This window comes from Meles meles, chromosome 5 (assembly GCF_922984935.1).
Source record: "Meles meles chromosome 5, mMelMel3.1 paternal haplotype, whole genome shotgun sequence".
In the NCBI taxonomy this organism is placed as follows: Eukaryota; Metazoa; Chordata; class Mammalia; order Carnivora; family Mustelidae; genus Meles; species Meles meles.
The window spans coordinates 79,383,838-79,451,487 of NC_060070.1; the positions used below are offsets into that span (position 1 = coordinate 79,383,838).

Below are 67,650 nucleotides of genomic sequence, written 5' to 3' on the forward strand. Positions count from 1 at the left end.
GCGCAGAAACCTGACTATTAGTTTTCTTCATCCTCAATCGATCTATCTCTTTCTATTTAAAAAAATTAGACAAAGACCCTCAGAAAAGAAGTAGGCAAGAAATAGGGAGGAGAAATGTTTGTAGAACTGTGGGAGATGTAGTCTTCATAAAAAAAATTATATGTACATGGGGGCGCCTGGGTGACTCAATCAGTTAAATGTCTGACTTAGGCTCAGGTCATGATCTCAGGGTCCTGGCTGGGATGGAGCTCCGTGTTGGACTCCTTGTTCATTGGGAAGTCTGCTTGTCCCCCTTCTTATGTCCTACCCCACTTGCTATCTCTCTCTCAAATAAATAAAATCTTTAAAAGAAAATTATGTGGTGGGGAGGGTACCTGGATGGCTCACTCATTAAGCGTCTGCCTTCAGCTCAGGTCATGATCCCAGGGTCCTGGGAACCGGCCCAGCCATCGGGCTCCCTGTTCATTGGGGAGTCTGCTTCGCCCTCTCCCTCTCAAGCTCCACCTGCCTCTCCCTTTCTCTGTCAAACAAATAAATAAAATCTTTTTTTTTAAATTATATATATGGAGGTAGGATGAGACCAAATACTACAGAAAAATTGCACATTGTCCCATGATAATGGTGTTTTAGTGTCTCAGACAACCAAATAGTAGAGACAAAATAAGATATCAGCTTAAGTCAAACAGAACCCCATTCTCTATGTTTGGCATATATTTAAATTAGCCTAGGAGGTAAGCAACAATATGCCATCCAACTTCAGATCAAATAATATATTGACTAAAATTCAGTGTTCCACTGTGACTTACTTTAAAATACCCCGTCAAAGATATTGTGTGCTATATGTGTCACTTAGCTAAAGCTTCAGCTCCAGGGACTGTCCTTTTGCAATCGAAAAGTTCACATGCTTAAAGGATCAATTAACTTTCCATCAAGAATACAGGCCTGGAAGTGGTCAGTATAAGTCCTAATCAGGAAGCTGTTGCTCTGCTAATTTTCACACAATTGCAAAAATGGGTTTTTATTGGTCGAAACAATGGCTTGTGGACTGGCATGATGAATGTTGGAAATGAACACTCAAAGGTTAAATTAATGATATTCAAAGTATTTCAATTAGCTAAAATAGCATGGCTAGAAAGATAGATGGATATATAGACAGACAGACATAGACACAGACATATTTTTATTTTTTAAGAGACAGTCACTCCTACCACATAAACAAGGTAGAAAAGCCCAGAAAGGTCAACAGCCTTTAGGGATGATGCCTTAGACTAAAACTCTAGCCTCTCTGCCTTCAAAAATGAACTCTTGAGGGCTTTGAGTGATGCCCTGCCCAGCCATATTAGAGTCTTAGCTCAGCAACAAAACAAGTGTGCCCTTTTATGCACTTACCAAAATGTTCTCCCATATTTTGAACCAAATGGAGAAAGTTAATGGAATTTCTATAATCAAAAATATGATCACATATAAAACCCTGCATTGGCCTAATGGAATCAGATGTCATTGTTAACCTTCAAAACTCTTATGGAAGGCCAGTAACCACTGGCAACTCAGAAATGATTTTTTGTTGAACAATAATGCAGAAATTTAAACAACAGTGTCTATTTAAAATTTTGATGTTTTGCTCATAATAAATTACTTTGCATTCATTTTGACCCTTTAAAATATTGACTTAAAATATTATTTCTCTTGATTACTAAGTTTTTTGGCACGTCTTCAAATTTTGCACCAGATGCTAGATGCACACAGCCCTAATTTTGAGCATCAGAGAATGTTATAAGACTGAAATATCTTATTTCTAGAATTTTTAAAAAATGTTTTATTTATTTATTTGCCAGAAGAGAGCAAGGCAGGGGGAGTGCAGGCAGAGGGAGAAGCAGACTCCCCATTGAGAAAGGAGGCCCATGTGGGACTCAATCCGAGGACCCCGGGATTATGACCTGATCTGAAGGCAGATGCTTAACTGACTCAGGCATCACCCAGACATCCTTTTTTCTAGAATTTTGGAACTTGGCTCCAGCAAAACTTTCATTCCAGGTAGTACTCAAAGCACCTCAGTGGATGATGAACTGATTGTATCTTCTAGAGACTATAAAATGAGTATTGTAAAAATTTTTTGTTTTTATTTTCTATTGCTTTATGTTATTTTACTAATAAATATTTAGTTTATAAATGTCTCTATGTGTTGTATAACTTAGCTCAAACCTTCTTTCATTTTAACCTGCCACCCAATAATTTCAAGATGGCTACCATTATCTGCCAAAAAGAAGTCAACAGAAAGCTGACTTAGGTTAGTTCATAGCACTCAAGGACACAATGAATGAAATCAAGGATAATGCATATTCAGTTTTACTTACTTACATTTTTGTACAGTTGCTACATGCCAGACATTGTTTCACATTCTCTACAAAAATGGACTCACAACAAACTTCCATGTGAAATACTATTAGCATCTCTATTTATAGATGAGAAATCTTTCTTCTTTCTCTTGATAAAATGCAGAATGAGGTTTACTTCAATTGAAACTGCATGACCGAAAAAGTCCACATGGATATTATATAAAACTAGGTACCTGGGTGGCTTGGTTGATTGGGCAACTGCCTTTGGCTCAGGTCATGATCCCAGAGTCCCGGGATCGAGTCCCACATTGGCCTCACTGCTCAGTGGGGAGTCTGTTTCTCCCTCTGACACTCTCCCCTCTCATGCTCCCTCACTCACTCCCTCTCTGAAATAAATAAATAAAATCTTAAAAAAAAAAAAAGAAACTAACACAGCAAAAAAAAACACACAAAAAAAAACCCAACACTGAAAGTTAGGACTTTAGAGAGAGACTATGTTTCTAAAACAATTCATCAAAAGAACAAAAAAAGATAGAAACCTTGTTAAAATTCTCCATGGAATGCAAAAACAATTCATAATTATGAAAAATCAGGCAAAATGAGACAGCAAATCAATTGGAGTTATCTACTGTAACAATTTTTAGGAGGCTGGAGTAACTTTTATTCTTAAGTTAAATGTAAATCCTCATAAAGCTTTCATTAAAAATATTTCTGCTCCACTCTTGGTTTAAATATACTTTAAAACTCAATTGCAGCACTGATGAGCACAAAAATATCCTGATTCAGAAAAATGTCTCAAAGAGTGGCATTTAATGGTATCCATTCCGAGAGGGTATCATGTAAAATTCTAAGGGTGGATATAATTTCTGAATTTAAAACTTCTCAACCGAATAGCCCCCTTTTCCCCCCAGCTTTATTGAGATGTAATTGATATACAGCAGAGTGAAAGTTTAAAGTGTCATGTTGATTTGATACAGTTATGTATCCCAATAGCACTATCACCTTAGCATTAACTAACACCTCCATCGCAGCATGCAATTAGCGTCTTGTTTTGTGAGAATTATAATAACTTGTAATTATTCACTTACATGTGTGTCTTCCCTTTTGTTTCATGATTCAATTACCTTTGTACACTCATACCTAGCATAGGCCCAGCACACAAGAGGCATTAAAAGATGTTTAGTGAATAAATGTAAGAATCCACTCCTCCCTTTTCCTATAAAATAAGTGTTGGACATAGGAGTAATTTAAATAAAGACACTGCAAGTGAGCCTAATATTCTGTGGCCTATCATTCCCAACTGAAGAAGATAGTGCCTTAAAAGTACTCTTACTGAAAAGATCTCCTTTTTCTTCTAAAGTATGAAGATTCCATATGAAAGATTGTGGTTCTTTCTGGTGTAGCAAACATATCCATTAAAATATAACAGTAAGTAGGGGTGCTGGGTGGCTCAGTTGGTTAAGTGTCCAAGTCTTGATTCTGGTTCAGGTCATGATCGCATGGTCATGAGAGAGAGTCCTGCATCCAGCTCTGCGCTGAGCACGGAGCCTGCTTAAGATGCTCTCCCTCACCATGATCACGAAGGTGGTTTTCCCAGGACGAGGTTTACCCATTGCACTCCAGATGTGCTGACCCCTGCAATTTCCCCAAATGTGGGGAACTCGACTGCATAATTTGTGGTAGTGGTGGACTGCGTTCATGCTTTCCCCTAAAAAAAAAAAAAAAAAAAAAAGATGTTCTCTTTCCCTCTGCACTGCCTTCCATCCCCCCACTAGAGCATGCATGCACACACTCTCTCTCTCTAAAAAAAGGAGACATATCTATATCTATATCTATATAAATATCTATGCACATACACACACACACACATATGGCAATGAGTAAATGGTATTTAAAATTTTTAAGTAACTTTTTTTTATTTTCAAAGGAATTTAAGATCCATAAATTCTAAACTCAGTACTACCAACATTTCCCAAACAAATACAGGGTCATAAGAAATGAAACATATTTCAGCTAAAGATTCCAACTAGATTTTAAGGCGAAAGATGATTAATGAATGTTCAGGTGAGTGGAAACTACTTTGGGCTCCTGCCCAAAAGGCAGAAGACAAATACACACTGGAACAAAATGCTCTGTGTACCTCTTTCTGTTGTCCCAAGCATAATTCCATTGTTGTCTGAGTTATGTGAGAATAAATGCTTTTAAGACACATACGTAAAAAGAAACTGTAAGTATCTGACAGACACTTCAATATTGATCATCAAAATAGCAAAATTTGCCTGATAGACTAATCAGAAAACAGCTGTTTCTTCTATACCATAGTAGCCATTTCTATGTTTAGGTAATTACATTATTTTAGGCAAAGCAATCATTTGAGTAACTTTTCATTATTCTTCTCAAATACTGAAGACTTAAGTGGCCATCGTTGTAATGTAATTGTCAGTATTTGACACTTTTGTTTGTGACAGGGCAGTCACAGCCTCCACTAATTAGTTCTCTGGTAATGAAGTCCATTGTAATGATGGTGATCCTGTTAGAAATATTTTAATTGTTAGATCAGTTTTAATTACACATGATGTGGTTCAAAGTCAATCAATGTTCTTAGTTTGCACACACACACACACACATCACACCAAGGTGCATGCTAGCATAAGCTCCACCAAGGCAGGAATCTTTGTCTGTTTTATTCACTGCTGTATCCCTAGAACCTACAACAGTTCCTGAACATTGAAGGAACCCCATACATATTTGTGGAGAGATTTGTGCCATGTGAAACACAATGGCTATGGTTTTATTTGTATATAAACTGAAGGCCCCCAGAGCAACTCTGAAAAGTGTGAGGTTCGATTTTCCCTTAACTTCATCTTCCATTCTCTGTACCCTTTGGCGTCCCTGTCAAATCTACTCTCTTTCCTTTGAGCATCTAATAATGTTAAAAAAAATACTAATAATTATATAATTTTTACATAATATAGTGCTTACCAAGTCCAGAAACTGAACTGTGTACTTTATATTTTCATTTCATTCCTACAATAATATTACAAAACAACTTATGTTATAACTTTCCTTTGATAGATGAGTTAAATTGAATTACAGAAAGGTAAATACTTTGACCACTTTTGAAACCAACAGCGGAGCTGGAATGAGATCTTGAATACCTTTAACTAGAAGCCTTATCTCATCACCTTATCATATCACTTGCCCATGACCTCTTATCCACTACACCTCCTATCCACTACACCTCCTCGGTACCACAATGGTGAGAGGACATGCTACCCTTCTTTTCTTATGTCTCAAAATGCCCACCTCCTTTCTCGGTTCCCTTTCAGCAACCTGCCAATGCCAGAATCCATCCTCTCTGCCTCAACTAGAATGAGGATGCTTCATTTATGTAGGATGGCTGACTAATCAATTCATTACCCTTTGGGGTAAATAAGTTTCAGTGGATGTACTGCCTAAGCCAACCTTTCATCTCTGCTCAGTGGTAAGTTTCATCTGTTCATAGAGAATTCAGGCACCAGCAAAAAATTGATAAAAACACCTCCAAAGGTAGATAAAATTTCGTTCATTCTATGTCCTTCGTTTTAAAGCTTATTTGCCCATTTGTCAAGCATTGTATTAGGCAATGGGGATATGAAGTTGAGTAAAGCAAAGCCCTCATCCTCTCAGAACTAATGGAAGAGAGGAAATGAGAGGAAAAGAAGGCATGATAATAGCATTAACGTTTTTAAGTAAGGTGCCATGGTGGTCCTGAAGCGAAAAAATTCTACAGGAAGAGGTTAGGTAAGTTTGACAACAAAGGCAGTTTTAATGTTGGGTCTTTTAGAAAAAAATAGTATTGGAGAGAGAAATAAATGGAGGGAGGGAGTAGACTGAGAAGAGGAACACTGTGAGCAAATATGAAGAAAATGGGTAATTGCATTTGTGTTTAGAAACTGATCATCTTTTTTAATTAGAGTACATCCATCTTTCCAAATTACTAGTCTGAGGACACAGAATTTTCAAAAGGGAATGTATTATATATAAGAAGAATGCAAAAGAGCTGAATTTTTACAACACAAGAGAAAGAAGTTTTATAATGATTTAATTTTTAAAATGAACAGATACATATTGTAGAAAGGAATTCATTTTATTAAACAATAAGGATGCTGAGTGCTGCTAAAATTTAATGAGGACAATTTTACAAAACAGGAACTTTAGTTATGTCTTGAAAAACTAAAGTTATAAAATAGGTATGATCCTTATCTTTTCATTATTTCTTTCAATGTTTCATGGTTACCTATATTATGCATATGCATATAGTTACTTCAAGAAAAAGCAACCCAAGTAAGTGATTTTGTAGCATGAGGAAATCATTCTCCACCCAAAGAATAGACAGCTCACCAATAACTGAATTAATACTATTTTTCCTTTCCAAAACTGTCCTCAACATTTGTCTTTTTGGGCAATACGAGTAGGGAGGCAGACAGGTGATCCACTTTCATAAATTAGTCCAATTTATTCCTCACAAATTTTAAATAATGTAGAAACATTCATACTAGTAGTGTCTAAGTTGGTTTGGGTTCTTTCTTAGGATACTTATTTATTTTAAAAAAAAAAAAACAAACCCTAAAATCCTAATGAGATGATCAGAATAGCAAAATGTTTAAGGAACTAAATGAAGTCTTCAGCAGTCTACATTAGCTGTAACACATGATTATACTCTCCATCTGTTAATCTATCCCCCTCCCACTCCTTTCCAGCCCTCTCCTCTCCCAGTAATCCCAACTCCTTCATGACACCACCGTCTACCAGTTTTCCAGCCACAAATCCAGGAATCATCCTTTATTTCTACTTCATCTCTTACATCCATGTCATCAACAAATCCTGTCGCTTCTGCATCCGAAATATATCACAAAATGGGCTATTCTTCTCCACTGTCTCTGCCTCTGCCCACTTACAATCCCCTCTCAACAAGACTACTTCAACCCATCCAAATGTCTCCATGCTTTCATTATGAATCATTCTCCAAGAAGAGCTAAAATAAATCAATTTTAAAAGCTGGATTTCTAATTCCACTTACAAAAGGTGAGCATATAGTATTTGACATATAAAAAATGTATAGAGAAAATAGGGCAAACCTCAGTATTTGACAGACTGCATTAGGGCATATAAAAAACATTATATTATATTTATATTATATTATATTATTTTTATATTACATTATATATAAGTATTATATTATAAATTATATTATATGATATAAAATTATAAATACTACCATATTTATATATATTTATATTTATATTAACATATAAAAATGTATAGAGAAAATAGGGCAAACCTCAGTACTTGACAGACTGCATTAGGGAATAAAACTTTACCAACACATTTCAATTCCCTTACCTGTCTCTCCTCAATCAACTTTCTCATTCACTAACCTCCAACGCTCCTATATTTGATGTTTATTTTACCAGCATACCTCTTTTTGGTGTGCTACATATATATATATCTAAGAAATGCTATTTCTTCATTTTAAAAGTCTGATATAAATGGTATGATATGTATTTATCCCTTGGCAACTGATTTTTTCACTCATTGTAATGCCTGTGACATTTATGAATGTCAATTTTCAGTTCTGCCTAATATTCCACATTCTGAATAAATAATATTTCATTCATCCATTCTCCTGTTGATGTATATTTAAGTGGTTGTTAGGGGTTTTTATTGTTACTACAAACAATGCTACCATAGATATTTTTATACTCTACTGTATATTTTTGAGAGTTTATTCTTTGGTATATTCCTCAGACTAAACTGCTAAGCAACAGAGAATTTCATCTTCAAATTTACATTATAGAACTGACCCACTATAGTTATTTTCAGTGAGTCAGTTCTTTTGGAAGATAAGATAGCTCCAGTAGTTAGAGGAAGGTGAATACTGTGCTCATCTGCCAAGAGTCTAGAGTAACAGAATTCTCTCAGGAGTCTGAATGTAAGATCAGAGGATGTCTTAGGACAAGGCAACACTCAGAGGGCTGCTGAATCCACTAAGCAGATTCTTCTACTGTTTTCATGCAAGATGGAAGATGTCTGTTCAATTTAGCCAACCCACTCATAATATGCAAAGATAGGATTATTATAATTGGGAAGAATTCACTCAATAGATATTCTAGTACTACATACATAAGACAGGTGCATTTTGCCCTTAAGTCTCTCTACCTTCCAAAATCAGTGGCTCTTATTAGAACTATTTGCATTTTACTCATGTTTGTGCTCCTCCCTCCTATCAACAAAACTGGTTTTGAAATAGCAATTTAAAAAATCTACACAGGATGTTGTTTATGAATTTGTCAAAGCACTCTCCATGACCAGAGATAAATCGAGACAAGTTTTAGTGTGGGCATAATAACAGTTATTATCTATTTGAACATAATAGGAGACAAGTGTTGATTGGGAAGGAGGAGGAGCTTTATTCAGGAGGCTGGCTACCTGGAGGACTGTACGCGGTGACCGGCTCAGGGCTGGATGGTCTCCAGGAGGGAATCTGAAAGATCTGCCCCTGCAGATGCAGAAGGCTTCTTCTGTCTCCTGGAAACTGCCTGTTGATTCCCAACCAACACTAACTACCAACACTAACTGCCAGTTTTGCTCTTGACTTAAATGGGAAGGAAAAGAACATTTGGAGCAAGGTGACGACCAGGTGAGTGTGTCAGAAGGTGAGTGGACCAGATGAGTTTGTCAGAAGTGTAAAGTGACATAATTTTTTGTGAAGTGCCTGGTGATTTTGTTGTCGTCCATGCTCCTCTGTTCTGGGAGAAGCAAAACATTTGAGAGAAACTAAGAACTTTAACAGTCAATTTCTTCAGGATTCAGGGCAGATCTGTCTTTAGTGTGTGTGTGCGTGCGTGTGTGTGTTTATCATCTCTTGTGTAAGGGGAAGTTCCATCTCTATCCTGCCAATTATCCCTGTTGGGTTGGATTTTGAATAAATGGGAAGAATACAGCCACCAATCTATGACTCAGAAAAGATAATTTTCTTTTTTTAAATTTAATTTTATTTATTTATTTGACAGAGAGCACTAGAGAAAGCAAGCACAAGTCGGGTGTAGGGAGAGAGGGAGAAGCAGGCTCCCAACGTGGGGCTGGATTACAGGACTCTGGGATCATGACCTGAGCCAAAGGCAGACTCTTAACCAACTGAGCGATCCAGGTGCCCTGATTTTCTATTTTAATACTGCCTTGCCAATGTGCCATCTAGAATCAGATAACAGATGGTCCTTAAATGGACTTTAAAATATTACACTATCTACAATTAAAGTTTTTTGTCAAAGAGCAGGAAAGGATGATGAGATATCCTATGTTCTGACCCTTATGTCTTTACATCATAAAGATGCTGTCCAGGAAAAAAGTAACTTAATGGCACAGAGACTAAAAGAAAGATCAAAAGATTTTGGATAGTATCCAAAATCTATAAAGAATTCATCAAACTCAAAACCCAAAGAACAAATAATCCAATCAAGAAATGGGCAGAAGACATGAACAGACATTTCTGCAAAGAAGGAAACCAAATGGCCAACAAAAACATGAAAAAGTGCTCAACATCACTCATTATCAGGGAAATACAAATCAAAACCACAATGAGATATCACCTCACACCAGTCAGAATGGCTAAAATTAATAAGGCAAGGATGCAGAGAAAGGAGAACCTTCCTACACTGTTGGTGGGAATGCAAGCTGGTGCAGCCACTCTGGAAAACAGTATGGAGGTTCCTCAAAAAGTTGAAAATAGAGCTACCCTATGACCCAGCAATCGCACTACTGGGTACTTACCCTAAAGATACAAATATAGTGATCCAAAGAAGCACGTACACCCGAATATAGCAGCAATGTCCACAATAGCCAAACTATGGAAAGAGCCTAGATGCCCATCAACAGATGAATAGATAAAGAAGATGTGGTATAGATCTGCAGTGGAATATTATGCAGCCATCAAAAGTGAAATATTGACATTTGCAACAACATGGATGGAACTAGATAGTATAATGCTAAGTGAAATAAGTCAATCAGGGAAAGACAATTATCATATGATCTCACTGAAATGAGGAATTTGAGAAACAAGACAGAGGATCATAGGGGAAGAGAAAAATAAAGTAAGATGAAACCAGAGAAGAAGAAAAACCATAAGAGACTCTTAATCTCAGGAAACAAACTGAGGGTTGCTGGAGTAGAGTAGGGAGAGATAGGGTGGCTGTGTGATGGACATTAGAGAGTATGTGCTATGGTGAGTGCTGTGAATTGTGTAAAACTGATGAATCACAGACCTGTACCCCTGAAGCAAATAATACATTATATGTAAATAAAATAAAATACAATAAATAAATAAATAAATAAACCCCCCTGCTGGGAAAGCCATTCTATTCAGGATTTAAAATACCCCTTTAGGAAAGGAAAGCCACGACAACTATGTTCACTCTGTGATCCGTATTAACCATGTCTTCTCTTGCCCTAGACTGGAAAGACAGGACAATAGTATGGGTAATTCAGACTTCGGCTACAGCCACATGTGCTATCGATTGTTGGATATGTCATCTGAAAGCCCAGTCAGTGTGGGATCATGGAGACCCCTTGGTCCATTCCATTTAGAATACCTCAGAAATCCCCAAAGGCAATTGGTTTCCAATTATTAAGGCCAAAATAAAAATATATAGTGTTAGAGGGCACCTGGTGGGCTCAGTGAGTAGAGCATGTGACTCTTGGTCTTGGGGTCAAGAGTTCAAATCCTATGTTGGGCATAAAGCTTACTTAATTAAAAAAAAAGAGAGACTATTTTAAAATCCATAGTGTTAGAATAGCTAGATTCTTTCAAAATGATCATGAGTCACCCTGATGTCTCACAGTCCCTCAAAGTACTGTATTAAAAGAGGTTATTTTCAAAGGATAGAAAATAGGCTTGTATTCCCCAGGTAGATACCACATGAAACCATCTCCCAAAAGGGACCAGCTCCCTATGTGTGTAAATAAGAGTCTTGTTTCCTTTCTGGCTACAGATGATATCCATAGCGAGGTTCAGGCAAGCAGAGATTAGACGGACTAAGCTGCCCTATTGGTCAGCTGATTCTCACTAAGACTGAGAAGGACCCCACCGTTTGTTTTTGTGTTCTGACTGCGTTTGTCTTTAGCTGCAAATCAGATGGTGTGCCCTGGGCCACGGACTGCATTACAAATTCTTCTACCCTTTCTGGACACTCCAGTAATCCCCTTCTCCCTCCACTTGGCTGATGAGACTAAACATTGGGCTAGTTCCTTGAAATTATTTACTAGACTGAGGGTGACCACTCATGCAATATGGGGATGAATATTTCATCTGGTTCATATATATTCATATGGGGATGAATATTTCTTTGGTTATGCATTGTTGCCATAATGGGAGGCTGCTTCTCATCAATGTGTGTTTTGCAACCTTCCCAAACTCTAACCATCACGAAACCACTAAATCTTTGGCTAAGTTATAAATATCATTAGATTCCCTAAAGTCCTGGATAAGCATATGGCCCTAGACTATACCATAGCTTATCATGGGGGGATTTATGTTACTGCAAATTCATCTTGCTGTGCTTATATCAATACCTCCTTGGAAGTGGAAACCAGTATTGATAATATCAGACAGCAAGCCACTTGGTTGCAGCAAACGCAAACTCTAGATTGCCATACACCCCTGTTCCAGAGGGATGGAGCTGGTTCACATACACCTTCCCCTGGATACCATGAGACTTAGGTTCATATTAGGCAGTATTCTAAGTCTAAAATTAGGACTCACCCTCGTGCTAGTAGTATTATGTGTATACATAGGAATTAAGCTCATTACAAATGTGTGTAACAAAACTGTGCAAGCAAGTCACATCAGTTGTGCATTAAGGAATGCTTCAAACCCACATTAACATATTCCATTCCAAGGTCCTGACTATGCCCTAGATCAGCATGAAGCAGCTACTGAAGATGGACCTTGGTCCTTAATCCCATAGATATAGAATGACAAATTGACAGTGGGGAATTGAGGCCACCTTGATCTTCATAACTAGCAAGATGATCTTTAATAGGTGTTCTTAGGTTCATATGATTGATTTACTAACCCTCCTTGTGAATCTATATATCTTATTTTCTTTTCTTGAAGGAGAATAGAAAGCCTTTGCACATCATGGAACAAGAATTAGGCCTCTTGGGGCGCCTGGGTGGCTCAGTGGATTAAGCCGCTGCCTTCGGCTCAGGTCATGATCTCAGGGTCCTGGGATCGAGCCCCGCATCAGGCTCTCTGCTCCACGGGGAGCCTGCTTCCTCCTCTCTCTCTCTGCCTGCCTCTCTGCCTACTTGTGATCTCTCTCTCTGTCAAATAAATAAATAAAATCTTTAAAAAAAAATAAAATAAAATAAAATAAAAGAATTAGGCCTCTTGCACAACCCTCCAGCCCTGAAAGTTGTAAATAGGAACCACGAAATCTACAGAGAATCAGGAAATGATAACAGGCTACTGTACTTATTCACTGATAAAGGAGACTTCCTTCCTTCTGAAACCTTCTCTGTGAGGCAGAACCCTCAGAGCTGGCTTTTGGGCAAGTGTCTGCCTCCTCTCCAGGTGACTGGCCTTCTGAATAAAACTCATATCCCTTCCCAATCAACACTTGTCTCTTGAGTATTGACCTTTCAAGCAATGGGCAGCTGAATTTGATATTTGGTATTAAAAATCTGAAAAAAAATTGTAATATGCTCTGATTTTAGAATGATAACGTTCATTTAATTACTGATAAAATTCCTAAATAATACTTGAAATGTGAGACCATTTATTTCTATTTTAAGGTAAAAGTAACCTGAACACAAAAAGATATATAAAAATTTTAAGCTGTAGAATAACATAGAAAGGACCCTGCCTGTTTATTGCCCCAAATCTTAGCAGATGCAGGAATTTCGTCCACCATAATCCCGCAAGCCCAAACTTGTTCTCTCCCACCATGGGGACTCATTGAGAGTCAGTGCATGCCGTCTTTGGTTTTTGCCATTTAAAATTCTTTTTCTCATATGGTATAAAGCTGTTTTCTTAAACTTCTGTCCATGAGTACAAAAATATATCCATATATAATGTAGTGAATTGACAATAACAACTTTGAATATAATTAAAGGCAGGATGATTTCTAAATAATGAGATTAATTTTATAACAATGAAATTTTGCTTTGTTTCCAGATCCTCACTTCTATAAACCATACTAATTTATTTTTTAGACCTGAAAATTAAGAAAATGTTTCCCTAATGAATATCGATAGTCTCTTAGATGTTATATTTTTATTTTACAATATTTGTATTCTCAGGCCTTTGGCAATCAGAATAATTTAGTGTCATTATGTTGAGATCTTACACATCTTTTTTTTTTTTTAACACAATGTCAAACTAGTCACAGGATAATGAGTTTCACTCTTCTTGTTGCTTGACCAAAATACTGAGGTTTCCTAAATCCCTGGGCCTCCTCCTTTGTTCTTCTACTCAAATTTTCCCACTTAGCTTCACAAACAACAGCTTGAGAGAAGCTGGTGAGAGGCAAGCAACCATGGAAGAAGCCAAAAACAATCCCACAAAATAAAGGTTCATTTTTTCCCTCTCTTGGGGTATCATGACCAAAAAAACACCACTGCTGCATCCTCACATATTTCTCTGAGAAATAGTTAATACCTTTCAATGCCTCTCAACCATGATTTGCTAAGTGTGAGGCCCTGGACGAGGATCTCGGCCTTATGCTAGTACTGCAGTTACAAGAAGCACAGCTTGTGACATTCTCTTCCTTAAAAGTTAGCGGTAGTGGGGCGCCTGGGTGACTCAGTGGGTTAAGCCTCTGCCTTCAGCTCAGGTCATGATCTCAGGGTCCTGGGATCGAGCCCCGCATCGGGCGCTCTGCTCAGCGGAGAGCCTGTTTTCCCCTCTCTCTCTGCCTGCCTCTCTGCCTACTTGTGATCTCTGTCAAATAAACAAATAAAATATTTTTAAAAAATTAGCGATAGTAAGGAGGACTCCCCTTCCTTCACTGAGTAGAGACTGCTAAGCATCTCCTGTCCTATGGTGGTTCACAGGCCCCATGATGGCCTCAAATGAGACCCTGGGGTTTTCCCAATAGTAGACAGTGTATGGAAACAATGTTAGCCTCAGTTTACACAAAAGATTTAAACAGCTTAAGCCTCAGTTTACACACGAGTTTTTAAGAGTGAATTAAAGAAAATTTTCTGGGGTGCCTGGGTGGCTCAGTGGGTTAAGCCTCTGCCTTTGGCTGAGGGCATGATCTCAAGGTCCTGGGATCGAGCCCCACATTGGGCTCTCTGCTTGGCATGGAGCCCGCTTCACCCCCTCTCTCTGCCTGCCTCTCTGCTTACTTGTGATCTCTCTCTCTCTCTGTCAAATAAATAAATAAAATCTCTTTTAAAAAGTAAGAGATTTTTCCTATTAAAAATAATTCACCATGGAAAAAAAATAAAACAAGATGAAATCAGAAAGGGAGACAAACTGTAGGAGACTTTTAATGATAGGAAACAAACTGGGGTTGCTGGAGGGGAGGGAGGTGGGGGGATGGGGTAACTGGGTAATGGGCATTAAGCAGGACACATGATGTAATGAGCACTGGGTATTATGTAAGACTGATGAATCAGTGCCCGCTACCTCTGAAACCAATAATACATTATACGTTAACTACATTTAAATAAAAATAAATATATAAAAAATAAAAACAATTCATCATACTTGAGGAGAAATCATTTGTTTTATTGTATAAATGACCATTTCAAAAGTGTACAAGAATTTAAATTAGATATATAAACTGGAGGATAAGGTATTCATGTCCAGACAACATTCTTAGAAATGGGCAGTTCAAATATATTTGATATAATAAAGATTTAGAATGTTACAAATATCAACATTTGAGGATTATAAAAAAGAAAGCAAAGGTAGGAATTCTGCTTGCCCATTCAGTAACGCACAAAGAATTATGTAACAATTTCCACACACTGATCTCAGAAACAGAACAATGTTACATTTTCTATGAACACAAACAATGAAATATTAGGAATGGTATTTAATATAATTTATTATATTGTTGTTTGAGGCAATCTATATAGGAACTATGATCAAGACTCAAAATTGCACAAATTTGATAGGCCTTACATTTCCCATCACAAATTACACTGCTGTCATAACTCACAAAGAAGTAATTGTAGTATTTTAGAAACTGCTCATTTCCTGGGACTGCAAATTGTTTAGCTAATCCATACAAACTTTTTGGCTGCAAATCTTCAACGCTGTAGGTCTGAGTCAGCACATATTCCAGCTTCCAATCGGATTCTCCCTTTAGATTTGCGTCTGTCAGGTTCAAGTAATACTGCAACATATCCTATATCAAAAACAGTCACAAAGCTTGGTTCATTCTTTGGCATATAAAGCACTGCACGGCAAGAAGAGTCCTTATTTGCATTTATGTGATGTTCTTAATTTAAAGTTGCAGCCATTTAAAAACACTGAGAATTGGTTTTGTTAAAAAAAAAAAGTCCCAGTAGAAAAATCTATTATTACATTTTTTATCGAAAATAATGAAAGGACATAATAGAAAATAGTCTAAACTACACAGAAAGATGTACAAAATAAAAAGCTTTGATTCACACACCTCAGAAGTAACCACTGCTAATAAAATCACTGTACGTAAATCAGTGATGTTCTGAGGCAGCTTATATCAGCTCACAGAGCCAATGATCAAATTTTTGGCAACCTTGCAAGTTAACTGACATCACTTTGGCAGCTTTAAATTGGCCATGATGGGAGTATCTATATCAAGGAAATTGGCACTATAAACTAAAGTGTCTTTTTCCCCCAGTGGACAACTGTTCAACATTTATCAGCACCAGTGTATGTGTGTTGTTCTAGACTGGTATGCGCAAAACAAATATAAATATTTAGAATACATATACCTATTTACTATCTTTTTGGCTTTTTCAAAAAATGAAGTTATACAATGCACTGTTTTGCACTTTTAAAAATAATTCAGTGCTGTATCATGGCAACTTTTCATGTCAGTATATATATGTATGTATACGTGTGTGTGTCTGATGCTCAGATCCAAAAAAAGGAAACTAATAGTTGTAAAAATAATTCAGTCAACTGCTTTATTCCTCATTTAATCTAGTGTTTGTGAATTAAATCAGACTTCCCCTGCCCTTCTTCCTTCATAAAAACACATTCTACAGAATAAGAGAGCTACCTCCCATTAAACTTACCTAGAAAAAAATGCATTTACATCAACAGAGACTTTAATTGAAAATTTCTTTTCAAATTAAATTAATTAAAAGGAACTGTACTCATAAGCAAAACATCCAGCCTTTTGAGGCTAAGTTGATCTAAAACATTGTCGTGTCATGTACAAGCTCCAGAGAACTTTTGTCTCAAAAATAAGTGTCCAGCTCAATTTATTTTCTCTACAAAAAAAATTTGCCCACAGGTATCGAGTGCTTACTATTAAGCCAAGCGTTTTTCTAAGTGCTTTATATATATTCATTCACGTAACCCTTGCAGAGACTCTGTGAGGTCAGTCAAACTTAGTTTAAGCCTCGTTTTACAGAGGAATGGACTGGGGACAAGGAAGTTAGGTAGAACAACTCTTGAGAATACAGTTTCAGAATCTACAGTTACCTGCACAGCTATGTTTTAGAGAAGAGTAATTAGTAACAAATAGGGCTTAGTGCAAAGCTTCAATATGTATCCAAGTCCACACCTCAGACCCCGCCCAGTGTGCTAAAGGAATGTGAAGTCCTGAGAAGGACAGAAACCACCTCCCAAACGGTGACGTCCTATAGCCATACTTAGCAAGTGCTGATAAGCCAAATACAAAAAAGAAGACATCACAAGATTTCAAGATAGAAACAACTTACATAATTAAACTGAAAACATTCAGCTAAACTAATGAAAACTGTACAAAGACATGCATAGTTCTAAAACTGTGCCAACTGATCAAATGATGGCCAACTCACCAATAATTTATAATCATGAGGATCATACTGAAATAGTCTGACGCCAGGATTGTTGGTCTGTTTTTGCAAAACACTCTTCACTGGGGTAACAGCAGGAGCCACAAACAAGGAATTTATTGGACTTCCTGAATAAAACATACATACATTAACATTTTAAAAGTTGATTTTAACTTTATTAAAAATATGAACAAATTTGAGATTAAGACATTAACAGATAAAACAGTCAAATGACATATGATTCTTGATGAATCCGGACTTGAAACAACTATAAAGAGACACTTGAGAAAATAGAGGAATCTTTATTCTGATTTGGTATTAGATGATACCAAAAAATTATTGTTGATCTTGTTAGGTAAGTCAATCACATTATGATTATGTAAGCTAGTCATATATTTTAGCAACGCAGACAGAAGAACGTAAGGCTAGACTAGATCTAATGTTTGAGATTCACTTTCAAATACTTGAGAAAAAAAAAGAATTTAAAAATGAATAGGTAAAGCAAATGTGGCAAAATCTTGATAGTGTTAAATATAAGTGATGGTACATGGGGGTTGTTTTATTATTTTCTGCTTTTGGGTATATTTGAAATTTTCATAATAACAAAACCCAAGTTATTACAAATATACACACAGATACAAAACTAGTTTGTTCTATACATCTACCTAGAACAAAACCCAATAATGACACATAAGAAGCTGATTAGTGTCACCATGTTTCTAATACATAGTTATTATAGGACTAAATTTCTGAGTAAAAAAGCTATCAAATGCTGAAAAGTGGTCTTTTTTTTAACCAAGTTTATTCATTGTAGACAAAAGAGGTAATGTACTTTGAAAATGTTCCCCAATTGCTGAAAAAATATATGTATATATTTTTTTCCTGGCTGACTACTCTAAAATCAGAACTCTTATTTTGTTAACTCCCAATTTCCTCTTCTTGTGAGGAAGTCATCTTTAAAAATTGGTCAGTCATCATTGTTGGTTTGACGCTAAATCTTCTATTTTTTTTTTCTTTTAATCCTGAGTAGATGACAATGTTGATTTACACTTAAAATTAAGTGCTCGATATATTTTAAACCAACAGTAGATTGTGTTTTGTTAATTAAATTCTGAGAAATAAAACAAGTCATATCAAAAGAGACTTGAGTCTAGGAGGTAAATAACGAACAGCAGTATTTCTCCAAACTTGAGGATCTAAAAGAAAATTGGAGTAAGCTGAGGGTTTCAGAGACTTTTTTGTTGACAGCTATCAAATGATGGTGGCCCCGTGGAACAAATAGGGAGAAACTCAATTGTAGGTCTAAATATAAATTAGACACTTGACTTATAAGCATAGAAGATAAGTCAGAAAAATCTATCGCTGGCAGGTTGACTTAGTGAAACTTTTAATTGCTGGATCAGTTCAAGATTACCAGCTAGCCACTGCTCTGCTAGCATCTTGGATTGGGGAGATGCAAATAGAATATCATATTACCTTTTTCATCAGAGAGAACCATCATGCTATCTCTGTGAGTGTGTCCATAAAATTGTCCTACAATGACACTGCTGTATTTTCTAAAAATATTTATCAATTTCTCATTATGGAATTCTCTCATTGCTGTGGTGCTGCTTGAGTAGGGCAGATAGCCCACTGGAATATGTGCTATGATGTACACCTGGAAATAGAAACACAGGATGACCGATGAGAATCTTTTTGCACACTTACCACAACCAACTAACATTTGGATACCCAAGACTGAAATTATATTAATTAAAAATTTTAAAAGCTAATATCCCATCTCTACCTCTCCTATCACCAAAAATGATGAAATTATAAAACTATCAATATCATATTAATATCATTTAAACTACACTGTTGATGATATTTGGTAACTGTGACCTTGGTCACAATTTTTTTAAATAAAAAAACAGATATCAATCCTCAAAGCATTAAAAGCAAAGCAAAATAAAAAAAAATACAACAGTGTTAATTAAAACACAAGGTGTTTCATGAGAAAACATCTTCAAATTTTAATACTTTTATTAATACTGACCCCACTCAAGTTAATAAAAACACACATTTAGTCCCTTTTTATCCCCTGATAGATTTTGGTGTCTGGGATCTACCTTTTCTTTATTTTGCTGAGAAGTGCTCAGTATACTCTCTAGCCATTCAAACTGATTTGCTGGGTCCGTTTCATTCAGAGTCATGATATTTGGGCCGTAGTACAAGTTTGTGTTTAGACTGATGATCCTAAGGTTCAGGTTAGGTGATACTTTCTGTGTATAAAAGCCACCTATAAAAAGAAATTTAAGACACACTCTAGAAAAACACACACACAGATTCACAGTGACTATGAAAGCAAATTCTTAACTGTGGTTTACAAGCCAGCTGGAAAGGTTATACTTATGGGTCATCATTTAGTTTGTATGTACACAGGCTGTCATTAAACAAGAATCAGATCTAACACTTACTGAGAACCTACTGTGTGCCAGGTCCACGGCAGCCCTTCCACATACTGAGCTAATCACAACAGGTGTATCCAATGGTCAGATGAAACATTAATAAAGTGTTTGGGCACTAGGCAACCAGATACTGAATTTTTAAAAAGAAATGTTAGTGCGTCAACTTCTACTTCTGCATGTTTGGGGAGTTAAGATGAGAGCGTGAAATACAAACTACAAAAATGGGAACCCATTTTTACCTTGCCAGACACTGCTATGGAAGAGATGTCAGAGAAACCAGGGCTGCCACACTCTCCGGGGTGGGGGAGACTCATACCCACATCTGGTGGTGACAACACCCACGGGACTGTTGCAATGGTACTTTCAAACCTAGCCCCTGACCTTGGACCTGCTCTCTTTGCCCCAGATCCACTCACCATCCCTGCCTCTCCTCAGCTTTCAAAGATGACTTACGGCCTTCAGAAATCTGGACATATCCAGAACGACTATACCCGTGTGAACATTAAAGATCTTAGCCTAAACAACACGAAAAAAAATAGAGATGAAACAGGGATGAATACATCTTTCCCTTACCTTTCCTTAAAGTACGAAGAGCTTCTTCATCTAGCCAGGGTTTCCAGAGGTCTGCTACTGCATTGTACACCTTGCTGGTGACTACAGGTAGTTGATCCTGACCACAAACAATATAACCCACCATTGAAACTTTAAAGAGACACGGGTTAACTAATTTTAGCATTACTTGAGCACATACTACTATGTTAGACATCAGGAGATGCAAGGATGAATACTAGATAGATTTACTCTTTCAGGAATTTATAACATAAGGAGACAAATATATATATAAAACCAATCACCTATAAGACAATGTGATAATGTGCAGTGCTACCACCAAGGTTCTAGGAGGGTAGAGACATGAAAAATTGAGTCTGGCCCATAGCATCGGGCGGAAAGTGAAGAGAGCATACAAACCAGGCCTTGAGTAATGATTTCACTGAGTGGAAAAGAAAGGGCATCAAAGCAAAGACAATGACCCAGATGCCAGCACACACAGTGTTATATACAGAGAAAAACACTTGCGCTGGTTGGCCAGTATATAGGATGGATGTGGGAATGAGCTCATCAAAGAGACACAGAGGCAGGTTTGAGCCCAAACACACAGGGCCCGGTATAGCACGCTAACAGAATGGAAGAAATGTCATGATTTTAGAACTAAACAAAGTCCTCTGAAATGCTCACCCCAGTATAAAACTTCTGAATCTTGAATGAAAATTTATAAACACATGCTTTTTATTTGAAGAAGTCTCTTTATAGCAACAGGTTTTTGATTTTTTAGACAACATGTATATAAAACATTTTTTATCATCAAAGTATTTTTATCATCCCAATTTATCATATTATAATAAAGAATCTTTATGGTGACATAAGCTTTAAGGAAGGAAAAAAACCCCAAATTTTAAGAAAGTACATACTGAATAAAAATCCACAAATCATGTGTGAAATTTGGTAATTATTCCTATTTTTTGTTTTAAAAAATTGCATTAATAAACTGAAGCCATTTTTCTACTCTCCTCATATTCTTCTGCATATTGGTGATATGGGCCTATTTCTTAAAGGAGTTTCCTGTCAGCATTAGTTAAAATCTTAGTTATTTTTCAGGTGACATCCAAGGCACATTAATTCCTAATACATATGCCTCATACATGATGAAAATATAACTACATTGAGGGAACGTCATATCCAAATGACTTGTTCTAACTAGAACTATCCTAAGTATATTTTCAATTCATGTCAGATTCCAGAATTATCTGCCTGAAAAATCACACGAAGACTTACAGGTCAATCTGGATTTTGATTAAAAATTGGTTATCATCATCAACATCAAAAACCTAAAAGGGTTAGCCATTGATGTTAGCCATGCCAATATACCAGTATGGTCATGTATAATCTTAAAATTAGGTGAAATCACACTAGATCTTCTCTCAACTTTAGATGTGAGAAATATGAGCGCCAGAGAAGTTAGATGATTCATCCAGGGACAGCTGGTCAGTTCCAGAGCTCGGTCTAAATCCCAGTCTTTCCACCATCACTCCTATGTCCAATTATCTGTTGTACCATGCCATCATCTCAATCCTCTTTGGCTGTGACATGAGCACTGCCGAGAAACGAGGTATAATGAGAAGTGACTCACCCATAAGTTTGTTGGCACCAGCCTTGCCAGTGTAGGAGTAAATGAGGACCCTGGCCCAGACTGCTTCCTTGGGTGGTGACTGGAAGGAATCCCCAGGCTGCCCACGCTAATATCTACTTCTGATGTAATGGGTGGGGAGGGGCACCTGTATGTGTATGCTTATGTAACTATGTTTGTGTGCATGTTTATGAGATTATAATGGAGAAATAATACTTAACAAATTATTTGTCTGATTTGTTACTAACATAATTCACCAGAATTTGACCTTGCTCTCCATCTGTAGAAGAATTTGTTGTGGCAATTTGTTGAGAATTTGTTATTGTTGCATACTACATTTGACATTTTGAAAACTGGGGAGGAAGGGTGGAAGTAGAATAATAGAAAGGAGATTTTCAGATATAAAGTCATAAGCTAGAGTGAGAAAAAAACTAACTCTTTAAGGTAAACAGTCTGCCCAATACACCCTAGCTATACATGTAGTAGGATATATTTTAGAATTTGGATATCATCTATACCTTTGAATTATTACAGGATTTGACTTCACAAAAAGAAGATGAAACAAGTCCCCAAAAGAGTTAGGAAAGATGTATCCCATGTCACTGCTTACTGTTGTAATAACTACCACTCCACTTACTGAGGGCTTAGTATGTGCTAGGTTGGAAGCTATGGACTTTTCATGTAATATCACTAATTCTCACAAAAACTTTCCAGAGCAGGTATTCTTGCTCCTATTTACAAATGAGTGACTTATAGGTCAAGGACGTTACGTGAATTATCCAAGTTGGTCAAGCTATGAGGAGAAGAGCACCATAGGGTTTTATATTCTAGTGACTATAACTCTAAATCCCACGTGTTCTCCACTACACCAATATGCCTGTCACCTAAAGCATATAAAAACAAGGTGCTTGGGCATCTGGTAGCTCAGTCAGTTAGGCAGCTGACTCTTGTTTTCTGCTCAGGTCATGATCTTGGGGTCCTGTGACTGAGCCCCACATCGGGCTCTGAGGTCAGCGGGGAGTCTGCTTCAAGATTCTCTCTCTCCCTCTGTCCCTCCTCCTCTCACTCACTCACTCTCTCTCTCTCTCTCTCTCTCTCTCTCAGATAAATAAATAAATCTATCTTTTAGGAAATTCCCAAGCCTCTGCCCTGTGTGGTCTAACATCTCAGCAGTAACAAAGTTGACTACTGGCTTACATGGATGACTCACAAAGACTAATGTATTTATTGTTCATCTCAAGCCTGAAGGCCAGTGTCAAGAAGTTTCTCGAAACTTAAGCTCATCCTAGAGTACAACTTTTCAAAATCACTGCACTTAGGTTATTAAACCCCTCATGAAGCATTCTTTTAAAATGAGATGGAAAAGATATTCTAAGCAGCGATACATCTAGACAAAGAGAGGTGGGGAAAAAAATACCACGTTCAGGAATACTGAGCATGTGAATCTGGCAAGAACAAGGGATATATGAAAGGATGTTAGTCTAATTGAACACCAGAGATCTGGGATGTGGGCTCTACCACCAACTGATTGTGAGCATGTGAACCAGCACTACGACATTTCTGGGCCTCTGTCTTTCTCGTCTATAAACTGAAGAGTTGATCTAGACCAATAGCCAGCAAACTTTTCCTACAAAGGGCCAAATAATAAATATTTTAAGCTTATGGGCCATACAGTCTTTGTGGCCACAATTCTATTCTGCTGTTCAAGTGCAAAATAAAAAATCAGCCACAAGCAATACAGAAAGAAGAGCCATGGCTGTGTTATGATAAAATTTCATTAACAAAAACAAGGTGCAGATCCAGATTGGACCATAGGCCACAGTTTGCCAAGCCCTCAGCTAAAAAAAACAATCTCTGAGATCTCTTTAATCTCTGTAAGTCTAAGATTCTACACTGCTCTGCTCTAACAGGACCCCGTAGGCAAGGCCCAACATCCCACAGTTATCTACAGGCTGCTTAGCAAACAGCCACTCTAATAGATTGAGACCTGGGCTTATCAGGAGGCAAATATCTGAACATAATCTCTGTCTTGAATCACATCTTAATTAGATAAACTGGACTTGAACAGGAACCTCTCTCTTTGGTACTTATGATAGTTTGCTATATTTGTTTGTTTGTTTTTTTAAGATTTTTTATTTATCTATTTGAGAAAAACAGAGATTCGGAGAGAGAGCATGAGCAGGGAGGAGAGGGAGAAGCAGACTCCTGCTGACCAGGGTTCATGACAAGGGGCTTAATCCCAGGACTCCGGGATCATGACCTAAGCCTAACACAGACACTTAACCAAATGAGCCACCCAACCACCCTGATGCTTTTGTTTTTAATCATAATCTAGCACAGATCAGAGTGTGGAGAACTTTGTATGTGTGATAGAAATTCTGCAGGATGTAAACATTTGTCAATATTAAACTTCCTTGCTAACCTTATCATGGAAATGTGAATGAAAAACAAAATTATTCAAAATAAAGTAGAAATTGAAGAAGAATATGAAGGAAAAGAAAAATCAAACTAAGGCAATTTGCTTCCAAAACTCACTATGGATGTAACTCTTTTTATGGATTATTAAGAATCACTTTAAAGCCTCTAAAGCACTTGTCTTACCTTCTTCAATAGTTATTAGGAGCACACTCTACCACCATGAGCCCCAATCCCATGCCCTACCACCAGCTAGTTATTGTTATAGCTTTGACACTCCCGATGGGAAAAACCCTTTAAACACTTTTGGAAGTTGGGGGCACCTGGGTGGCTCAATGGGTTGGGCATCTGCTTTCAGTTCAGGTTGTGATGCAAGGCTCCTGGGGTGGAGCCCCACATCAGGATCCCCACTCAGCTGGGAGCCTGCTTCTCCCACTTCTCCCTGCTTGTGCTTGCTCTTGCTATATCTGTCACTATCTCTGACTCTGTCTCTCTCTCTCAAGTAAATTGATAAAATATTAAAAAAAAAAAAAAACACTTTCAGAAGTTGAAATCAAATTTACCTGTGGCCAATAGTCATGATTACCCAGTGCAGGGAACACCTGGAGATTTGGAAAGACAGTCCGGATGGTGGTTGTCATATTAGCAATCACATCTATGACTTTATCTGTTGAGAGTTCATACACTGGAACGTGAGGTGGGCTATCCCTGAAAAGGAGACGGAATCGTAGAGAACAAATCAATTTCTGAACTATTTTTTTTTAAGATTTATTTGTTTATTTTAGAGAAGGAGTATGGGTAGGGGGAGGGGCAGAAGGAGAGGGTCCAAGTAGGGAGAGGGGCAGAGGGGGAGGGGGAGAAAGAACCCTGGAGCACACTCCCTGCTGAGTGTGGAGCCTGGTGTGGGACTCGATTCCAGGACCTTGAGATCATGACCTGAGCTGAAACCCAGAGTCTGCCACTTAACCAACTGGACCACTCAGGCACCCCAAGAACAAAATCAATTTCTATAAAAAGTCACTAGATTTATGCATGATGACTTGTTGCCCTGAAGGTGAACCACACACCTTCCACAACAAAACAACAGGTGACTGCTAAAGAGTTGATCAGCTATTCTTCATTTACCTTTCTCCCACAGGGAGTCCTATTTTAAAAAATCTGTGTAATACAAATACAAGCCTATTACTCTGCCTGACTGAAGATTTATGAGAGGCAAGTATTTTAGCAACTAAAAGCACAGATTCCAGGGCTAAAACGCCCGGGTTTGCCACTTACTAGCTATGTACACTTGAACAAGTTACTTAGAAGCTCAGCCTACATTTCTTCATCTATAAAATGGGAATAATAATAATATAAATTGTAAAGATTAAGTGAATTATAATGTATAAATTAGTTAAATAACACCATGGCCATTACTGCTGGCACAGGAAATATGGATCTCATCACTCTGTCATGACAGAGAATTAATTAATTATACTACCAGAAGATGATATTTACAAAATTGCTACCACAGGTTAACTCCCATTGTAGCTTTTTGTTTTTGATTATTTAATCAAGACCTATTATCACATTAAAAATCACCTCAAAACACTGATATAAGTGTTCTGTCTGTGAAGTCATCTCAGCTAACACTGACATTTTTCTAGAGCCTATATTCTAAAAAAAATTAAAATTCTGAGACTTCTAAAATCTTCCTTATCTCTAATAATTTAATGATCAATTGGGCATAGTATTTTTAAAACCCAAATAATTCTTAACTTAAAGCCCAGTTAATCTTTATAGGAATTCAGCATTCTTTTTTTTTTTTTTTTAATTTATTTGACAGAGAGAGAGATCACAAGTAGGCAGAGAGGCAGGCAGAGAGAGGAGGAAGCAGGCTCCCTGCGGAGCAGAGAGCCCGATGCGGGGCTCGATCCCAGGACCCTGGGACCATGACCTGAGCCGAAGGCAGCGGCTTAATCCACTGAGCCACTCAGGCGCCCCGGAATTCAGCATTCTAATGAAGCTTAGGACACTGTAGGTAAATATTGAATAACTAACGGTATATATGTAATCACTTACCCTGTCCATATCATGAAAGATGCTTCTTGTCCTGAATTTTTAATAAAATCAAATGCTGACAAAATAAGGTGATACGGAGAATCACACAGAACATCTCCAAAAGGGCCAGGATTGGAGGCATTGGCGCCTTTAGATGAAGCACACACTTTTGTGTGGTCATCTGTGATGTGGTAAGTAGGGTCCAAGTGCAAATCAGTCACATGCCAAAACTGTCCTGTTGGTTAGAAAAGAAATGGTGTTAAATCTACTTGTGTTTAGGAATTTCCGTCAAAATATTTACAGTAAAGCTAGAGACAGTCCTCCCTGGGATGGAGGAAAGCCTTAAGATTGAAATATTCATTTGCCCTGAAGGTAAATACAATACTTCCCTGTCAGAAGATAAGGATTCCAAAGACAGTAGGAAGAATTTACCAAAATTTACTGCTTACACGTGTCAGCACTCAGGAGCTCAGGGAGAGCCTGACTACCTAACAAAGACTACATAACAAACATAAGTTGCATAATGAAATAGAGGGAGATGATATCCTTCCAGGAGGTCACGAATAATATATATCCTGTCTTAATAGTATGTTTCCTTCCTTGCAGAATTTAAGGTTTTAGAAATTATTTATGTTCTTCTTGTGGAAAAACAAGAAAACATAGAAACATGATGTGGTCTGTTAGGGTTCCACAGTGAAGAGATTGCAGAATGAGGAACTAAATCTCCCTCATACTTGAAAATCCTTGCCTATCAACATTAGTGGAAAAAGAATATAATATTTTAATACTAGCTTTAAGCCAGAAGTAGGGATTGCCAGAAGCCCTGAAGGGGTACTAAATACAGGAACATCTCCTAATGTACACTTGTACCAAATGTTAGTAATATTAAGGAAAGCATTTGTTAAAGAGGGTGAAACCTCAGGGAGAAACCGAGAACCCACCTGAGAGCAGGGGAAAGATTCTTTAATTAAAGGAAATAGTAGTACAAATAATCATAGTAGTACCACTCTTTATTAAGCATTTGTGCCAGGCATTAGAATAAGGAAACTAAATACACTATGTCATTTTGTTCTCAAAACTTGAAGCGGGAATCACTGTTCTCATTTTAGAGTTGAGAAATGAATGCTGGGTCAATCAGGAAATTTGTTCAGGTATACAAGGTAATAAATGGCAGAGTCAAAATCTGAACCCCATTTTGAAAGGTTCTCCAGTTTGCTTATACCTCATTTACACATATAGTCTATGATTTTGCTGCCTTCTCATTTGTAGTCAATAAATTATTTTAATATTGAGGCTTTTCACACTTTGAATTTTGAGTTCACCCTGATGATGACTAAGTCGCATCAGAAAGACGGATGTGACATAGCAGCAGATCCGACGGCAGAAACGTGGAGCGAACGAGTAGAAGGCGAACTTTCACCTGTCTGGGTAAAGATGACAGAGACCGAGTATGGATGTGAGCAAACACCTGAAAAGAACCCAAAGTTGGGATAATGGAACAAAAAACTGAAAACGGTTAACTTGTTAAGGTGGAAAAGGTAAGTTATATTTGGGTTGTTTTTTTTCTCCACAACATTGTTACAATTTTATAACATGTTTAAGTTGACAGCTAAGAAGTGGTAGACAAAAATCCAGAAGAAAGTAGACATAAAGCAGTCTTTATGATCAGTTACTTGGTATTCTGTCCCCGTTTGAAAACCTTTGCCAAGAGTGATTTATTTTATTCTTTAGTGCAGAAAAATACTCCAACTTTCATTTTTAGCTTAGACATACTTTAGCCAGCACACAAAGCAGGGTTGGCAAGCAGCTCAGAATCATCCTGGAGTCTGTCCTTCTTGGCATATAAATATACAGTACATCTTTTTTTTGCAAACATTTTTATGCAAACATTTTTTTTATTGGTTGTAGAATGTTAAGGTACGATAAACTGCACACAGAACAGTATAGTGTTGCGGTTAAGAGTGGGGACTCCAAAGTGAGACTACCATGACTTTCAATCCACGCTCCGGGGTGCCTAAGCAGCACAGTTGGGTGCGCTCCCACCTCTTGGTTTCGACTCAGGTCCTGATCTCAGAGACACGAGATCCAGCCCCACGTGGAGCTCCATGCTCAGCACAAAGTCTACTTAAGTCTCTCTTTCCCTTTCCCTCTGCCCCTCCCCACCCTGCTCTTTGTCTTTCTCTCAAATAAACTTTAAAAACCAATCAATCAATCCAAGCTCCACTTATGAATCTAACAGTATGATCTTGGCTTGTTTTCTCTGCAAAATGGGAAGAATATCACTGCCTCCTGTATGAGAGGTAAGTGATTTAGTAGAAGTAAAGCTCTTAGGAGATACCTAGCATCTAGGTAACTAAACTCGATGTTCGTTCTACTGTTATTATTTGACCCCAAGCTTGAATTTGAGATTGAACCTCCTCATTTCCAAGTAAGAGTTAGAATTTATCAAGTACTTACTGTAAGTTTCTTACTGTTTTGGGGTTTTTTTTTTTAATGCTTTACATGCATTAACTCATCATTATTTCCAATTTACAGGTAAGGAATTGCAGCACACAAAGATTAATTCAAGTCACGTGTGTCAGACACAACAGTGTCGAGACAGAGGTTCAGGAAATCTACCTCCAGTTTCCGTGCTGCTCTTTTTTTTTTTTTTTAATTGGGGCTTGAACCCTTTTTTTTTTAAGATTTTATTTATTTATTTGACAGACAGAGATCACAAGTCAGAAGAGAGGCAGGCAGAGAGAGAGGGGGAAGCAGGCTCCCTGCTGAGCAGAGAGCCCAATGTGGGACTTGATCCCAGGACCCCAAGATCATGACCTGAGCTGAAGGCAGAGGCTTAACCCACTGAGCCACCCAGGCGCCCCTTCCGTGCTGCTCTTAACCACTGCACTACTTTTGTCTCTTTGTGTGCGCTCACCTTCAGATGTCCTTCTGTCCCTCTTGCCTCATGTAAAGTAGATGACAACACCTACATGAGATAATGTGCTGATTAAGATACACGAGATAATAAATATATTAAAATTTTATAAACCCAAACTGGAAACATGTTAGGAACACATCTCTAGTACCTAGATTCATGGACCCTTTGCAACTAGAAGATGTCTGACCTATAGTGGGCCCTCAATAAACATTCTTTAATTAGGCACAGGCAGGTTTCAGGATTTCCTCATGATCACACGGTGACTCAGTAATGAAAGCTGAACCAGAACAAGTCTCTCCAGACTTCCAGTCGAGTGCTCTTTCCACTACATTGCATTGCCAGATCCAGATAAGTGAGGGGGTAATTATTTAGATGCACTGAAGAAAGTCTTTAAATAGAAGCCAAGAGAACGCTGCCAGGTTCTTAACCTGGGATTTATGAATAATGAACCTCTGGAGGCCTAACCTCCCACCTCTAGTGAAATTAGAGATAAAGTGCTCTGTGTGTGTGTGTGTGTGTGTGTGTGTCTATGTGTGTGTCTAAGGCCACAATCCTCGCCTGTGGCAGAGCCCACACTCCACTACAGATTCTCTGGTTTGCAGTCCCAAGTTCTTTTCACTCCACGATGATTTCTCTTTTATTCTGCAGATAATCTATAACAAGATTTCCACAAATGTATGTGTATATGCATGTGTGTGTTCTCAATATATATAGATAAATGCTCAACACTATACCAAAAAACCCTTATAATTTATCTAAAAACATTCTAATTTATCCTAAAGAACCTAGTAAACCATAATTCAGATATTTGGACATATGGTTATTGTTTCAAATAGGTATTTTTATTTGTTTGCTTATAATGTCAGTTCCTATCAAATATTCCTGCAGGCTCTGACCTACTAATTCTTTTTTTTTTTTTTTTTAAGATTTTATGTACTTAATTGACACAAAGAGAGAGAACGAGAGAGAGAACACAAGCAGGGGGAGCAGCAGGCAGAGGGGGAGAGAGAAACAAGCTCATCACAGAGCAGGGAGCCTGATGCAGGACTTGATCCCAGGACCCTGGGATCATTACCTGAACCAAAGGCAGATATTTAATCGACTGAGCCACCCGGGTGCCCCTAATTCTAAAGAGTTGTAGACAAACACACTCAGGTAAGGTCTCCCTGGGTGTTGTCCTCTGACCCCTGGGGCTTGACAGGACTGGGAATTTACACGCAACACACATCAAACAAGCAGAGGCCTGTCGTGGTGTGTGTTGCAAAGGAAGCAATTTGGGATGTGGTCAGGAGGAGAGAGGTCACATCAAATGGAAAACACGTAAAATAATAGAACCCATGAAACTGCTGAGTCAACACTTCTGCAGGTCTTTAAACCCCACTTACTTCATCTCTACCCCCACCGTAAGTGACTCAGCCTCTTAGCTTCCCTATCAAAACAGGGAAGTGTAAGTGAAGATTCCCGACACATCAGAAAGCTGTCACGGAGACCCTCTGCAATCAGATCGCGAAAGCTAAACAGTAAATTTGCCATTGGGTGGTCCCACGCAACTTGGGACATTTTATCTCAAAATCCTAAAGAGTTCCATAATTAAAGAAAAACAACACTAGCCGTAATAAAAAGCAGCAACCAGTGTGCATAAGTATTTTGGGACAATTTCTTGTTATGACTGACAACTGGGAAATCAGATTCACAATTCCAGCTCTCAACTGCCTGACAGCTGACTCATGAGAACTTGGCTCTTGGACAAAGAGGAGGTGTATTTTCAGAGCATTTCCAAAGTCGTGTGAGACAGCAAGAGCCTCAGAGAAGAGAGATTTCAGCACCAAACGCTGTGCAGTTTCAGAGACAGCTATGCCCAAAACAGAACAGAACTCCACCTATCAAAATTTCCCCCCTCTAACAAAGTCATTGTTTTCAAAGAGAGTCAGGGAAGCAGGGGGTTCCTTGATCTTTGAAACTGAAAGCTCAAAAGGCATCCTAAAATCTAAAATTCGTTAAACAGGTTGTTGAGCCCCAATTCTCAGAGTTTCGAATTCCATGGGTCTGGGGTGGGCTAGAAACCTGCCTTTCTGGCAAATTTAAGTAATGCTGATGCTGCTGGTCCCGCACCACACTCTCAGAACCACCAAGGCAACAGCTACTGCCTTAAAGTGTTAAGAATGAATACAATTGGTCCCACCCACAGAGAACCCAGGGGCATTCAGGTAAAGTAAAATGAAGGTCCCAGGAGTTCTAACATAGACTAAGAGGCAGGTAGCATCGAGACAGTGACGGTCCTCCGCTGTTGGAGTGGGAAGAAAAGGCCACCAAACCCGGCGAGCAGGACAGAAGACTACCTGAGTCCCACTGAAATGTGCATTCCCGTGGGGAAGAGCAAACTCCGCAGCTCCCCTATGTTCTGGACAGATTCGGGTCCTCTGGGAACGCGGGACATGCAGCTTGTAGCTTGAGACACGCGGAGATCTTTCTCCGAGGACGCCCGGAGGAGTCTGGTCTCCGCAGCCCCCGGCAGCGCCCCCACTGGCAAGGTGCTGACCCAGCCCGACCTTCCGCCGGTCGCTAGGCGTTCTCGTCCCGCAGTCGCCCTCCTCCTCCCAGCGCCCCGCGCGTCTGGGGCTCCACTGCCCTCCCGCCCCGGCCGGGGCGCACTGCTGCCCCCAAGCACTTTTCACGAATTGCGCGGGCGCTTTAACTGCGCTCTCCAGCAACTCCCGGCAGGGAAAGGGTCGCGGACTCACCCACCGCCGGAGCGGGACCCGGGCTGCCACCGGGCGCCAGGGGCAGTCCGAGCCCGGGAAGGCAATGCCAGACGAGCAACAGGCAGCAGACAAGCGCGCCCAGCAGCGCCATCGCGGGTCAAGGCCACGAGCCGGGGATCCTGGTGCTGTCTGGCCGGGGGTGGAGAGAAGACAGGAGGATGAGGGTGTAGACGTCCAGCGGTCACGTGCGAGGGTAGATTCCGCAACGAGTGGGTTCGTTTGACCTTCTGCAACTGTCCAGCGATTATCTGCCCTCTTATGTCCTCGCGTCAGTGACTGGCCTAGGAAGGAATGTGCTTGGGTAAACCCCAAACAGATCATCTTTCCTAAATGGCACTGGCACCAAACAGATGGGGCTCCTTTCCGGAACACATGCAGAGAAACTTGAAGTGCCATAATTTGGAGTAGGTCATCAGAAATTTTGGATAGCACAGCGGACTTCGAAGGGCGGTCCCTAGACTAGCAGCATCAGCACTACCTGGGAATTTTCGTGGGAAATAAAAATTCCCGGGTCCCATACCAGATCAATGACATCGGAAACTCAGGAGGGAGGGTACCAGTTGTCCAGAAATTTGTGTTTTTAATAGCCCTTCAGGTGATGCTAAAGTGATGGTGATGTTTGAGAACACTGCCCGAAGACACTAGGTTTTAGTTTTTTGGTTGTTTGGGGGGTTTTGTTTGCTCATTGACAACTGAGTTAGAACAGTATCTCAGAACTGTGCTTTAGACAGTCCAGAGATGCAGAAAAGCATAACTAGAGCCAGTTGATTTTACTCTTCCAAGAAGTTTTTAAAAATACTTAGTCTGACAATGGAGCCAAGATCCCCAAACTACTTTGGATTCTGTGTTCCTTCTACCAGTTACGATATGAGGATGCTGGCCTCTTTAAGATAAAAAGCATACAGCTTAAATTTGTAGGGCACGGAATTCCTTCGGGGGAAAAATATCCTGCAGACTCATAAAAGAGGTTGTTACATGTGTTTGTTTCTCATCAGAGGAAACCTTATATGGTGTCCTGTGTAATTTACTGGGAAAGTGTCACATCAAAAGGGTTTTGAAATGCGAATCAAGTGCCTCCATTTTGTTTCAGGTATTGCCAGAGTGCTTAAGTCCTGCCTCAGTTTTAGGATAATTCAGAAGCTTTTCTAGAACTAAAATGCTTTCCAGTGGTGGACAGAATGGTCTTTGGAATTTCTCAGTACACAACCTCAAAAGTATGGAGGAAGATGGGCAGAGGGAAAAATGGTGCACAGATGAGAGAGAATATCTTTAAGGACAGTAAAATAACTTGTGCGTTTCTATCCAAAACATTTTCAAAGATAGGAAAAGGTTGTTTTTTTTTTAAGTGAAAAAGTAGCAATTTTCAGTCTTCTTCATACCCCTTCCCCCCAGTTTCCAATAAGCTTTAGTGGAAGTGAATGGATTGTGAAACACTTCTTCAGTAAGCAAGCATAAAATACCACCTGCACATTATGAAACCTCAGAAATGCTTGAAATCCTAAAAAGACAATGGGTAGAAACATCATTCCTCCTTCTACTCCCTCTGCTTTTTTGTTTTGTTTTGTTTTCCTTTATACCTACTCTCTAAGAAGAGAAAAGCGCCAGTGCCTCAACATCTCTGGGTTTTCACTTTAACTTTGGACATGTTTTGGTAAGTCCTCATGTTCCAGATGGAGAAATTGTTTGTTGTGAGGGTGCACATTTGGGTGAGAGAGAACACATACAACAGAGTGGAAGCTGCTGCTTACTCATCATCAGTGGTCCAAGTGTGGATTTCACAGGACAGCCTTTACTCAAGTTTGCAGACCTTGGGATTTCACAAACGTTTTTCCAGGGCCTGTCGGTCATATTGCCTGTGGGCTTGGTAATTTTCCCTTTTCTATTAACTATGTTAAAAACAAAAACAAAAAGGACAAACCAGAAAAGTTAGTACACTGGCAGATTACTGTATGAGCTAGAATACTGCTTGAAGAAATATGATTTGCAACCATCCTGTAAACATTTAGGACGCAAAAGCAGTTGTTAATTACCTTCCGGAAAAATACATTTGGTCCACAACTGTCACCCTTGTTCTTTGTCATTGTCATTGTAATTTTGTTCTCATTTAGGCCACCCAAGACCCTTCCCATTCTTCACTCTGTGAAACCCGTTGTTATGGAAATAAACACCAGCAGCATGTTATTTGGCCTAATTATAATAAGCCAAAGTGGCCGAATCCCCATCCTAGGCCTTGTATCTTTACGGATAGAGAGGCCAGAATCCATGCTTCTATTGGAGCTTAGGCTGTAATCACCAAGTGAAATCAGTCCTTCAACAGAAGCAAACATGAAGGTTGTCTGAACAATTCAGAGCAAACACTTCCTCAGTGTTCTGTTTCATGCTCCTAAAGACAAAGGTATGGGGTGCAGGGTAGATCAGTTGGTTTAGCATCTGGCCCTTCATCTCAGGGTTGTGGGTTCAAACCCTGCATTGGGCTCCACTCTGGGTTTGGATCTTACTGAAAAAAAGGGGGTGTGGGTAGACTCTGTAGTTTTAGGAATGGTCATCTTAGCCAGACAAACTTATCTTGGCATTCGGTAATAATTGTATTCAAATGTTAAATCCTATAGTTGCGATGTAGTTTTTTTCTACCCTTCATTATAGTAATTAAGGTAATCCAATAGTCAGATAATAGTATTATTATAGTGAATTTTATAAGTTAAATTAGGTTTCCTCATGCTTATATCTGTAAGTTAATTGGATCCTGAATTAATTTATAGAAATTTACTGACATCAACTGGCTGATTGAATGAATATTGCATATTTTTCATGAAAAACTATTTACCCTATTTTCCTCTCAGAGGCTAAGAGAAAAGATTTCTTTTCTGAAGGAGTGGGAAACTAAAATCTTGCTTTTTTTTTTTTTAAACCCCAGAAAAGATGTTATACTGAAACGTCAATTTTTGAGAAGAAATGAAGGGGAAAAATCACAAGGTTTATAGTTCTCAGTATTAATCATTAATCATGAGAACGTGGACATGTAAACCTAAACTTCAATTTCCTCTTCAGTAAACTAAAAGTAGTAACATCTGCCTTACCTGCTTCACATTGTTGGTATGGGGAAATGGCTAAAAAGCATTCTATAAATGATGAAATACAAAAATAACATTTGATTGTTTCTACTTACAAAAGCAAACCTTAGACAGTTACAAATAGATATCTACTTTCCCTTGATCAACTCAGTTCTGACAACTCCCGCACACACACCCCCGGAAAGGGAATTTGAATGCTTTAACGCACACTCTATTTTAGCACTCTCACTGATTTAGTTGAGCTCAATGTACTTCTCTGTAGACACATCTTTATAATCCAGGATAAAATTCACTTTCTTTCCCTATTTACCTTTCAAGAAAAAACAAGGTATCTGACATTTTGTTTATGTGATATTCTGACTATTTTTACCTTTAATTAAGATATTTTCATGTATATCATTTTGCTTCATCAGACAACCTGTTTCTAATAGCGGCCCAACCCACCATCACAAGGCTCCTTTGGGTTCTGGCCAAAAGAATTTAGTTGTCACAAATTCTCTATGGCAGTCTCAACCAAAACTGTGGCATTTTCACTTTTCCCCAGGCTTCTGCTTATTTCTTTTTAATTAGTATTTTAAACAAAGTGCTAACTTTTTCAGTTTTACCTTATACAGTAAGAAAGACTATTTTGTCTAAAACCTCCTAATGTCTAATTCCCGACCAGATTACTGATATTAAAAAAAAAAGACAAAATTTCTCATGGGTGGAAGATTTTTATTCCAATTTGATTTGCATTCCAGTAGAAATTGTAAAATGAATTCACTTCTTTATTTTAAAAATGTGTCTCAAAATTTTTAATGTGAATTATAAAACATGTTAAACTTGCAGATCAAAGTTGGGCTAGTTGCAGTAAAGAGTTTTTAAAACAAGTTTTTAAAGCACCGTTTTCTACCTCCACATCAAAGATAACCTTCTAATTAGTGATCACCCATGCAGTAATAGCAGGATAACACTGAGTCTTGAGTAAACAGAAAAATTGTAGAGCTTTTCCAACCTCGTATCGGAAAACTTTCTATGCCTTCTCATAGTGGCGAACGGCAACCACATCACCAAAAGTCAGAGTCTGAAAGACGGAAAAGATAATCAAATCTTTACACAAGATATCAGTAGCTGAAATTCCTAAAGATTATCATATATATAATTTATGTGTTATGCAAAAGAATGTCATTTACAAACATTAAATGCTGCATAAACTCTTTATTTCTTCAAAATAAAAAGAAACTTTTTACTTAAGGAGTGAATAACACATATACATTGTTCATGTCCCTAAAAGGGAAATGAACTGAAACATTGAGATTAACTATGTAGATTCAGGTCAAAAGAATTCCTTTTGCCTTTACTTATTAGGGTACTTGGAGCAAAATAGCTATCTGCTTTGAAAGTGAATGGAATTTATAGTAGGTTTTCATAAAACATAAATGTTGAAGAATTTCTAGAAAATCCAAATCATTAGGGCAAATGGTATTTGGAATGACTTGTTTCAAAGTTGTCAGGAAAAAGTAAAGGTACAAATGTTCTCATTGCTTTGGTCATCATATTTTAGCCCATGTGGACCTACATAGCTAAGCGGGTATGATATGGAACATGGACTTTTACATCAAATTAACTGGAAGAATTGCTCTAAAACCTCTTTACAAAAACTAGGGGTTTTGTTTATTTGTTTGTTTGTTTGTTTTTTAGGTTCATTATTTTCATGTGTTGACATGACTTTCAAGAATATAGCGTGCCCTTGTCATCCATTGCTTTCATCTTTTTTTAAGTCACTCTTGCCTGATCAGTCATACATGCCAAAGCTGAGCTATCCACTGTCCTGTATTCGGGGGGGAAATGGAGATAAAAGCATAAAGGAGAATTTCAGATTGGATCTTTTATAAATAAGTCCTTCCTTTTGACGATCAGTGCAGAAATAAGTAGGCAAATATTCATTCACATAAAAGGAAAACCAATCCTCTGTTCTCCATCTCACTTCCACCCATGAAAAGAAGTTATGAATAATGTAACCCTGTGTCTTAATCTAGAACAGCCCTGATTGCAGCAGTTAAGGAGAAAGTAAAAACAACAGTTAATTTCCTTAAATCGCAAAAACAAAAACAAAAACAAAACCCTTTTGTCTACTATCATAGAAGAAATATATACAGCAATACCCACCCCCCCCAAAAAAACCCCAAAATGATATATTTACTATTTCAATGTTATCAAGATACCATTACTCAGTTCACAAAAATGTTCCTGGATGTTAGATTAAGGCATAACATTTTCCCCAGTTTATGATGCTACTCCATCATTAGAGAAGTTTTATTTTAGTTTATTTTACTTTGTATCTTACAGTTTTTTACATGACTACTAATATTGAACAGGTACATTTACAAGGCACCCTATGCCTTGAAAGAAAGACAGGAAGGAAGTAACATCAAAATGGTTCCCTCTAAAGAGAAACTACACTTTTCTATTTTATCCTAAATTATTTGCACTGAACATAAGGAACTTTTATAAACTAAAATATAAAATGTTTAAAGACCTCTTATTTATTGCAGTAGCTGTAAAGCGATTTCTCTGATATTCAGCAAACTTGATATTCTTATAGTAATATCATTCCTTTTGTATATTTCCATGAACATTTTTTAAAAGATTTTATTTACCTATTTATTTTAGAGAGAGAGAAAGAGAGAGGGAGAAAGCATGAGCGGGGTGGGGGAGGTAAAGGAAGGAGCAGAGGGAGAAGGAGGGAATCTCCAGCAGTCTCGGTGCTGGGCACAGAGCCCTATATGAGCCTTGATCTCACTACCCTGAAATAATGGTCTGAACTGTAACCAAGAGTCAGATGCTTAATGGATTGAGCCACACAGATGTCCCCATGAATGGTTTTATATTTAGATTTCATTTGATGTTTAGACATTCACAGTAATCCTACGCATTCTTTTGACACAGTTTTAGCTAAATCAATGGCAACTTTTTAAAAGTACACAGCATAGAATTTTTCTTTTTTTTTTTTTCTATAATTAAAGAAGCTGAGCTGAAGATACACTTAACTAGGACATTTCCATTTCCTCTATTTTACCCATGGTCAAAGAATCTTGCTGGAGACTTAATGTTATTAAATAAGGGAAGGAGGGAGAAAGAGATGGGGAGCAGGGGCAGGCAGTGCCAAGTTAGAAGGAACAAAGGGAGAATTGAGATTACTCACCATAACCATTTTGCCATCCTTAATTTCTCTTACAAAATTTGTTTCTTTGCCATCCCATTTCTGTACATGAACAAGTTTGTCCCCATCCAGGCTAACAACAGACTGAGACCGACAAAAAATGCGGAACATAGCAAAAGGTACAGATTAGATTTCTGATAGGAGAATCAAATGAAGTAGTTTTTGAAGGAGCTAAATAATTGAATAAATGATGAGTAACTAATTACCATATTAGTATCATATCCTCTGTTGCTTCTAGAGTCACCATATAAACTAATAACTCATACTTTGATTGAAATGTGTACGTCTAAATGCAAAACCTTCATCTATCAGAAATGAAAATCCTGAACAAGTAGTCTCAGACCAGTCATTCTACTCTTTTAAACACAGCTTTAAGATGAGGCAAACTGTTTAGTCAAACTGAGGCAATCAGAGAGATTAAGCAAAATGCAACTTTATTTTAAAGAACACTGTTGCTTTTTGAATTATGGATATGAAAAGAAAAATGCATAGTGAGAAATGGACTTGAGATTTGAGTTTCTGCCAGTACCCACAGTTCCCACGTAGATTTGAGATCTGAGCTATAGCCAGCACCCACCGTTCAGAACATAACATATGTGCACTAGAATGCAAAATTAATCCTGGTGTCCTCTCTGAATTGAAATACCCAGAGCATTCTCTTCTTCCCAACATCTCAAAAGGAGAACCAGTAGGAAGGAATCTCTCGTTTACTCCCTGCTGCCCACCCCCACACTCCAGAGAAGGAGCCGCTCCTTACCTTACAGTTTCTGTCATCTGCAGTGGTTTCGTCAAACTCTTCTCCCAGATGGAAACTAATCTCTGTGTTCTTGAATGTGCTTTGAGTCCTGATCACCACTTTGTCCGCCTCCTGACTGATGATCACTGTTGGTTTAGTCACATTTCCCACCTGCCTAGTGGCAAAGCCCACACCTAAAGAAAGAAGCGGTACAGTTAGCTGCAACTTCCAAGGTAACTCACATCCCAAGAATTGCTTTCCTATTATGGAATCCAGGCCCTCAAGTGTAAGTTTCATTAGCCCATTAATCAGCCAATGCAACTACTGAACTATAATCATAGGCAGACGCTTAATTGGATGCACAAATGATAAGCGGATGCTGAAGAGAAAACAAAAAAGCACGGAAGTGTCACATCCTCTACGGACTACCAAATGCACTGTTATTTAGCCCCAGGCAAGAAAGCAGACACATGCTGCACTAAAAAATCCCTTCTGTGGGAAATGCATAGCCTAGCATTGGATTATGACAACACAGTCTGTCTTTGTCCCTCGCCAGTCTCATGCGTGAGGAAAGGAACGGGCACTACTGAAGCGGCACGTTAAGAGGAGAAGAGCACATCTTATTTTTACCTACCTAGAGCCTTCATGTACTCATCAAAGTTCTGGCTGTCCGTCAGCTTCCAGGTAGCACAGAAAGCCTCCACCATCCTTGCCCTTTCCGTTAGCTTTGCAAACAGGTAAGAGACAGGAGCAGACAGGAGCTGGGATCTCCGGATCTTACTGCCACTGCAACTCAGAAGACCCCTTCACACCTCATTGCAGCTCCTGCCTTCTTATAGGGAAAAGAGGCAGGCAGAAAGCCAAGGATTTAAATTGCAAACACACCCTTCCAGTGTCCCCCTTTCCAGGAGGCTCTTGCTGGGCAGGGGATGTGGGGGGAAGGGGGGCTCAAGTGAGGTTCCAATCCGCTTTATGATTGGCTCAGGCCACTGGGTTAGCAGAGTAGGGCGAGTGCCTCCCTATCCTCACCCTGCAGCCCTTCTGCTGAGAAAGCCCTGCAAGAATTCAATGGGGCTGGAGGCAGGGGATGGGGGAAATGAGAGAGGGTCTTTCAGGTTCAGCTCGAAAACTTGGCAAAGGCAATTTCAGACTGTGAGGGAAGAAAAAGATGCACAATAGGACATTCAGATTGATTTCCGTTAATGGCAAAGCTGGTTACAAATGAGGACCCCCTTTAAAGAAAACCACTGAAATGCCAGAATTTTCAGACAAAAGAGTCTGAATAGTGTCTTTTGTTTTCTCTCATATTTACATGGAGAGCAAAACACAAGCTAGAATATGCCAAACTAGGACAAGAAGAGGGAGAGGAGGTGTGAATGCCTTCCCTAGATCGTACAACTAGAAGGCTACTCCAACTGGATGTCAATGGGACACTAAGTAATTTTGACCTCTTCCCAACACAAACTGAGTGAATTTAAAGATCCATTGTCCTTTCTAAGAATCTGAGAGCCAGACTGAAATGGAAAGGGACCTAAGTTAGAGTATGGTTAGGACTCACTAATGAGGTACAAAATAAAAGAATGTTCTTTTTTCTCTCCTTCAACAGATTATAGAATCTATGTGGAAAAACTGAACATAAGATCATTTAATAAGATTTTGAATGACCTGCACTGTAGGGTCTTTTGGTTTCCTGAGGCCACATGGACGTAAATACCATCTGTATGTAAGTTAGGGGTTAACAATGGGGATAGGTCAGGAACTGGAGGAACGGCGGGAATCAGAGGATGGTTGGCTTTACCTGTTCTGATTCAGGGTACCCCCCAAGCTGCAAAAAATACCTCAAGAGTTCTAAGTGGAGCATTTAATGGAGGTCTCTGAAACTCCCTTTCCCCAAAGGTTCTTCCTGCTTTACGTAGTGTAGACCACCGACGAAAAATAGGTTCCCTGGCTTTCATGGGGACCGAACAGGGGAATCTGATTTCGCAATTCCTGCTGTCCTCTACCTCCTGGCACTTAAGCCTCAGCCCGCTGCCCTTAGCTTCTGCCCACGCCACACACGAGACACAAGGCTCAGAACATGTCTTGTTCACCTGCCAGTTCCGAGAGTCTACTTTGATGTCTCAAAAATGCTCTTTTACAATAATTTAATCTTCACCCACACCTGGCCTCTCTCCAGTTCTCACCATGTTTGTGAATGGCACCACCAGCCCCCACCCCCCGCCCCGCAAGTCAGAAAACCTGGAATCATTCTAAAATTTTGTTCTCTAAAATCACAATCAGTGTCAAGGCCTATCTATTTTGCTTCCTGGATATTTGTCCAATTGGCATCCACCCCCTCTCTCGACAATCACCATCTTAATTCAAGCAGCCACTGCCTTTTATTAATCTTACTGATGTGAGAAACAAAAGCAGAAGAAAAATTATTAAATCTCCTTATTACTTACAGTCCATTGAAAAGTCTTTGAAACAGGCAGAGTGACATTCCTCCAGGAACTCAGCTGTCCCGGTGTCAATACCTTGCTTAGGGCAAGAGGCAATCTGAGCCTGAGCCCCAGGATCTTGTACGTCTACGTGAACATAAAAACTCCTTTGGAAACTTCCTTTATCTTTACACCCCCAAGATACATGTTGGCAATCATCCTCTAAGCATATGACCCACCGACATACATCTGAAGAGTCTCATGACTGAGTTTTTACTCAACAGTGATAAATGACATTTTCCTAAAAATAGTTAGACCTTTCAGGATCCTGGAGACCTTGTTTCCTAAATACCAGGAATTGGAGGAGCGGTGGGAATCAGAGGAGCTTTGGCTTGTCTGATTCAGGGTGCCCCCCAAAGAACAAAATACCTCAAGAGTTCTAAATAGGGTATTTAACGGGGGTCTCTGAAATTCCCTAACCCTCTCCCAACTTGAAAGTATATTAATGGGCCACTCCTCACAGCCCCAGTGCAGTTCTTTCTGCCTACAGGTCCTGTCCCTGTGCTTTAATAAAACGACTTTTTTGCACCAAAGATGTCTCAAGAATTCTTTCTTGGCTTCAAACCCTAACATCGTTCCTACGTCACCATGGCAACAGCCTCTCAACTGTTCTCCTTCAGCCATGCCTGATCTCCGATTCTTTCCCGACACTGGAGCCTGCGTGACGTTTTAAAATACAAATCTGCATTTTCCTCGTGACAAATGGTGTTAAGACCCTTTTCCTGTGCCTCTTTGCTATTTGTATATCTTTACTGGTGAAGCGACTGTTCGAATCTTTTGTCCATTTTTAATTGGGTTGTTTGTCTTACTGCTAGTGTATTATAGAGTTCTCTAAATATTCTAGATAAAAGTCATTTATTTCTTCATTTTCTTCATTTTTTTAATTGTATTAGTGGTTTCATTGGTGTGTCAAAATTTACCAGGTATGTACATTAAACGTATGCAGTTGATTGCATGCTGATTATAGCACAGTTAAGTCATTTTTATTTTTATTTTTTAATTAACATATAATGTATTATTTGTTTCAGGGGTACAGGTCTGTCATCAGTCTTACACAATTCACAGCACTCACCATAGCACATACCCTCCCCAGTGTCCATAACCCAGCCACCCTACCCCCTCCCCCCATTCCCCAGCAACCCTCAGTTTGTTTCCTAAGATTAAGAGTCTCTTATGGTTTGTCTCCTTCTCTGGTTTCATCTTGTTTCATTTTTCCCTTCCTTTCCCTATGATCCTCTGTCTTGTTTCTCAAATTCCTCATATCGGTGAGATCATATGATAATTGTCTTTCTCTGACTGACTTATTTCGCTCAGCATAATACCCTCTAGTTCCATCCATGTCATTGCAAATGGCAAGATTTCGGGTTTTTTTTTGTTTTGTTTTGTTTTTTTGGTCAGTTAAGCCATTTTTAAAAACTCTAAATCTTACCTTGTTCCTCCCTGCCTAAACTCCTTCATGCGACTTCCTCCTGCCCTCACATTAAAGAACAGAATTTCTAACAGTGTCTATACCTGGCCTGCTCCTAACATTTGAAGGACTCAGAGTAAGCACTCAAAGAGAGGCTGACATGACTTTGTGTCTCAACGATAATAGTTATGGATCCAAGGATGCCCACAGCCTGACCAGCATCCCAGCTACAACTCAACATCTACCCTACCCCCTTTCCAGGCAGGTCAGCCAGTGGCTCTCTGCAGGCCTGAGCACCAGCACAGATCTGGTGAGGTGGCGGGCAGAAGTTGGTCTGGAATCCCCTAAACCTGGGATGGGAACTAACTTGGACTTGATGTTGTGCTGACATGACTAAAGAGGCCAGAAGCCACTGTGAAAAGCCTGAAATGAAACCAACCCAGAGAAAGCAAAGCATATACAGTCAGACCCTTCTGACATCAATTGAACCTTGAATCAAGTTCCTAGAGCTAGCCCCATCTATGACCTTTTCATAAACTCTCTTTTTTACTAAATCTAGATGATTAATTAAACCATTATGCAAACAGTCCTCTATGGTGGAAGTTCTTAGACCATTTTATTTTGTAACGTCAGAATGTTCTTGTATGTCCCATTAAAAAAAATATGCTAAAACTGAGAGAATGTTTAAGTATCATTCTAAAAGGTAATGAATCATTTCTTTTTCATGGTTCAAGAATGTAAGATCATTGAAATTGTATATATTCACCTTAGCTCCTTATAGATCATGGTGCTGAAATTATTCACCAATACTCATTTATTTCTTCCACTCTCTACATAAGGATATAACTGATGATACACTGATTTTAACTTAAAGTATGCATTTTGTAACTCTGATTCTTTCATACCTCATATAAAACATCAAGCCCAGCAAATGAGAGATAGTTTTTTGGTTATATATTAATTTAGTGTGAAGCAGAAGAAAATTTTGTTACACACATGTCTATAGTAGAAATTTAAGGAATAGCCACTTGATGATTTTAAAATTCTCTAAACTGACACATTTAACCTTTCTGTTTTTAACTATTTAAGATGTATTAGTTTATGCCTGAGAATGTTTGCTTTTAAATAATAGGTTATTGGCTCTTATTACTGAGGATTTTACTACAAGAGAAAGTGAAAGAACAGAGGAGAGATTGTGCTGTGCTAAGAATGATTCAACTAATAGATACTTTTCTCCAATTTTCCTACACCTTAGGGCAATTTATGATTTTGCTATGGCTTTTATAACCCAAAGGCATCCATAGGCTTTAGAAAGGAAATACTGTGACAGATTCACCCCTCTTTCATGGCTATTTCTTTTATGTATTAACTAATGACAATAAATGAATTAAAGACTTTTTTTTAATAGTGAAATAAAAAGAACAAAGAAAGAAAAGTTGCTTTGGGAGATCTTGGCAAAATCTCCAAATGGAGTTGAATCTCCTGGCATTTCCTTTATGGCAATTTTTTCTTCTTAAGAAGACAGTATCAATACATTTTTAACACTGTTCTTGAGCAAAGTAAGCCAACCATGCATACCTTGAATTGGAATTGCAGGGCCATAGATTAACCTTCAGTTTTGGAAGATAATGCCAAACTTTTCCTAAATGGATTCACCAGTTTAGGCACCTACAAGTGGATTCGCATCTTCCCCAACACTTAGTATTGACAGATTTTTTAAAGTTGGCCCATCAGGGGCATATGAAATGACAGTTTTGTCTTCATCTGTGTTTTCCTAATCTCTAATGAGGTGAGCATCTCTTCATGTGTTTATTGGTCTATGGTTCCTCTGTCTGTGAAGCATCTGTTCATCTTCTCCCCAATATCATGTATGTTGTTTGTGTTTTTCTTATTGCATATTCTTGATCCTAATTGTTTTAGAGTGTGATTGTCATGAATATCATCTTGCAAATTTGTAACTTACTTTCTTTAGTGTAGTTTTTGATAGCCAAAATTCCTACTTTTTAAGGATTTTATTTTGTTTGGCAGAGAGAGTACAAGCAGGTGGAGTGGCAGACAGAGGGAGAGGGAGGGGGAGAAGCAGGCTCCCTGCTGAGCAAATTGCGGGATGTGAGATTAGATCCCAGGGTCCTGGGATCATGATCTGAACCAAAGGCAGAGGCTTAACCAATTGAGCCACCCAGGCACCACTTTAAGTTCATACTTTTAATATTGTTGAATTTATTCATATTTTATTTTACGGTCAATGTGTTTTGTCTTACTTAAGGAAACAGCCTACTCAAGTTCCAAAAGATAATTATCTGCATTTTTTTACCAAGAGTTTTAAAGTTTTAACATTTGGGTGCTTAACCATCTGGATTATATTTTTACATGTCATGAGAAGTAGGACCCAAAATATACTTCACCTCCATAATTTTCAGTGTTCCACACATGTGTTGATTTCCGCATCCTATTTAGCTACTAAGAAATGTTATAATCTCTCTGCTATTGCTAAGATCTCTTAATTTTTATAGCTTTGGAACAATCCAGTATCTGGAAGAACAAGTCTCCCCAACTCATTATTCTTCTTTGGGAAATATCCCAACTAATCATGGCCCTATTTATATAAATATACTAAAATTCTATTAATATCCATACAAAATCTGCTTTTTTTTAAGTTAGAGTTGCGTCTATCAATTTTGAAGCATTGACACCTTTATGATATTGTCTTCCTATTTATGTAAAATGATGTATCTATTCATAGATATACTCTTCAACACTGTGTAATAATCTTTCATCATTTTCCTCTAAGGCTTTTGTGCATATATTATATAGACTTATCCTTATATAACTGGGGTTCCCTGAGACTACTGACAATAATATCTTCTCCTTAATTATATTTTCTAGTAGTTTGCTGCTGTTTCATAGAAATATAACTGACCTTGGGAAACACCTGATTTGTAGCCTGTTCACTACACTATCCTATTATTTTTAATAACCCACAGATTATTTTCCTAGATAACTAGGTGGCAGCATATGTAAATTATGCAATTTAAATACTTGTCTTTGATAAAATTTTCCCCATAATATTGTACTAAAAACTTCAACTTAAGGTCAAATGTAAGGTAAAAGTGTTGTTGTCTCATTCCTGATTTTTAAAAGAATGCTTCTAATATTCACCTATTTACTATGTCATTTCCAGGATTTTTATAAATCATCTCTTTTTTTTTTTAAATCATCTCTTTTTATAGTAAAGATGTTCCCTTAAATTCCCAGTTCCCTAATTATTTTTATTATGAATGGGTATGCTGGTGGGTCATATGCCTTTTTGCCCTAATATAGTGTGCCTTTTAAGCCTAAAAAGCAAGAAAGTCTCTGATCTACTCTACCATCTGCCTCCTGGCTATGGGATGTTAGGTCTCTGCCAACTAAAAACCTAGGAAGACATATTTTCTTGGCTATTGCAAATGGGAACATTACATTCAAAATTGTTATAATTCTGTTCCCTCTTTCCTACACTTTCCTTCTTCTCTCTTGAAATTGGGGAAGGGCTGGAAGTAGCTAACACAATGCTCCCTTAGAATGTGGTTTCTATATACAAGGTGCTATTATCTCGAGCAAATACTTTAAAACCACTTAAGCAGTAAATAATGTATATGGTAGTTTTTTTGCAGATAATATCCCCAAAGTGTCAGAGAACTAACCTGTGAGGGCAGAATATTCTAATTCATTTCACATTTGTTTCAAAACTGGAAGCTTATCCCACCAAACCTATCCTCTCACTAAGAGAGCTGGTTCAGATAGCTCCTGTATCTGAGGGGAGGGGTCCATCAGTTACTATCTGTGTAGTAAGTTTAGTTAAAAAAAAAAAAAGGAAAAAGAAAGAAAAGCACTACTCATACTGTGTGTAACAAATGCCACATCTAAATGATTGTTTTTTTGATCTAAAGAGGAAAACCAGAAAATAACCAAATGACACGTGAAATCTGTGGGCATATTTACAAGAGAAATCTGTGTTTTTACAAGTGAAATCTGTGGGCATATTTACAAGAGGTCACTTTGCCCTGACAAGAGAGAATGAGAGTATACCCTTGAAAAATTATTTATCAAAACAAATAGAAGAAGAAAAAGTCTGAAAAATATCTCTGACATATCAACAGGTGAGAGTAGCTTCTATAAGACATGAGAAAGAACCGGGGCACCTGGGTGACTCAGTCAGGTAAGTAGCTGCCATCAGCTAGGGCCAGGATCCTGGGATCGAGTCCCACATCAGGCTCCCTGCTCAGTGGGAGCCTGCTTCTCCCTTTGCCTCTGCTGCTCCCCCTGCTTGTGCTCTCTCACTAGTATGTGCGCTGTCTCCCTCTCTCTCTCAAATAAATAAGATATTAAAAAAAAGACAGGGGCAAGAACCCATAAGAGAATAAATTGAAATAAATTGAAATAAATTGAAATAAATTGAAATAATATTGAAATAAATTGAAATAAAAAGGATAACAGTGAAAACAGCAAGATGACTGAGATTCAAAAATGAGCTGAATGTGATCAAAGGCTTAAGGAAATTAATAACTAAATAGAAGGTATTATATCAACGAAGGAGACAGTAATAAATAGAATGATACTGTTTGAAGAGACTCTCCAGAATGCAGGGAGACATTGTGAATAGTGAAAGTGAAAATGTTAGATATGAAAAGAATGAAAATGTAGCCCAATTATTACAGATATTATTAAGATAGACATCAAAACAAAGGGAACAACCAAAATCATAATTGAGAAAAACCTTCTGTAGATGAATAGAATATAGGCATCAGTATATAGATCAAAATACCACATCATTTGATATAATAAATGAAAACAGAACCCAAACTCTAATACTAGCAAAATTTTTGAATCAAATATAATTCAAAAAGTAAATATGCAAATAAGACGAAAAGCCAATAGACATTCAGAGTTGAAAAGATGCATGACATGTTATAATGGAAAGACATGTCATGTCTTTCCATTATAGCATTTACATACCAAATCAATACAGAGTAATGTCACAGAGTGTTTGAAAACAGCTGTGGTTCAATCTGTTTCCATTATATGTGAATGTAGAAGACATGTTCTCTTTGAAAAATCAATCAACCATTCTTATTATACCATTTTCATGTGTTGCTTGGCTGCAGGAAGAGACTACATTAGGCAATGGACCTGAGAACCCAATTTACTCCGTAACTTTACTTCTCTTACAAATTAGTAAGTTCTGATGATATACATCAATCCTGACAGCCTAGTTTTGTCTATCTCTGGGACAAGATCAAGATTTGCCTTTAAAATTTGTTTCAAAATCATTGAGTCCAAATTTAGAACAATGATGAACACTTTAAGGAAACGGCTTGCAACTCACAGGAAAGATACATACATTCATCCCTTCTCTAAAGGGAGGATCTTGGGTGTGGGAGGGGAGGATGTGTCCAGTTGAAGAAAGCATATACAAAATACTCATTGTTTTGACTTACTTTGTTAAGGGTCAGCATGCAGTTTTTATCAAAGAGGTGACAGGTCATAGAAGATTGAAAAAATGCTTTGGTTCAAGATTTCTTGGGGATTCTTTGGGAGAGTATAATCATTCTGTCTCTTTGAACACCTTCTTTTCAAAATTTTAACAGATCAGAATTGAGTTAAAATTTGTAAATTTTGTCAGTAAGGATGGAATCATCATTATATGCAGTCTTTCTATTTAGAGACCATAGGTTTTATCTCCATTTATCTGAAGTGTGATACTTCTTTCAGGAAAATGTTTACTTTCCACATTGTGTATCCTCAGTTCTTTTACTCTCTTCAAGACAGCTTTCAACTGAACAAATAATTAAAATAAAAACATAATGAAACAAAACTTCATAACCCAGGGATTAGCACTTTTAATCTTAAATCTATTCAAATTCAGTACTTAAATAAATTAATATAATAATCTTTGGCTGCCCTATATTAAAATCCTATTATGAGAAGATTTTCTTGTTTTGACTTTAATGGCTTAAAACCACAGGGTTTCTTCCACTGGCTCTCTGTACATTTTTCCTTAGATAAATTACCTAACCACATTACCATCCAAGTCCTAGGCTAGAAATGATGTTACTCAGATTATCACTTAGGTTCCTTCTTTCTTAAATGTCCAAGGCTTCCTTGGTACTTCTACATTATGTTGGTCTGTTTTCAAATTTAACTTCATGGAAATCCTGTCAGGTTAAGAGATCTTGGACCTATTTATTTTAACACTTACCTTGCCTGAGCCTTATCCACTCACCCAAATGGAATTGGGGAAGGGAGAAGGAACTACGTAGCTATGTTCGAGTTTCTCTGGTAAACAAAGCTAACTTTAACCTGGAAATCTCACAAATTTTGTTTCAGAGTAAGTTTTATTTAAAAATGTGATTATTCATTTAATGAGGAACTATATACTAATCACCTTCAAAAATGCAAAAACACTCATTTCAGGTGGTTGTGGTGATCCGTGCTCAACTAGCTGTTATCTTTCAAGTATTTATGGCTAACAAAATGGCCCAAGTCAACATCAAAGAAAATGCTCAGCAAAGACTCATTTTATTGTTCACATCCATTTTAAAACAGTAGTGTATTGAAGAAGCCACATTTATAGATTCATCCCTCAAAAACCTCCATTTTATCATTTCTTACATTTTGTGGTTTTCATCTTATCCATCTTGGACAAAACAACATATAAAATATATATGACTATGTATATATTATATACAATAACATTATATGTGACAGAAAAGAATATACAATAAGATATAATATATAATATAACAATGTAACAATAGAGTGACTTTATTTAAATAAAATCAGAATGTTAAAACAAATTAAGATATTTATTGTTTTCAAAAAAACCCACTTTAAAAAAACCAGCTATTCAACTGACCAATTTAAAAATTAATATAAAACTACTCCTCAGCCATATGTTTACATTCAAAAATAAGAAGAAAAGAATTATACCCAAAAAGCTAACAGTGGCTGTAAAAATTGAATGCCCCCCCCCAAAAATTTGATTAACCCATAAAAAGGCAGGTGCAGAAGAAAAGAAGAAACAAAGGACAGATGGGATTTGACAAATAGCAAACAAAGAACAACATGGCCGAATTAAATATATATGCAGATATACCCCTAGTATAGAACATTTACTTTAAATTAGAAAGTCACATATGTTAAAAATGATAGAAAAAAATATCATGCAAATTTTAATCTAAGGAAGCTGAAGTTGTTGTGTTATTATGAGACAAAATAAAATAGCACAGGGAAACTTACTAGGGACAAAGTGGGAATTTTATGATGATGAATGTCTCAATTACTATTTCTTGTAAAGGGGACTGAGGAAGTAATGAAATGTAGAATGATGAAAATATTCTTTGTCTTGATTGGTCTGTTGGATACTAGGATATACATTTGATAAAATTACCAAACAACACACTTTAAATGGATACATTTGTTGCATTTGAATTATATCTTAATAAAGTTAACAAAAAGGGGCACCTGGGTCAGTTAAGTGTCCTGCTTTTGATTTCACCTCAGGTCATAATCTCATAATCTCAGGGTCATAAAATTGAACCCTATGTTGGACTCCAATCTCAGCAGAGAGATTCTCTCCCTCTGATCCTCCTGCCCCCCAACATGAGCTCTCTCTCTCTCTAAAATAAAGAAATAAATCTTTAAAAAAAAAATAAAGTTAAAAAAAGATGAAGAAAAACTGACATCGGCCAAGTAAACCATAAGTGGGCTAAAGGTAGCATTATAGCATAGTGATTCAGATTATATGCTTTTTGGCCAAACTATAAGAGGGGAAGTCCTGCCTCTCCTCCTTACCATATAGAAAATTAGCTAAATCAGTTCATTTCTCTGTGTTTCAGTTCCTCTTTAAAATGAGCGCAGTCATAGTTAAATGGTCATTGTAAGGATTAAATGAATTAATACAAAGAAAGTACTTAGTAAGCACTCAGATGTTAGCTATTATCATGTTCTGTATTTTTTGCTTAGCCCTGATTAACAGTGGACGCTTCTGACAACCTGTAACATTATTTTAATGCACTGAAAGGAGAGGAATGGGAGAAGAAGGAGAAAGAAAAATAGCCCTTTATTGGAAATCATTTTTTAACCTAGGGATTAATTAGAACTAATTTGCCTGTCTAGATTTTTAGCTTGAGCAATGCCAAACCTCTTCCTGTAATTTTATTTGCATAGTTGGCAGACACCCTGTGGGGAAAGATGGCAGCCGAATACAATTTAGAATTGTTGCCAAGAATTCTTGTTACTTGATTTGGACACTTTTAGGAAGACGTTCTGGACTCTGTCCTGTTACACTATACAGATAAGATATGTTTAATCAGTATGTTTGAATAAATGAATGAATGAGAGGGTGTAAGACTCATTCTGAGTATGTGATGCTAGTGGCCCAACTTCGTAACTTTATAAAGGAAAAACCCAAGAAGAAAATAAAATATGATGTTGGCCCAAGGGAGTCTCACAAACTTCTCAAAGCACCATGCAGCTCTACCATTTTATAAATTCACAAGCAGCCCTGCTCCTTGCAGTCCTATTGAGCAATGGTCTCTAAATATTTTTTTATTTGGCACCCCATCAATAAAAAAGGTTTGTCTTTCATATATACTATTTATTTATTTATTTATTTATTCATGATTTAAATGTATATATTACTATGTTAACATAGTATGAACATTAGATAAAAATATGAACAGGAGATGAAGATGAAATAAATAATATTTTTGTATGCTGTCTTGCTAATTCTGATAGCCTCCTACTACCTTTAGCTACTATTTCGAGGCCAAATATACACTTAAGAATAAGGGTTATCTTCAGTAATAATGAACATAAATTCACGTTTCAAGTGGTCTTCTTGTAATTGTGAACTTTCCAAGCCAACATTTTTTTTTTGCTACAATGATTTATATGCTCCCAATTTATATCTGAGAATGTGGCTTAGAAAAACTCACACTAGGAATAGAACACATTATTAGCACTCATTTTTTGTTATAATGTTATACATTATTAACATTGTCTTAAATTTTCAGTATTTTTGTAGACATTTCTCATCTTTTTATCTCATTTTATAATGCTTAAATAAAACTAGAAAACATTATTTGAGAATTCACTTCAGTGGGTCTACATACAATCTTATTCACAGTAAGATGAAATGGCATGAAAAATGGGAAAACAGCTAGACTACCGCATCGCTCTTCCGTCAGGACATGTCATGACAAGTGACTGACATAATGCCTGTGTGAAGGACCAGTATCAGTCTGCACATAAAGATAGTAAAGATTAATGTAAATATCATTTTATATAAAATTAAATATAAATAGGAGGGCTAATAATTTCTTCTGGAATCTTAATAGATCATCTTGGAGACTCACTGGGATTCAAGTACCCTCCTTGAGAGTCCAATCAGGAAAGAAAGTCCACAAGCCACCTAAACAGGAGAGAACCCTCAAGGATGGCATGGGGTTAAGAATTTGTAGTCCAGACCTACATATTATAACATATATCTTTCCTTTCCTATAACTGAACACGATTACTAACTCAACTCCCATTTTTATCTAAGGGCAGAAGACTTGATATAGTCACTTTTCTGCAAATTCAGTAAAATTTGTGATTATTGAGGCATTTTAGGTTTACATTAAGTCAATTCAAAGAGTCCCTCTTCTTCCTTCTCTACGACATTTCATCCAAGATCTGAAGACAAGGAATGAAATGGAAGTGCCAAGGAACAGCGGCCTGGCAGTGAGTTGCATTAGGGTAGTATCTCAGTATCTAATTCTCAGTCGCCTTTGGACACTGGCACTCATCCCCAGTGCCTCTGATGTCGGTGGTCCCTGACCCACACAAAGGAAAGGGCAGTGGCGAGAAACATTACAAGACTTTTGGCTGGAGCCACTGCTCAAAGCTAGACTTCGAGGCACCTATTGTCACCACTGATGACTGGGAAGGGGAAAGCCAAAACAAAACAAAAAACAAAAAAGAAGAAGTTGTAAAAGCTAACACTTCTGAGTTGAAAAGGGCTGAACTTCTGAATTATTTAAAGGTCTCAGGGACAATTAAGGAAAACAGGATAGTCTGTGGAGAGAAGTTCTTGAGAGGGTGGAAAGTCTGAGAAGTTCAGGGCAGTGAAGGAGTTGCCTTGGGAGTGGTGGCATTTCTCTCAGTGAAACAGGAGGCATGGCACGGCATGTGGGCGCGGAAGCAGGGAATCTGGAGGACTGGAGGGAAGAAGATGAGAAAACACTTGCCTGATTTTCTGCCGCAACAAGGATACATTCATCAACTAAAAATAAACCTTAAGTGAACTGAGATTGTCTAGGTGTGATGGAGATGAGGTAGAATCAGCTCTGTGGAATTCCCGTTTGAAACTAAGTTTGAATGTAGGAAAATAAAGTTACATTTCTGACACAACTGAGTCTTGTGGGCTAGGCTCATAGTGTACCCTCCATACCTAGGAGCTTCTCTCTACCAAACAGACACACTGAGGAACCAAATCATCTTGAGGTGAGAGATGGGGGAGAATTGGTGGTTGGGAATGAGGTGGACTCCAAAGTCAAACTAATTTCAGATAAACCTCTAGGTGTGAGCAAAGTACTAAATCCTTTAAATTTTCTAGGTAGGTGTATGGGAATCTATGTAAGGAAAGAAACAAGAATCAACAGAGCTTTATGAATTGCTACAGAAATTCAATCTTCTTAATCCCTGGAAAATAGCTAAGAAAGAGCGAAAGTTGTATTAGAGCCCATTCCTTAGGTTCTGAATTTCTTTAAAAAACTGTCTATGGAAGCACAGAAAGACACAGAGTTCCGGTTACCTTGCAGATTTTCCATCAAGCAGTGGCTTGGGGTATGAGAGGAGCTCAGACTCCCCAGTAAAGCCAGAGAGAACCACTTAGTCCCCAAAAAAGAACTCCATCAGACAACTGCTAAGTATTTAGTCTGGAGGAAGCACTGTTCTTTTTCTTTGCCTTTAGGAAAATAGTATTTCGTTCTTAGCTTACACTCTTAAAAAGAAACCATAGCTAAAAACAACAGAGACCATGCAGGCTTAGGAAGACTCAACAGATCAGAGAGAGGTCCCTGACCCTAGGCAGCCTAAGCTCAACCAACATTTTCTTGTACTAATCAATTCTGCCAAAGACTAGCCAATCACCACGCAGTGGGAATGGGTTTGGCTAGAACTTTGGTGGGGAGACTGGCTATATTGTTTGTAAACTCTGAGTGCCATAAAACTTGGTTTGCTGGAAGGGAGAGAGACTATCCCAGTTCGTACCTATTGTCTGGGAAAAATGAGGAATGGTGTCCCCTTTCATTTTCGAAAGTGTCCGAAGCTTAGACAAAGTGTACAAAGCACCCTAGCTATAAGCAAAGCCAACCCTTCACCCCTCATGTAAAAGTTTTCATCAGAGCTCATTCATGAAGGATGGCTTCAGCCTGCGTGATGGTCAGTGTTCTCAGAGGAGGGCAGGGAGAGGCAAGAGTGACTAGAGGCCAGCACTAGAAGGAAGAAAATCCCCTTTAAAATGACTGGCAATTCTATGAGAGAAAAACAAAGGTTGCTGAGAAGAGAAGCCAGAGAGCTTGGGAGCTAGTGAGTCCCTCTTGGGGCCCCGAGTACTTCACTGGCTACCTTCCCCAGGCTGAGTTCTGAGGTGTAGTACAGAGTGAAATCATATAGATGTTTGGAAGAATCTGAGAAACAGAGTTTGTACCTCCGTTCTCAGGTGGAGAGAGAGGAGGTAGCATGCTTATTTAAATTCCTTTCAGACCCAGAAGCAGAGCAATGTTAAAATAGGGTGGCTATTTGCTTATCTAAGTAGGTGTGTCTGACACAGAACTTTCCCGAGATAAATATGCTGAAAAGAAGAGTGAAAATAGCTAAGTGTGAAATGAAACCAGAATGGCCTATAGCCAGGATGTGGTAGTTACCAGAGGGAAACTTTGGAAGAATGGGACTTCTCAGCGAGGGTATCACGGCATGCATAGTGATGAAAATCGAGGACAAGATGTATCCCACCATACTTTGCTCGCCGGGAACCCACCATCATCACCTGGACTGTATGCCTAACAGTAGGGATGAAGGTGGGGGTAAGAATAGTAGCAGCCAAGATACAGGGCTTCCTAGACCAGCCACTATTGTATGTAGTTTATATATACGAATCCATTTAATTCTCACAACAATCCTAAAATATAAGTACTGTTAGGAGATCCATTTTGCAGATGAAGAAGCAGGGCACGCACAGAACTAAAATCCTGAATTAATTTAGGTTAAGTAGAATTGACTGACATCAGTTTTATGATAACTTCTAAACTAGACTGCTCAAAAAATTATATATGTGTGTGTATAAATGTATGACACACTTGAACTCACACAAAGATTTAAACCCACTGACAAGATGCTTAGTGTGAATTCTTATGAGTCGTATATAACAGATAATGGCAAATCCAAGTAACAACGTAGTCCACACACACACACACACACACACACACACACGAAACAAACAAAACCCCAAACCAGAAAACGTCAGAATAACTGAAGCAATCCGAAAGAACAGGATAAATGCCACAATCTTTCCTCTTCAACATAAACCTAGCCTTTCAGTGTTTCCTCATTCTCTCATTTACTAGCTTACTTGTAACTTCATTTTTCTCTTTGTGGACCTTGTCTTAAAGTAATTTCAATGTTGTTTTCATCAACAGCTTAAGCTTCTTTCACAACAGCCATGTTTAAAGTTTTTTTTTTTTTTCTTTTTTATTTATTTGACAGAGAGAGAGGTCACAGTAGGCAGAGAGGCAGGCAGAGAGAGAGGGAGAAACAGGCTCCTCACTGAGCAGAGAGCCCGATGCGGGGCTCCATCCCAGGACCCTGAGATCATGACCTGAGCTGAAGGCAGAGGCTTAAACCACTGAGCCACCCAGGTGCCCCAACAGCCATGTTTAGACCACGTTTCTTGTACCTGTTCATTCTGCCTTTAACACCAGTAGATCCCAGAGTAAGAGTAAAAGTAGAGGCCGTGTACTGTTGAATACATGTTCTCCAATTTCATGGGGTGACAATTGGTAAAATATAACAGTTATTATTGCCCATGTCTGATTGCACTGTTAATGAACACCACCATATGAATAGGTAATAACAGCAAGCATAATTTATGAATTATTATACAATTATTCCATAAAATATATTTTCTTGCCTTCATCTAAGCAAAATAGGTGGTAATAATCAAGATTTCCTCCCTATTTTGTATTCTATTGAAAGCAATTATTCTAAAGGATTAAAAGAAAATATGTAAATATGTAACTATATTCAATATGTACAAAGCTTACACAGTCTCATTAAAAAGTAGATTAAAATTAACATAAAAATGTAAAAAGGAAAATTATTTTGGTTTTCGAAGCACTTTTCTTCTGAAATGTCCAACATTATCTACTTTTTTATTTTATTTCTTTTATTCTTTTTATTTTATTTCTTTTAGTGTTCCAATTCATTGTTTATGCACCACACCCGGTGCTCCATGCAATACGTGCCCTCCATAATACCCACCACCAGGCTCCCCCATCGCCCCACTCCTCCTCCCTTCCAAAACCATCAGTTTGTTTCTCAGAGGCCACAGTACCTCATGGTTTGTCTCCCCCTCTGATTGTCTCCCAATACCCTCTGTGTTATTCCTTATGCTCCACAAGTAAGTGAAACCATATAATTGATTCTCTCTGCTTGACTTATTTCACTCAGCATAATCTCTTCCAGTCCCGTCCATGTTGATACAAAAGTTGGGTATTCATCCTTTCCGATGGAGGCATAATACTCCATTGTATATATGGACCATATCTTCTTTATCCATGCATCCGTTGAAGGGCATCTTGGTTCTTTCCACAGTTTGGCGACTGTGGCCATTGCTGCTATGAACACTGGGATACAGATGGCCCGTCTTTTCACTACTTCTGTATCTTTGGGGTAAATACCCAGTAGTGCAATTGCAGGGTCATAGGGTAGCTCTATTTTTAATTTTTTGAGGAATCTCCACACTGTTTTCCAAAGTGGCTGTACCAACTTGCATTCCCATCAACAGTGTAAGACGGTTGCCCTTTCTCTACATCCTCTCCTACACATGTTGTTTCCTGTCTTGCTAATTTTGGCCATTCTCACTGGTGTAAGGTGGTATCTCAATGTGGTTTTGATTTGGATCTCCCTGATTGCTAATGATGATGAACATTTTTTCATGTGTCTCCAACATTATCTACTAAAATTATAAAGCCAATACAAAAAGTTAATGAATATTAAATGTATATAAATTAATATTAAACATTTTAATTTTTAAAATTCACATACATCTTGTTATGTGTGTCAATAAAGTGGGAACCTCTCAGAATCCTAGCATTCAATTTTCATCTAGTTTAATTGGCCTCACAATGTATATCTAAAAGTAATATAAATTACGTACTACTGACAACCTTAAAAATAAAATAGCCAGCCACTTTACCAGCAAAATGAGTTTATTTTGGGGATAACAGGGGAATCAGAATTCCAGAAATGGAAACTATGGTGAGCTATAAGCAAGTCCAGATAACAAGGGAGTGGAGGTTTCTTTTACAGAAGGTCGTGAGGAGGGACTGTTTGGAAGGAAACAGGGCTCAAGGTTGTGGCAACTTATTGGCTAGAATGTAGCAGTTTCTCATTGGCTGGGTTGTTGAGGGGCAAAGAGTAAAATTTCCCTTCCTCCTCTTGGGGTAGTAAACTAAGCGTCTTCCTGTTGGGTAAAATGAACTGCAACAAATGGTACATGGGTGAAGGCTCTCCAGCCAGAGCTTCCCAGCGCCATTTTGAATGAGATTTTCCTTCAAAGTTTTCACAAGGCTGTCAAGAATTTCTACACCACATGCAACTGTTGTGAATGCTGTTAGAATTTATAGTTAAAACTGGAACCACAAATTGCAGTATGAAAAGAAGCAAGAAACAGTACGTCTGGGATTATGGAAAATAATATTTTATAAGGCAGGAATCTACTGCATTCTTATTACCTGTAAGAAATAATTTGACCAGTAAATTTGGCTTTTATTTTAGCTAAATGTTTCTCCCCCTCAAATCCTCCCTGCCCTTGAAGCTTTGTTTGTCTCTGACAGAGGCAAAGAAACAGACCACAAACATGCACATTAGTTATGCATAGTTGCCCTTCATTTCAAGTCTTTAATTTCCTATAGGCACAAAAAGGGATTCCCTGGGGCCTATATGGTATTAGTCATGAGAGAAGATATGTGGGGTTATAAGTCATGCTACTCCATTTAGGAGCACCAGAACCCTAAAAATGGACATGCACTTCGTTCCCCTAATATGGAAATGTTCACATATACACCCACATAGAATATGAATCATCGCTTAGCGTTCACTATTACCACCATGGGCACGTGTTCTTTAAAAATGTATTCAGTATCACAAAATATTTTCAAAACTCAGGGAAATAAGGTGTTAGCCTCTTTGTTGATTTGCTCCTTTAACAAGTATAGGTATCAAATTCTCCTTCTGTTGAATTTCACTGGGTTCATATGGGGCTAACCCTCTTTGTTTCTTGCCACAGTGGGAGAACCGATATCAGTCATTGCCCATCCAAGCACCTTCTTCTAGAGCTAAAAGGTTCAGTACAGGAGCATATCTCCAGTCAAACTGACCCAAATATTCCAGGAATTATTTGCTAGAACTATTGGGGAACAGCAGTCTCCTCCATAGGATGTTTAAGGTGGGAGTTAGGAGTCTGGGCTTGTTGGTGGCTTTCTTGTCAGTCACATGTTTAGTCCTAGAAAAATCAAGCCAGACAGAGACAAGCAGAAAAGCAAGAGAGAGGGGCAGATCTCTGGTGACACAGCTAGAGCCCCTGAACACAACAATTAATACACCAGACACAGAAGGTAGGGAATAGAGACAGAGAACAACAGCATTATTGAAGGGCTTGGACTTTTTTTTCAGGAGGCATACCTCTGGACTCTAGTTACACGAACGGATTGATTCTTTTTGTTTAAATTCAGATTGAAGGTCTGCATCTTACAGTCAGAGAGCACTATGAGTAATTTAAATTAATCTACAATCGCTTGATTAAGATGATTAACAGACCCAATGTAGACATGACAAGGCTGGAGGAAGGCAGACGGGAGAGTGTCTCTGTACTCAATGGTGATACGAGGGATACAAATCACCCCGTCGTAAAAAGTGTGTATTGAAGATTCTATGCCAGCTAGTTTAGTAGTACTGAGTATCTGTACAGCAAAGATGAATTGGTTTAGTGTCCTCAAATAAGAGATATTTAGAGGCCTGAAAATAGTGAAAGTATTCAAGGAGTGAATGATGTTTGGTGACGTGAGGAAGAAAGCCTCCATGTAAGTTATTTCCATCTCTGCTACCTGCACCCTCCTGTTGGTTCACGTCTTCCAGAGAACTGAAAACCCTGAACCTGTGGGACAAGTTGTCATGATATAATTATTTTTATTTTGAGAGATGGAGATTTTTAAATCATAGTAAGAAAAATTGAGAAATTAATCATCGTTATGAAAAATGAAAGGGGAATACTTGGGAAAATCCATGTTAATTTTCCCATTTCTCTGAGCATTCGCATATATGAAAAAAATAGTAAAATAGAGTTAAAATAAAGCCTTTTTAAAAAACACATTTGACTAGAAATAACAAATTTAGAATAATAAATCATTAAGTTTTAAAATCCCAGTAATCAAGTTGCCTAAGAAACCGTGTAATCCAGAGGTGCCTGGCTGGCTCTGCCTTCTGCTCAGGTCATGATCCCAGGGTCCTGGGATCGAGCCCCGCATAGGGCTCTCTGCTCAGCAGGGAGCCTGTTTCCTCCTTTCTCTCTGCCTACTTGTGATCGCTGGTCAAATAAATAAAATCTTTAAACAAACACACAAAAAAGAAACCACATAATCCCAACAGTAAAGTTGAATTAGTTCATCACCAAAGCCACAGAAAAGCATATTAATCTGATTAAAGTGTTTTGAGACAATATATTGAAAATCAAGATTTAAATCTTTTCATTACTGTAAAGGAATTAAAAACCACCATAAGCAAAAGGTTTTACATTTAAGAGCATTATGATAGCCATCCTTTAAAAGATATGAAGTCATTCTCACCAAATATTAAAAACTATGGTCAGGGCACCTGGGTGGCTCAGTTGGTTAAAGCCTCTGCTTTCGGCTCAGGTCATGATCCCAGGGTCCTGGGATCCAGCCCCGCATCAGGCTCTCTGCTCAGCAGGGAGCCTGCTTCCCCCTCTCTCTCTGCCTGCCTCTCTGCCTACTCTGTCAAATAAATAAATAAAATCTTTAAAAAAAAAAACAACAAAAACTATGGCCAGACTTAAGCTTGGTGTGTCTTAATTACTGGACCTTTTATTCTGAATATATTCTCAAAAACTGTAATGTTGCAATCAAACTGACTATGAAATGCATAGCTATTATAGATAATATAAATGTATTTATTTATTATCAGTGGTAGTTTTTTTTTTAATTTATTTATTTTTATTTGTTTATTTACAGCATAACAGTGTTCATTGTTTTGGCATCACACCCAGTGCTCCATGCAGTACGTGCCCTTCCTATTACCCACCACCTGGTTCCTCAACCTCCCACCCCTCCCACCCCCCCCCCCCCCCCCGCCGCCCCTTCATAACCCTCTGGTTGTTTTTCAGAGTCCATAGTCTCTCATGGTTTTCTCCCCTTCCAGTTTCCCTCAACTCCCTCTCCTCTCCATCTCCCCATGTCCTCCATGTTATTTGTTATGCTCAGTGGTAGTTTGTTTTATTATGTGTAATTCAACAAATAGAAAAGGTATTTTCTTAGCTAAAAAAGCATGTTCTATGTTTAATAATGCCATACTTCTTGGAGATTAAGTAGTTTAACTATATACAGATTTATTGTAATATATTAAAACAGAAGACTCTCTTAAGACTCTTTTATGAAAAATATGCAATGTGGTTAAATACTTCAGTTGAGTAGTGAAACATGTCAGTACCTTTGCAAATAAATAAGTTTACTTAATTTGAACATAAACTTGCAAGTTGGTTAGGTTTTTAAAACTGTACTGCTAAGAATTTGAGACCTGTGGCCATTCCCAAAAAACTTTTAAAAAATTAATATGCCTGTGGAAAATGCACCTGAAATAAATTCTTAACTTTAATAGAATTTTATGTTCAAATTTTCAAAATAAGATATAGAATTTGTTACACAATGATGATAAAATATACCCTTTAAACAACATTGATGAGTTTTATAGGTTTTTGTTGTTTTTAGTGTTTATATATTTATATACACCATATAAATATATACATACATACATACTTCTGTGTGTGTGTATGTGTGCGTGCACTAAGTGAGGTGCTGAACCAAAACAGCTTGGAAGTGAACAGTCTTTGCTAAAAGGACCATCTAGGGAACATTTCATTCTTCGTGATTCCCAAACCAAGATTGCTAGATTGACTTCATGCTGTTAGTAAAACAATTTAAACCAAGTTAGGGACTACTTAATATTTCAAAAATACATCATCCAATTGCTTATTAAAATGTCTGTGCCACTGTACATTTCCACCAGCATGAGAGACACAATAACTTATTAAGATTAAACTCTCAACATATACTAGGAACTGTGCTGAGCACATTAAGCTCATTTAAGTCATCACTAATCACTGTAGGAAGTAGGTGCTATTGTTATTCTCAATTTGCTGTAGGAAAATGGAGACTTGCCCAGGGCTGGCAATCTCAGAGTCATAACCGCAATTGTCTCAGGTCTGTCAGCCTCAGACCCAGGCTCTTAATCACCACACCATATTGCTTTATTTTGGCAAATTCAATGGTCGGAAAAAATAAAATATGTATTTTATTCACCTTCTTTTATTATTTTCTCAAACATTTGTTTTTCCTCCTTTGTGAACTATTTTCTGGCTTTGATGTGGGAAGCTAAGGCAGAAGAAAAATAATTATGAAATTTCTTTACTACTTACAGCCCTTTGACGAGTCCTTGAAACAGGTACAGTGACCCTCCCCTAGGGCCCCAACTACCTGGATAAGAGAAATCAAGGGTCAACACTTTGCTAACGGCAAAAGGCAATCTTAGCCCAACCCGCAGGATCCTGTAAGTCTACTTTAACATAAATACGCCTTTGGAAACTTTATCTCTACCGCCAAGATACAAGTTGGCAATCATCCTCTAAGCTTACCACCCACCGGTACACATCTGAAAGGTCTCATTGAGTAAGGGACAGGCGGGGCTAGGTAGGGAAAGATAGGTAGGGGGCTGTGATCAGGCTCACAGAAATCCCAGAAATGCTGAAGCCTAACAAAATCAGAGATAAGGGAACAAACCAGACCACCCCGCCCTGGGCATCAGAGGTGGGGTCTTTTTAGGCAGTCACGTTGTGATCAACAAAGAATAACCAGACCCCGAAAAAGAAGCTGTGAAATGTGTTATCACCAGTCCTTACTCAAATCAAGACGTCACAAGAATGTTAAGGTCACAAGCTCCCTGGTAAGTTTCAAACAAAAGACTGTCGTGGAGGCCCGTGTTGGCAACTCTGTCAGGACCCCACTCACTGAGAGCTTTTTCTGTATCCTTGCTTAATAAAACTATCACTTTCCTCACTCTCCTTTGTCCGTGAGATTCATTCTTCGACTCCATGAGACAATAACCTCACTCTCCCACTTCCATATCATCCTTTATTTTTTAATTTGAATACTAATGCTTTTCATAATTGTTTTATTCGAGTTCTTTTGTCTAAGCAATTATAGTTTGCACAATTTTTATCTTTCTTTTGTTTTGTATAATGAACTCTTTCTTAAACAGTAAAACCTAGAGAATTTTTTTCGGAATAGAATATGTAAAAGATCATCTGGGTTAATTCCCTCACATAATATTTGAGAAGAATCAGGGTCATACACTCAGCTAATTGCTAATCTCTTTGAGTATAACCCGGAAAGCAGCTGGTAAGAAATTTACTATGTTAACATTATATAATATCAGAATAGAGTGGACCTTCCAAAATTATTTTATTACAGTCATTATTTGAATTAGACCACTTTTTTTTTGCATTTTTTTTTAATTTATTTACAGCATAACAGTGTTCATTGTTTTGGCATCACACCCAGTGCTCCATTTTACACTTCTATAAGATTTGCTTAGAAGTGAAATGTGTGGTGGGGCTCCTGGGTTAAGCTGTAGACTTGGTTTTGGTCCAGGTAGTGATCTCAGGGCCCATGGATGGAGGTGGGGCCCTGGGAAGGGGGCCAAGCTCCACAGGGAATCTGCTTGCGGATTCCCTCTCTCCTTCTCTCTGTGCCCCTCCCCCTGCTGTCACATGTGCCTGCCTGCTCTCTCTCACGCAAATAAATTAAATAAATAAATAAATCTTTTTAAAAAAAGAAATAAAATGTGTGGCTATTTTGTTCAACTGAAACATAAAAAGGCCTAAAAAATGTATGCATAAATGATACAAAATATGCAGAGATGTATTATATCTGCTTGACTTTCTTTTCAGTGTTCCTTGGATCCAGGAAAATAAATACAACTGAGCAAAAATCCACCAGGCTTTTCTTGGCTTTCTCTATTTCATTCCTACTTCTGAAAAAAATCTTGACCTTAATCCAAATAGGTGGCCAAGGACTGAGTATTGCATTTGCTTTGCTATTAGTCCTACTGTGAACTTAGATTTTGCTTTTTTCTCTGCTAGATTAAAGTAGAGAGTAAATGATTGGCAAAGTGATTCCCAAGGAGGAAATTCGAACACTTGCCAAAAGCCAAAGATAATTTTATTTCATGCTATGATTTTCCAATTTGTTGTCTATAAGCATAAATGTTTATATCTAGAATTCATTATATCCCACAGGATTGCATATGAATTTGTTGAGTTTTCTTTATAGAAACCCGTGTTCATATGAAGGCAAAAGAGGATGACACAAGCAACGTATGTTTCCAAACAATAGCAACGATGATCATACTGTTCATTCCTGTTTTTGCTTAAAAGAAAGAGATGGCATGAGTATGATGGAAAACAACCACTCTTACTACTCCTATTACCCCACACCCCTTACCACATGACCACAAACACCCCCCCCCAAGAATTCAGTCCCCCAAATACAAGAAGGACAACTTTGTAGAGATGCATTTATTTGTAACAATGTAATACTAACATTGTCTGGAAAATACCGTAAACTATAGGAAAAACAAATTCTAATAGGGGGAGTAAAGCATTTTAAAATATTTTTGTTCTTTATAACTATTCAATTAAACAGACAACAGCGATAACAGTATCCATAGGAGGTGCATGTTCATGAAAGATAAAAAACTGTCTTGTAAAAAATGACATATTTTTGTCTCCACACTAAAAGGCTTCAAGGGTATCAAACTCTTTACATGGGAAATGCTTTTCGATAGGATCAGAGGCAGTCTGTAAAGATGATCTCACGTCGCCGAGTGGGCTTTGGGCTGCTTCCTAATTTATTCTTCCTCAGTTTGTTACTTGATGTTACACATACTAATATCCTAGGCTAATCTGACTTCCAAACCCTCACTATGCCTGTGTTTCAATTTTCCTGTTCCTCTTCTATTATCCTCCCACATCACTGAAATCAACTGCTTCTACTGTTAGGAGAAAAGCATAATATAGAAAATATGGTGCCCGTAATTAAGATGCCTGAAACGTGTTTGTTTTCCAGCTGATACTCTTGTAGCCGACTTTAAATTCAGGGTGTCTTTCAACAACTATTCAGTAGAGAGAGAACCACTCCTAGTTAAGTTGCCTAGGCAACCATCTGGACAAATCTGCAGTTTAAATTTTTTCTCTCACCTTCTCTTTTTCTAGAACCGGCTAATTCTTTCCTCTTATTTTCCAATATCTATTCCTCCTCACATGTCTCTTTACATACTATCTTTAGTATTTCTTCTCCTCTTCCTTTTTTCTCTTATTCTTTTCTTCTACTAACTATCCAAACTTACTTTCCCTTAGGAAAGAGACCAAAACAAATATTTGCCTTTAAAGTTGGCCTGTCAACTGCCATCTGGTTACTATTTTGTTCCTTTTTAGAAAATCAACTGTAGGCCTTTCATAAATATGGAAATTCTGCTCACTTCCTCTAAAACTCAATTGTAGGCCTTTCGTAAATTTGGAAATTCTGCTCACTTCCTCTAAGACTCAATTATAGGCCTTTCGTAAATTTGGAAATTCTGCTCGCTTATGCTAAAACTCAATTGTAGACCTTTCGTAAATTTGGAAATTCTGCTCACTTACCCTGCAACTCAATTTTAGGCCTTTTGTAAGTTTGGAAATTCTGCTCACTTACTCTAAAAATCAACTGTGGACCTTTTATAAATATGGGAATTCTGCTCACTTACACTACCAGAGCACGGCTGAGTACCCCCTTATTACAATGAGGAAGCCTTCATAATAGAGACAACAGTGGTTCAGACTCTAATTTCCACATCCATCTGCTTTCTCTGAAGGCTGAGGCCATCTGAAATGCTATTTCTTAAGCAACACCAAAAACCCAAAACAAAAGGTGAAGAACCTTTGATCTGAGAAAAGATTGCTTTTGTTAGATTGCTAGGTAGGGTAAGCTGGATTGGTAAGAATTAGATTAAGTGTTGTGGGAGGGGCATCCCTGAATGCTGAACAGTCATTTGTATGGACTGAGGGTTCTTACAGCTTCCAGATCTGGTTCTGATGTGGTGATCTTTTTGACAGATTCAGCTAGTTTTGGTTAGTTGCCACCCATTTCTCATCTAAGAACGGAGCATAAATATTTTCATTTCTATAACCTAAAGTTGTTTGATAATTTTCATCTTATGGCTTCCCTACTCAAAACAACAAACGAAAAACACCCTTTGAAGTGAGTTGCTATTGACTGGGTAGGGTCCAGATGACTTGGCCTGCCTTTCCCAAGTCTCTAGAATCTGTCCCGAATCTCATTTCCAGTCTTATTTCCCATATCTCCCACTACTCTCTGCACCTCGAGGCCAACCACACCAACCCATTTCTCTCCAGCTATGCCATGTGCATTGCTGTCTCCTCTCAGGCTTTGGTGATGACTGCAATGCTCTTCCCATTCCACCAATCGCATTGTCCATCATTTGCAGCTAGGCCCATATTCAGGGAGGCAGGAGATACTCTGCAAAGAGCATCCAGAAAGGTAGCCAGTGAGGTTTTCCCTCCTCTCTTCTCTGACCTTTGTTGCCGGCAACCGCAAATTCCAGAGCCATTTAAGGATAAGGACCAGATGAGGTGAGGATTCATAGATTTTTCAAGTGGTGAAAGTCTTAAGAAAAGGAGAAGGATGTCCTTATGGTCACTGGCCAACAGATGAGATGGCTCCTTCCCAGATGTAACTTGGTGTGACACCATGTTTAGAGGGGTTCTAAATAATTTCGTACTGCGTATAAGAAAATCAAAATTCCAAGAAATAAAGAATGCTTTTATTTGAAAAGAACCTATAAATGAAAAAGAACCTTTCTCTTTTGGATTTTCTGTCCCTTCTGGTGACAGATTTATCCAGTCCATGGTCCTCACTTTCTGCTAGTAGTGAAGTAACCGCTAAACTGTGTCCTTGGGTCTGCAGCCTCTGATGAACAACCTGCCCCAACAAACCCTCACAGGATCTCCTGAGCAACCATCCACATCATTTCTGCAAGGAAGCAGCGGTTCTCACTGGCAGAGTGGGGCCATTCATTTTGTCACTTACCAGTGAGGGGATAAACATCTGGGAAGGGGACCTAAGGCCATCTTGGCTGGGGGTGGGGACGGGCAAGGGAAGACTGGTAGGAAGATGGCATGTATGGAGGGCAGGCTGGAGGTGGGAAGAAGGTAGGCTTCTAGGAGGCTGCCCCAGAACTTTGGTCCAAAAGCAGTACTCTCTCAGCACACAGCGCTCAGCAGAGGACATTAGCGCTTCTTGCCCTTCCTATTGAGGGTCATCTTTTTAAGAAAACCCCAGTGGTGACAAGAAACACAAAACAAAACAAAAAACAAACTACTTCATCCCCATACCTAGACCAAAACTACCAAAGGAGGCAATGGGACTCGGGGACAGCCTGGAGGCGGTGGCATCATGGAGGTCACAGGACCTCAGGGAAAAGGAGTTCAGGGCTCAATTCTGCAGCTGCCGAGCATTCTTGAAATGGCCTTTGTTTTAAAATCTTGCTTTTAAGCACACCCTTGACTTCAATCATTATCTTAAACATTTTACTGGTCTGTGCCTCAGTTTCTTCAGTTGTAAAATGGGGATGATAATGCTTGCATTGGGGTTATGAGAAATAAGAGAGTGTATGTGGGCAAAGCACTTAGAAAAGTACCTGGCATATAGTAAACACCGATTTTGCTCTCCCTTCGAGAAGACGGTACAAGTTAGTGGTTAAAGCACAGATTCTGGTTTCCCGTCTGCTTTAGTTTGAACATTGGCTTTGCCATTTACTAGTTTGATCTTGGGCAGGGACTTCTCTGGCCTGTTCTTTCACATGCTGTGCTGTTAAGAGAAATAAATGAACACACATAAAACCCTGGCAACTGTCCTTAATGTACTGTTACATTAACTGTTAATGCATATTAAGCAGTATCTCTCCCTTCCCTTC

General features: G+C 38.2%; 2 protein-coding genes and 1 non-coding gene across 4 annotated transcripts; 1 reads left to right on the forward strand and 2 right to left on the reverse strand.

The window, feature by feature from the left end:
• Positions 1-3,884: 3,884 nt before the first annotated feature.
• LOC123942777 lies at positions 3,885-4,047 on the forward strand. The gene has a single exon (XR_006818471.1). It is a non-coding gene; the product is annotated as a U1 spliceosomal RNA (small nuclear RNA).
• An 11,043-nt stretch (positions 4,048-15,090) lies between these two features.
• SMPDL3A (sphingomyelin phosphodiesterase acid like 3A) lies at positions 15,091-32,389 on the reverse strand. 2 transcript variants are annotated; one of them, XM_046006606.1, is made up of 8 exons: positions 32,109-32,389; positions 26,469-26,682; positions 24,971-25,115; positions 20,381-20,477; positions 19,469-19,638; positions 18,837-19,017; positions 17,364-17,488; positions 15,091-15,736 (listed from the first exon to the last, which is right to left on the reverse strand). In XM_046006606.1, exons 1-8 carry the CDS (start codon positions 32,218-32,220, stop codon positions 15,422-15,424), a joined length of 1,359 nt encoding a protein of 452 aa, XP_045862562.1. In that variant the 5' UTR covers positions 32,221-32,389; the 3' UTR covers positions 15,091-15,421. The 2 variants fall into 2 exon arrangements, with proteins under 2 accessions (XP_045862562.1, XP_045862563.1); XM_046006607.1 differs by lacking the exon at positions 32,109-32,389 and adding an exon at positions 31,707-31,946.
• A 3,590-nt stretch (positions 32,390-35,979) lies between these two features.
• Positions 35,980-40,120, reverse strand: FABP7 (fatty acid binding protein 7). The gene is made up of 4 exons (XM_046005790.1): positions 39,773-40,120; positions 39,160-39,332; positions 38,385-38,486; positions 35,980-36,263 (listed from the first exon to the last, which is right to left on the reverse strand). Exons 1-4 carry the CDS (start codon positions 39,843-39,845, stop codon positions 36,213-36,215), a joined length of 399 nt encoding a protein of 132 aa, XP_045861746.1. The 5' UTR covers positions 39,846-40,120; the 3' UTR covers positions 35,980-36,212.
• Between the last annotated feature and the right edge of the window lie 27,530 nt (positions 40,121-67,650).

Coding starts and splice junctions, on each gene's coding strand:
- SMPDL3A (XM_046006606.1), bottom strand. CDS start 32,220: ATGGCGCTGCTGGGCGCGCTTGTCTGCTGCCTGTTGCTCGTCTGGCAT. Junction 25,116..26,468: donor TCTTTCATGATATGGACAGG/GTAAGTGATTAC, acceptor TCTCCTTTTCAG/GGATAGCCCACCTCACGTTC. Junction 20,478..24,970: donor ATCATGACTATTGGCCACAG/GTAAATTTGATT, acceptor GTTTGTGGTCAG/GATCAACTACCTGTAGTCAC.
- FABP7 (XM_046005790.1), bottom strand. CDS start 39,845: ATGGTGGAGGCTTTCTGTGCTACCTGGAAGCTGACGGACAGCCAGAAC. Junction 39,333..39,772: donor TGAGTACATGAAGGCTCTAG/GTAGGTAAAAAT, acceptor TTCTTTCTTTAG/GTGTGGGCTTTGCCACTAGG. Junction 36,264..38,384: donor AGGATGGCAAAATGGTTATG/GTGAGTAATCTC, acceptor TCCGTCTTTCAG/ACTCTGACTTTTGGTGATGT.